Below are 64,204 nucleotides of genomic sequence, written 5' to 3'. Positions count from 1 at the left end.
TTAAAGTTTTTTACAAGAGAATCCAAATCAAAACCACGGAAAGTAAAAGGAAATGGAAGAAGAGTACCTTTCAACAACACCACCCAAATCAATTGCACCATGGGTCTATTTGGGATTCACTTATTTAGTTGAAATTGAAAACTTTTTACTGAAAATAATGTAGATAAAGATAAAAGTTAGTTAAAATAGTATAATAAGACCAATGAATAGTACTAAAAAGTGCAGTAGGGTCTATAAATAGTAGCAAAAATAAGTTGGTTTTTTAATTTGAAACCAAACACACACGTAGTGATATCAAAAAATCACAAAACCCAGTGAAACCCACAAAACTTAGAGCGAGAAAGAGATGAAAAGGTATACTTGAACATTTTAATTTTCATTTCAAATTTGAGAGGACAAATTTTCTAGGAATAGTTGTTGCTAGGCGGGAGATGGAAATTTTGAGGGATCTTTTACCATGTATTGATTGATTCGATTTTATTTCTTACCTTTTACAAAAATTATCATTTTTAGTCCTATGTTTTGATCATGATCAATTTGGTTTCTATTATTATTTTTAAATTAATTTAATTAATTTGTTCCTTATTGTTGACGAAAAATGTCTATATGCCAGTAAACTTAAAAGCTGACATTTACCACCAAAAAAAAAAAAAAACAATTTTAAAGTTGACATAGCTAATAAAATAATTAATAAATTTTGAAAAATGTCATGTCAGTAGCTAAATTGAAATTTCAATTTTAAAAAGAGAAAGAGAAAAAATGTGGGACTTTGTTTTTCTTGCATCTTTGTACACTTTCTTAGCAATGAAATGTAACCATCAAATTCCTTTTCTTTTTATTTTTTTGACTTCTTGGTAAGGGTTGGTTCTTTGTTGGTACACAATCAGGTCTTTAAATTTTAAAGCATTATTAAAATGACACGGATAATACTAGTTTGGCACTTCATAGAGGGTGTGATTTGGTTCTACAGGATTCTGGCTTGCAGGATTAGTGGTGTTCATGGTGCGGTGTATTGTGGTTTTGGCTATTTTTAGCACTGTACTTTGCGATGAAGTTTAGCCAAAATCATAATTGCACCGTACCTTATTTTTACAGTCACATGTGTGGTATGATTTAGAGTTTAGCTAAAACTATAACCACAACGCATCTCATTTTTGCAGTCATATATGTGGTGCGGTGTATAAAATGCGGTTTAAAGCATGTATATTTTTCAAATTTTGGGATCTTCCTATTCAGCCCAAAACTGATTTTTCCCTTTATTTTGGGCTTGTTTTAAACTATTAAGCTAGTTTTTCTTTATTTTTGGTTGGTTTTCCTAATCAACACTTGTTAGAGTTATTATTATTTTTTTTTGGAAAATTAGGGTTATTAAACTATTAATAATATATTTAATATTAAAAAAATAAACATATTAATATATAGAGGATGCGGTGTGGTGTGGTTTTCTTATTATAAAACCGCAAACTGCATTGCACTATATAGTGTGATGCACTTTTACTTGCGGTTCGATGCGGTTATGCTATTTTGCGAATGGTTTTGGTGCGAATTTTGCGGTCTGTGCAGTTTAGTGAACACCCCTAGGCATGATGATTGATTCATTTATTGGATCATATCCAATGTAACCATGAGTCATATCACTCACATTACAAAATACAATTCAGATCTATCATTAAAGGATCAGATTTAGTAGACATATTATAAATTAATCATGAACTAAATAATTAATTGCTATTGGTTTATTAATGACTAATAAGATCCATTAAAAATAAAAATCTGATTTTTCTATAGGAGTATGGATAAAATAATTGGGCCGTTTGGCTATGATGAAGTTAAATTCATATTATGAATATTTTATATTTTCTTTTTCTTTTTAACCGGCAATAAGTAGGGATGAATTGAAGATTTAAACTCAAAACAACATCACTAAATTATAAATTTGTTTACTGTGTTAGAAATATTTTTAATATATGAGGAGATACTATGCATCAAAGACATTTATGACCCGAAAAAAGGAGAGGCGGGTCTATGGGGTTGGATTAATGATATTGATACTGAAGATGATGACTTGGCAAAGGGATGGGTATTTGTTCAGGCAATATCAATAATAATCCTATGTCAATTGACAACTTTTCTTGGTTTATTTTTTAAAATACTTATTAAAAGAAATATGTTATAATTTGCCAACTAGTAGAGAGTTGAGATCCAAATGTTGAAAAAAGGTTGGCTTTGACATGTGGTAATAATATAAGGGAAATGTTAACAACCATTTTAAAAAAGTTTTTATGGTAAAAAAAAAAAAAACAATTAATGTTTTAACAACTTTTTCTTATAATGGTTTGTTAATAATTGCCTCTGAGCATTCGTTACGCCCATAATATAATAAGAGTTTTCAAAATATAATATATATACACACACATACTAATACTACATGCAAACTCATGTGATGCACTAGAGTTAATAATATACATATTATAGATATTTTGCAAGATACCATTTATTAAAAAAAAAAAAAAACATTCATAATAAAATAAAATACAATGGGAAGAAGTATTTAACTTCTATTCTTTTCCATGGCTTACAAGTGTTGTCTAACCTAGAACATTATTGGGTTGCTAAGAGCCAGAGATATAAACTATTAATACTAGACATATGTGCTTACGTGTGTCAACAACTCAGTGCAGGTTCATAATTACAAAAACCTAGCTACAAAATAATTTACAATTCTTAAATTAATAAAACAAAACTCCCAAAAGTTATATATATATATACAAACACACACACACTCAAAACTAATATCTTTTGAATACATACATATTGTACAACCAAGTCTTAATTTTTCCGTTCTCCCAAAAAAAAAAAGTCTTAATTTTCCCATCAACCCGTCATCATTCAATTATCACACACAAACACAACAACCTTCACAAGTGTGGTGCATTAAAAAATTTTAAATTATTTTTATGAGTTATTCTTTTTTATTAGTATTAAACTTGCTTGAGGAAACCATAGAACTTGAAGATGATCCAATACTTTGGAAAATGATTTCTATATTCACATGATGAACTAAGTTACAGAGATTCTGCCATATATATACTGAACACAGTAAGAGGAAAAGATACAAACTAACCAACATAGAAGAAACCAATTAAAACAAACACATGTCACCTACACTAATGCTAATATGATCATAAATAGAACGACCTGTAGCTTATCATTTTACTCATATACAAGTAGACATATAAAACGACTGTTGTTCTTCACTATAATGTGCATCTTTAATGCTTTTATTCTTGACTATAGCATTTTTTCAACCTTTTATATTTCAATAATAAGGAGCGGGTCTTCAAACCGTCATTAAAAAAATTATAATAGAATATCATTTTTACAGTCAAATGTGAAAGACACCCTTCTAAAAAATAAAAAAATAAAAAAATAAAAAAAGATTGTGAAAGACACGTATATCTTAAATAAGGGAGTTAATACCGTACTGGAAACTGTTTTTGTTTAGTCAAGAAAATAAAATATTTCGGTACCGGTTAATACCAGTGTACCATTTCGAAATTGCCACTAATATATATATATATATATATATCTTCATTATTCAAAACCTATAAAATTTGTTACAAATATTTAAAATGATAATTTACATGTATGCTTTAATATGTGAACCTTCTTATTAAAGCGTCAGCTCATTAATAATAAATAAAAGAAAATACTTAGCATTTCCCTTATATTAATAATAGTAATAATACAAGTTTGTAGTTGTAAATGGCTGATCACTTGTATCCTTAACAAAAGTAATACAAGTTTGAATTGACAAATGCCTTCGAAACTGGTGTCTTTTTAATATTAAAAAAAATATAAAAATTTATTTGAAATTTAAGTTGTCCAAGTTCACGTGGGTAGTGTCAGGGCACCCTTCCACACTTAACAAAAGGTAAAGTCTATTTTTTGATAAAAACAAAAAGCAAAGAAAGTTAAAAGAAACATCAGTCAGTAAGAAGAAAAACAGAAGTGGAGCAAGTTTGGACGAAAGATGAAGAAGAACACCAAAGACAAAGAGGAGATGGAGAATGATCGGCGAAGTGGCGTCGCTGCAAGAAAAGTGGAAGCGACCGCAAGGTATGGGTATCTTTTTTTTTTTTTTTTTTGAAAAATGATTCTATTAAAGGGATCTGGTATGAAACTTGGAGATTGATGAGATTGGGACCTTTCTCAGGTTCAAGCAGAGAAGACCTTAGAAAAATGCACCTCTTGTGTACTAGTTATTGTGCCCATGATAAATGCCAGCATGCTAGGTAGTCACGCATCAAAAAATCCTTAATGATGACTTCTCACATGAAACGGTAAGAATTCTAGAGATCCAACTTTAATTCCTGCATACAGGGTTATTGATTGAAAGAGCTTAGCATTGAAGGTACTAAATAAAGAAATACAACATTGCATTGTACATATTCATAATAGACCAAAAAAGACACGATAGATATATAAATTGTCGTAAGAATTTTGTCTTCCTATCACAATCCTTAGAAATTAGGGTGAATACTCCCAGCCATTTTAAGTTCACATATGAAAAAAACAATAATAATAATCCCAGATTCAAACTCTTTCACCAAAGAAGAAAGTTGATATTTTGTGAAAATGGCTATTATTTATAATCCCATCAGCAATTAAAAAAATAATAATAATAATAAAATAAAAAAAGTCATGGGCCGCACTCAAAGCCTATCAACAGAAGTTTTGGACTAGGCTTTTGCGAGCCCTTCCTTCCTTAATCAACTCTAAGTGGCCTTGCCAATTCCAACAACCTAGTATGAACACGGTTTTCTTTCGTTGCAGTGGGGACCATTGGTGTTTTGTCAGCTTTTGATTATTGATGCAAGTTGGGGAACTTAATAATAATATTGGTGTTTTGTCTGCTTTTGATTATTGATGCAAGTTGGGGAACTCTATGTATATTTTTTTCGTTCACATCGTTGTATCCCACTACTAACTACTTGTTTTATAGTATTATTATGCTAAGAGTCAGAGATCACTGTCATCGAAGCACCCAAAGAGTCAAACAGCATATTTCCCATCCCTTAGCACAGATCACAGATCCTTCTGCTCTTACTTACTTTAACTTACCCTCCGGTTCTCAGTTCTCACAAAGACAGCATTAGCATTCATTCAATTCTCTCTAATTCAAGAAATGGCGGAAGGAGCTCTGTTCTCAAAATGTGAAAGAAGAAAGTATATTTCTCTTTTGATCTATGTAAGATGCTTGAGGCAAAGTGAAGTAAATCATACCTTGAAACGATGATAAAATCTTCAGCTACATTTCCTGTGCTATGGTCCAAAATTTTTTCTACCATGATAACATAAAATTTCTCAGAAACTATCATAACTATAAGAAGGATGTGCGGTAAAATTGAAATTTATTACATCAGACCTTAGTACTATAAAAACCCTTTTTCCACTTAAAAGGTGTTAAATAAAATGTATTAACAAAATGACTAATTTTCTCATAATTCAGGATCTTTATAGTTGTTTATAAAACTTAGATTAACCTAGTATATCTCTAATCTGAGACTCAATTCACGGTATCAAACCGATGAAGTAAAAAAAGAAAGAAAAAAAAGAACCTCTCTGTCATGAATAGAAACAAAATACAATTACAGGTTAAAGCTAGCGTATTTTGTGATCCATAATGTAGCTAAATGAATTACTTTGAATTATTTGAGGGTACCATCCCTATCTCTTCTTTATTAGATTTTTTCCTTGGGATGCAGAAGGAAGATTGGAGTGCATAAAGCATAATCCATTTTGTAATCTGTATTCTGTTTCTTTTTCTATGCACTTACCTTGTTAGTTATATAGTAATTTTTTACTTTACTAAGCATAATTAGGGGTAGCTTGGAGTGAGCCTTACCGTAAATATTAATTTTAAATATATATATATTTGACTAGTTGTTGATGCACAATAAAATAGTATTTACTGTTGGACATGTTTTAAAATTTAAAAGGAAATATAATAAATTTAATTTTTGGGTAGGTTACATATGGTGCACCTGCATTGCTATTGACCAAGTTGATGGATATGGTAAGTGAGAATTAAGTCCACCTACCCCAAAATTCCTATCATAAAACAACTGAATTGTTATTACCATTGTTAACTTGCATTGGTCTCTCTCTCTCTCACAGAGTAAGAAAAGTGAACTCAATGTTAACTTGCATTCAGTGTTCCAAGTCCTATAACTCAATGAAACTTGTAAAGAATTAATGTACCAATGAAAACATTGATGCAGAGAGTGAGAAAGAAAGAGAGTCTGAGACCTGGATGTGTTGCAGCCCCTTCATGCTGTAAAGCAAAAAGATTTAAAACACCAAACGTACTTAATGCAAAAGCACCATACATATATGTTAGAGCTGGTAATCATCATTGCTGCATACATACCTGGTAAGCACTTGACCCTGCTCCAAACACAAAACCATCCGGAAAATCACTCCGGCTGAGACCTTCAATGCAAGCAAAAAAATAAGACAGAGCCACAAGGTAGAAGAATTGTTGAAGAACTTCCATGTTTGACTTCTGGTTGCACTGTACTCTTTAGCTCCAACTCACTAGCTATATACTGTTGGGGACCCATCAAGGCCATTAGGTGATGCACCATATTAATTATTTGAAGTTTCAAACACTTGTATATGTACCCAAATTAAAATCTTTGACAAATGTGTTCTTAGTGTCTCTTTTCTAATCCTATAAGAAATTATCCTATTATCCTATTATTGTTAGTCATGACTAATCTACAAAGTTTGCTAGTAAAGCTAAATTTAAACTAAACCCTAGTTCCTACCCATTTTTCGATTTCAAAACTAGTATCCTCTGTCATGTAGTACTTTGTCATTAATTGTAAGAGGCGAAATGGGACAAATACATTTTAAAATATTTAAAAAATCATAGACCTCAACATAAAAGAAAAAAAGTTACCACCATAAATCTTTCAAATCTTCATTATATATACATAGAACATTTTATAAATTACATAGCAATCAAACACTTTGGGTTTTATCCTCTTGCACTTCTCATCCTTTATATACATCTGCTCATAACCCTTCATGCCAACTCATCTCAAATACACATGAAATTATCCAAACAAATAAGGATATTCTTTAATTTTAACTTGTCAATTACGCATACCCAACCCCACGGTTCATCTTCTTCCTTTCGTTGTCGCCTTTTCTAAATACTAATTGGTTTCCTTCAGTAATGTATTAATAAGCAATATCACTAGCAAAAAAGAGATTATAGATTACATAACCTTCTATCACATAATTTGTTGCCAAAATCTAATTCTATATGTAGCTCTTTCTCTTTGGCTTTTAATTTTATAATTATTGATGAAGTAGTACCATATTTTGTTTAAATGCTTTCTATTAAACTATTATTATAATGAACTAAAGAGAAAACAAAGAGTTGTTATCTTTTAATTGGTGTCTAGTCTTGAAACAATGAACTAAAGGAAGCAAATGGTCATTATCTTTTAATTAATGTCTATTTAGTACAAAAAGAGTCATTATCTTTTGGGATAATTACACTTTACCCACCTGTGGTTTACCTCTAATTCTATGTGCCTACCCGTAGTTCAAATTTTGACACTTTACCCACCTGTGATTGTCACCGTTTATGTGCCGTAACCCACCTCTGTTAAAAAAGAGGGGTAAATAAGTCTTTTTACACCCATTTTATGTCTCTCTCCTCCCAAAACAAGAAAAACAAAAAAAAAACAAGAGAAAAACAAGATTAAAATATGATATTGGTTCCTCATCATTCACAAACATGAAGAACATGCACAATCATGAAGAAGATACACCCAGAAAATTAATACAAATCAAATGAAGCAAAACCATGAGAGAGAGTTCTTCGTCTTCTTCCTTATACTTATTTTTTTGTGCCTGAACTAAGAAATTTATTAAAATCAAAGCATAACACAATTTACAACATGACAACAAGGAGGATCAACAATTTCCAGCACTTAATTTCTAAAGTTTTGATTTTCAACATCCAAGATCTCACTCACACAAAGCCACTGTATATACATTGGCAGCACCTAAGGGGAGGATCGGCAAAGCTTGACCAAGGGAACAGAGATATGAGAGAGGAAGGTTTCAAAGCCAAACAACAAACCCACCAGAAAATATCACAACATCGTGAACAGTAGAATATAAATTACTTGATTTGCTGAAACAGATCAAACGGCGGCGCATTCTCCTTGATCGAACGGCGGTGGAGGTAAGATCGAACGACAATGGAGACAGCGATGGAGGTCAGATCGAAGGGCGATGGAGGTCAGATTGAACGGCGATGGCTTGGATTCGAAAGGGATGGAGGTAAGATCGAATGGCGATGGAGACGGAGATGGAGGTTAGATCGAACGGTGATGGAGACGGCGATGGAGGTCAGATCGAAGGGCGATGGAGGTCAGATCGAACGGCGATGGCTTGGATTCGAAAGGGATGGAGGTAAGATCGAACGGCGATGGAGACGGCGATGGAGGTTAGATCGAACGGCGATGGCTTGGATTTGAAGGGGATGGAGGTCAGATCGAACGGCGGTACATTCTCCTTGGTCAGATCGAACAGCGATGGAGGAACTCAGATAGAAACAACGTCCCTCATTGTTAGTCTCTGCCTTGGATCTGATCGGACGCATTCTTGGATAACTTCACAGATGACATCAAGCTCATTATTTCATTTTTTTTTTATAACCGGTCAGAAAAGCTTATTATTTCTAAAGGACTTGAGTGTCGAATCAATCAGGTAGATGCTCCGCTTGTCATTTAAACTTACCTAGTTAAGTTTTAGATCTTTAGATTTAGATTTGGGTTTTCAACTTTTCTGGGTTTCCAGTTTTTGGACATGAAGAAGAGTTTCAATTCTTGTTGTTTAAACTCTTCTGGGTTTCTAGTTTTTGGACATCAGGAGTTTCAATTTTTGTTGTTTGAACTTTTTTAGGTTTTCAACTTTTCTGGGTTTCTAGTTTTTGGACATGAGGAGCAGGAGATTTGATTTGATTTGATTTATTTGAACGTTGTTGAGTTAGATTATGAGTTTTAATTTTTATCTAATTTTTCTCATACGACTTTATCATGCTTTCAGATGTATAATTAGTTTATTTGTGGTTGAGATGATAAGTTCAAATACAAGTTGAAGTTCTAAGAAATTGCATAATATTTTTTACCAATAACACATTTTGATCTTGTTTTCTCTTGAATTTTTACGTGTTTTATGTTTTGGGAGGAGAGAGACATAAAAATGATGTAAAAATACATATTTAACCTTCCTTTTAACGGAGGTGGGTAACAGAGCCTTAACGGAGGGAATCACAGGTGGGTAAAGTGTCAAAATTGAAACCACGGGTAGGCACATAGAATTAGAGGTAAACCACAGGTGGGTAAAGTGTAATTATCCCTTATCTTTTTATGTGAGAGAATTCTCAAGAAGAGCACCATATGGCAAAACCTCATGTTGTCACACATTAAGTCTCTGTTATATATATACATACATATATATATATATATATATTGATGATTGATTAATTGATTTATTAGGATTAGGCAAGTAATGGATGATTATAAATTTGAGTACCATACTATGTACTTGCTACTCTCATATAATGGTAGATTTTACTAATTAAATTCATGATAAAATTTACTAATTGTGTGATAGAGGAGTACCCATTTATTTTTTTATTTTTTTAAAACCGGGAATACCCATTTATGATACTTCAAAAGTATTTATAATTTTTAGATAAATACAAATTCCATAAACTTTTTTTTTTTTTGGGAATAAAACTATTATCTGGGCCTTATCCCAAATTAGAATCTTTCTACTTTTCCTTAAATGGACCAAGCCCACATAAAAAGCCCAAGGGAAAAAGAATGAGAATTTTGGTTTGGAGGCTAACTTTTGTGAGTGAGTTTAGAGGGCCAAAATGGCCCAATACCACGAATTTTTGAAATATTTTGTAAAAAAACACTATTTCGGAACTATATAGGAAAATATCACTTTTTATGGAACTCAAGTTTCTTAAACTCGAGTTCCTAGGAGTTTTGCCACCGTGGCGCTGCTGAGGTGGAAACTGGGCCATTAAAAAATGCTTTTTTTTTTTTTTTTTCTAAGGTACTCGAGCTTGGTGAGCTGGAGTACCTTGTAAGGAACTCGAGTTTAATAAACTCGAGTTCCTTATAACTTTTTTTTTTTTTTTTTTGGTTGTTGGGATTATTGACAAATAAACATAAACATAAAAATAAGTAGCTTTTTTTTATGTTTTTATTTATTTAAATAGAAGCATTGTAAAATATAGAGATTGTAAAAAAAAAGTTATAAGGAACTCGAGTTTATTAAACTCAAGTTCCTTACAAGGTACTTGAGCTCACCAAGCTCAAGTACCTTAGAAAAAAAAAAAAAAAAAGCATTTGCAATTTCCACCTCAGCAGCGCCACAGTGGCAAAACTCCTAGGAACTCGAGTTTAAGAAACTCGAGTTCCATAAAAAGTGGTATTTTCCTATAAAGTTCCGAAACAGTGTTTTTTTACAAAATATTTCAAAAATTCGTGGTATTGGGCCATTTTGGCCGAGTTTAGAGTGTTTGTAAAGCCCATGGAAGCTATGCATATGTAGAAAGCTCACTGTCGTAAACACAAAAATAATCAACTCCAAAAGATGCCAAGACCCTGTTTGAACAGCAGTGACTGTTTAAACCATAATAGCACTTCTCACACGTATTTCTATAACACTCAAATACGTATTTTTGTGTAGTTTAAACAACACTTACAATTCGGGCCTCAATCCTCTCATACCAATAAGCCAAATTGAAAACAAGGTAACCTCTCCTCTATTTTTGTCTCATACGTACATGATTTTGCATTTTTTTTTTTTTTTTATTATGTGAAAATCTAGCATGATTTGTTGGAATTAAAATCTTGTGAGTTATATAGTAGTAAAATTGCAATTTCTATTTAGCTTAGACTCTATTATGTAATTTACAATATATATTTCGTAGAAAATAATTTTAATTTTTCACGGATTTCACTCATGAATTGTTTCCATTTAGTTTTTTTTTTTTTTCCCCTGATCTTTACTGTGTATATATATTTCTGTTATTTTCTCTCTTTGTTTTATTTTCTTCTAAATCAAATTCATTTTCTAAATTCTTTAAGTTGAAGAGTTCGGGTAGTAGAAAGAGCATTTACAGCCAATTTTTGTTTTTAAATAAAAAAAATACTTTTTATTTTTTATTTTTTATTTTTATTTTTATTTTTATTTTATGAAGAGAATTGTAGTGTTTTATTGTTTACGTTGAACTCTCATAGAAAAAGAACAATAATGGTTTACAATGGGTTAAGTGTTGAAATGGCATCTCGGCAAATAATGATGACATGGAAGCTTGGCCATCCTAGACTAGCAGCTTGGTCAAAAAAAAAAAAATATATATATATATATATTTAATATTTCACATCCTATTACTTTTATAAAAATTTAAATTTAAATTTTCGTATATTTATAAAAAAATTTTATTTTAAAAATAATCTAAGCCAACTCAGTTAAAGTCCTAAAATACTATTATTTTAATTGAAATACTAATTAATTTTGTTAATGGTTTAATGCAACAAAAAGCGAAAATCGATACCATAAAAAATATAATAAAGTTAAAAATTAAAAATTAAAAAAAAAATCAAAATTGAAATAAGGTTGGGCAATGGCCTTCGGCTAAGCACATTGCCCAAGACAACTCAATTTCCAACCTTTCATTATTTTTTATTATTATTTTTCCTCACTACTAGACATATATTACTTTCTTTTTCTCGATTTCTACACTTTTGAATTTCTTCATCAAGTTTTTATCTACACTTTTATCACTTTATGACTTTTGCCTTCCTCCTTGTTGTAACTTCTTTGTGTTTTCTACCCGTACCAGTGCCTCCCCCAGTTCTCACTCTCAAATTTTTCAATACAGGTACCTCTCAAATTACTCCCCATTTTTCATTTTTTCCTTTTGAGTTTTTATTTTCTTTATCATTTTTTCCCATTATAAATGCTAGCATGCTAGGTAGCCATCCATTAAAAAAAAAAAAAAACCAATCATGAATTCTCACATGATACTCTAAAAATTCTATAAATCCAACTTTAAATCCTGTGGATAGGATTAATTGCTCTCTTGGATAAACCATAGAGCCAAAAGAAATCATGGACTAGAATTGAAAAGCTTAGCAATCAGATATACTAAATAAACAAGTACAATATTGCATTGTACATATTCATAATAGGCCAAAAAAGGCATGATAGATGTAAAAATTGCTGTCTTCTTATCACTTTCCTTTCAAAATTATATTTTTATTGTCAAAGACAAAAACTCAGTTGTAAACTCTTTCACCAGAGGAGAAAGCTAAGGGTATGTTTGGTAAATGTTTTTTCTCCCTATTTTCTATTTTTTTTTTTTTAAAAATCTATTTTTGAGATTAAAAAACTTGTTTGGCAATCCAAAATGGACAAAAAACAAAAACTATTTTCAAAACTCAATTTGTGAAGGAAATTGAAAACATGCAAAAGGTTGTTTTCAGTTTCTAATTTTCAAAAATCAATGAAAACACGCATTTAATTTAATGAATCTATCTCATTTAATTAGTTAGCATTAGAGTACAAATCTTAATAACAATATATTTTAGTATTTTCTATTTTTTCTTCAAAAAAAACTTTTTTTTTAAATTTCAACTAACCAAACATGTTTTTGATTTCAAAAATACAAGAAAATTGGTTTTTCTTTATACTTTCAAAAACAAGTTTTTGAAAATAGAAAATAAAAGTTGTTATTAAACATAACCTAATATTTTGTGAAAAAGGTTGATATTCATGGGCCACATTTAAAGCCCATCAGTAATTTGACCATCAGGAACTCCAAGTGGGCCTTGCAATTTCGAACAAGCTGGCTAGTACCAACACGGCTTTCTTTTGGTGTTTTTTTTTTTTTTTTTTTTGGTCTGATTTTGATTAAAGGTCCAAGTTGGGAAACTGTGCATTTTTCGTTCTTCTGTCCACAACCATGTGCATTATAGTATTATAGTAAGAGTCACTGTCTTCGAAGCAATCAGAAGAGTCATGCGTCAAAAATTGCTGAGGCAAAGTATACCCTCGAGTCAATCAAAAAATTGCAATTTTGTGCAATTATTTGTATTATTGAATGAATAATTCATCCACTACTCTGAAGTTTATCATCTAATCCAGAATTTTCTTCTCAAAAAATCTAATCTAGAATTTCAGGATCCGAACAAATAATTCTTGTAATATGAAAATAAAATTAAAAAAATTTAAGAGCTTTGGTAGATATATTATGGCCCAACTCGGCCCCAAATCACTTATAGACCTATATACATATAGAACAAATATATTAACCTTATGTTATTCTATGGTTAGCCTACTAATCTAAGGTTAGTTAAATATTCTCTAATACATAAACTCTCATTATAACACAAGTGCTTAATATGTAACTGTTCAAGAGTTTTCTTACTATAGAAGTTGACTGTTAGGGCAAACCACGTAACTCTCATGTTCATCTTTGTGCGTGTTTTCTCTTTCGTGCTTCCGCTTATTATTCAATTATCACACGCAAATACAACAACCTTCACAAGTGTGGTGCATTAAAAAATTTTAAATTATTTTTATGAGTTATTCTTTTTTATTAATATTAAACTTGCTTGAGGAAACCATAGAACTTGAACATGCTCCAATACTTTGGAAAATGATTTCTATATTCACCTGATGAACTAAGTTACAGAGATTCTGTCATATATATATTGAACAGAGTAAGAGGAAAAGTTACAATCTAACCAACTTACAAGAAACCAATCAAAACAAACACCTGTCACCTACACTAATGCTAATATAATCATAAGTAGAATGACCTGTAGCTTATCATTTTATTCATATACAAGTAGATATATAAAACGACTGTTGTTCTTCACTATAATATGCATCTTCAATGCTTCAATTCTTGACTGTAACTTTTTTTTTTTAACCATTGATATCTATACATATAATAATAGGTAAAACAAAGAGAAAATCCAATTAAATTTTAAATTAAGATTAAATTAGAGTCTAATTTTATGCCACGTGTTTCATTTAATCCAAATTTTAAAATTTTGTGCCAAGTGAGTTAATTTAGTGTAAGTAAATTAAATATCAATTAAAGTTTAATTTTGCGCCATGTGTCCCATCTAATCTAAATTTTTAAATTTTTGTGCCAAATTAATTAATTTAGTGTAGAAAACGAGGAGTCCGATATAATAAACCATAAAAAAACATAATCATATAACTAAAAATAATTTAAATTTATAAGTCTTTTATATATATATAGCTAAAGCAAAGGGAAAATTTCAAAGTTGTCCGACCCGGACTGGACCGGATAGTCCGACCCTAGTAACCCTAAACCGGATAGAAATCCGGTTATTTAATGCTGTGTTTGGTTCATGTAAAATATTTTCCGGAAATACTATTTTCGGGAAAGGAAAATATTTTCAAGTGTTTGGTTGCATTATGAAAATTGTTCTAGAAAATATTTTTATGTGTTTGGTAACATTCTGAAAATGCTATTTTCCACCACCACCCACACAAAACCCACCACCACACAACAAGAAAACCACCAAAACACCACCACCCACACACCACAACAAAAAAAAAAAAAAAAATCAAAGATCAAAGAGAGAAAGTAAAAAATCAAAATCACACAGAAATGTAGATCGGTTCGTGGGTCGATCAAAATCAGACAAAAAATCAAAATCACACAGAGAGAGAGAGATTGGTTCGTGGGTTTATGGCGCGAAGGCTCTGGGTCATCGGCAAAGTCGAAGGCTCGTGGGTCGAAGGCTTTAGGTCGAAGATCGGTTCATGGGTTTGTAGATCAATGGGTCACAGGCTTTAGGTCGAACAAAATCACAGAGAGAGAGAGAGAGAGATTGATTTGTGGCGTGAAGGCTCTAGGTCACCGGCGAAGTTGGGTTGAAGGCTCTGGGTCGAAGATCGGTTCGTGGGTTCGTAGATCGGTGGGTTGAAGGCTCGGGGTCGAAGATCAGTTCGTGGGTTCGTAGATTGACGAAGTCGAAGGGGTGATCTGGGCTCTCTTTTCTTCCTCTCTCTCTCTCTCTCTCTCTCTCTTTGCGCGTGAGTCCAGAAATGGTTTGAAGTGAAAATTTTGATTGAAACCAATTTCCGAGTCAAAGCCACTAAAACACACGGTCAACTGAAAATATTTTCCGGAAAATTTATTTTCCATGCGCAACCAAACACCCGCATTTACGAAAAAGCATTTCCGGAAGTGATTTGAATATATTTTTCGGAAAATTTATTTTCCATGCGCAACCAAACACCCGCATTTATGGAAAAACATTTCCAGAAGTGATTTGAAGCCAAAACAAAGAGTGAGTTACGGTTCTATAAATGTTAAGCTATTTTAAACATAAAAATATTCAAATAAGCAGATGCAAGGGATAGATGCAAGGGATTGAACTAGGAATCAAGTTTGCTAATAAGAACATATTGACGTTAATACCGCTAGGCTATGCCTCTATGTTCTTGCATCTTTGGATTTAATATTTTATTTATGTTCAGTTTATATTATAGTTTTTTTAATTTATTTTTTATCCCCTCTCAATCTATTATTATTTGATAATTTGATTAGAGGTTCAAGAACTATACTTTTTAGAGCATCCGTAGTAGCTGGTGCAAAAATTATGCCATTTTGCCACACCAAATGCCTACTTTATTATTTTACCACATCATGTTATAACATCTCATTTATCAGATGTTTTATAATTCAATTCTATACATTAAAATAATATTTACTATACATTAAAATACATTATTTTGGTTTACCACATCTGTTCATACCGTTGTAAATTTGCAACGATACAGACACAAAATGGTATATGTGCCAAATATATGCATCATATGCAACATATGCTAGGGAGCTATTTTTTGTGTTTGGTGTGGGATATGTGCTAAATATTTAGCATTTGGCACATATCCCACATCTACTGTGGATGCTCTATGTGACTATACAATTTATTAATTTATGTTGAAAATGATTTTATTTTAGATCATTTTTTTTTTCAAAGATTACTAAAGACCAATTTTTTTTACACTTGTTTATGCTTTATTATTTTATATTAGTCTTATAAAAATGGTGAAAATTCAATTGAAAGTTGTTTAATTTTTTAAAACAAATTTCTAGTAAAATTTTGTTAATGTTTGCCATTTTAATACATTTATTTGTATGTTTTATTATTAAATTAATTATAACATCATCACTGTTTGACTTTGGTTGAACCTCAGTCCAACCTTAAAAACCTTAAATCTCTTCCTTTTTCAGTTCGTTAAAAGGTCTGGGTTTGAAAACCATGAAATCAAAATCTAATTAAATTTTAAATAGAAGTCTACTTTTGGGCCACGTATCTTATCTAATTTTTAATTTTTTGTCAAGTGAATTATTAGGTGAAAAAAATTAAAAGGTATTGTAGGGACACGATTTATTTAACGACCCAAGAGTGACGTTGGACTCGTATGCAAAGGGCCCCAACAATATGATTTGTAGAGAGTGGGCTTGAAAGGCATGACCTTGGGCACAGGTCGACGGTTTTATCGTGGCGTCTAGGGGAGTTCTTATATGGAGCCTTATACCCTCCCCTTTCTTCCTTTTACCGGGGGAGAGCCAGTCCCCACCCGTCCCCCCTCTCCCCTCCTTCTGGGGGGTTTTTCCCTTTTTATACTCGTCCTCCTTCTCTCTTTAGAGTCTACATGTAAGTTTTATTTTTTTGGAGTACAAACCTGTCCCGTCAACCCATGCCTAGAGTGGTTTGGGGTCGTTGGGAAAGTTAAGGGGTATGGTTTAGAGTATGGACTTGTCAGATACAGGGTTTAGTATTATGATTTTGGCAACTTTTTCCCTTACCCTGCTCCTGCACTCAGTTTGCCCCTTTCTATAGGCATTTCGTGAGGTGCTGAGCAAGAGGTCGTCCTCGGCTTGGCTCTCCTCGGCTTGGGCCCTGGGCCCTAATATAGAATGGGCCTGGGCCACGAGTTCTCTGTCCCCACAATAGCCCCTCAAAATCCTGCTGCCCGACTTTTAGTTGGGGAGGAGGGTTTTGGTAATGTTGGGCTTACATCATAGCTTGCTCAGATTCCGTACTCTATTAATATTTGTGTTTTTCCATTTATATGGAGGGCCTGCCAAACTGAGAGGCGTTCCTTTACCCAATCACGTGAAGTCATTTGACGCTTCAATATTCAAGACGCGTCTTCACGAGGATCTTCAGATCCTACGGTTGTGAATGGCGTTGGAAATTGAGCCAACTCTGCCTTGTCTGTAGCGTTCCTTGGAAAGTTGCACGAATTGAATGCCACCACCTTATCTTTTATATAAGTAGTATAGGAGGTTGTTTTACTTACATACAAACCTTCCGATTCTCTCCTAAATCGCAATCCTTCAGCTATAATCTCAGTTTGGTATTCAGTACTATCCGTCCTTTATGCAACATGTTTGAGACACGGACAGGGGTAAAGAAACTCCATCCGCCACGGAGGCGTCGGGTCCTTCCGAGACTCAAGATAGCATGGTCTGGGCAGGGGAGGCACAGGTTCAAGAGAATCTTTCGTTTTGACAAAGGGGGAAATGGTATTTCTCCTTCTTTTAGTCAAAATCCGAAGCAGGTACTGGTCGCACCAGATTCTTGGTGCATCAGAAGTAAAGTTTTCCGCCATCAGCGCCGTCTGCTATACCGTAGGCGTGGTTACGTGGAGGCCCATCAACTTCCGGCTGTCTGCACCTTTTCTTCAACGGTGCTGGCCTCAAGTTGGGTTCCCTGCACCTTTTCTTCAATGGTGCAGGCCCTGAGTTTGGCTCTTTGGCTGCCTGAGTTATAGGCATGTAAAAGTGCCGAGGAATGGTTTTCCTTGAACAACGTCTTGGAACAGCAGCCAACCTCTCCTCTGTACTTCTTCTTCGGCTTTCTCTTTATTCTCTTGTATCTTTCTTTTCGCTTATGTAGTTAGTTTTAGTATAAGCTTACCCCAGCTTTTCATTGTACGCTGTACTATTTCTTTGTCTTAATAAAAGATGAATTTACTTCTTTGCAAATATTTTCCCTTTCGGCAGCAACTACTTTGTAAACGGGTGCACTATGTATGTACCTTCCTTTAGTGATGCTTAAGACAGGAAACCTTAAAACAGAACCTTACCAATTGAGATAATGGCTTAATGCCCCGTAATGCATGCGCGGCGACCGTCCAAGAGCGATAAATACTAAATATTTCATCCGAGAGGGTAGCCAAGCAGCGAGGGACTTTAACTGTGTTTTGACAACGTATGACCCTATATTGTAGTTGCACCAATTCCCTTGGTACTGAGAATCCGAGGTTAGGCTGGGGAATCTATGTATTCCTGGGATTAGCCCAACTATCAAATGGGGAATTCTTTCTCGGGTTAGATTCTAGAGGCCATCTAACGACCAGGTTGTGTCCAAACCCCGTGTTGTCTCTTCTAAGTAGTGGGTTACCCAGAGTTGGTTCTGTCCAAAACTTGTAGTACTCTTCTAAGTAGTTGGTTTCCCCAGAGGCTTGGGTCCGAGGACCATACAAGGTCTTGGTTCTGTCCAAAACTTGTAGCTTTTTATCTAAGTAGTTGGTTTCCCCAGAGGCTTGGGTCCGAGGACCATACAAGGCCTTGGTTCTGTCCAAAACTTGTAGTTTTCTAACTAAGTAGTTGGTTTCCCCAGAGGCTTGGGTCCGAGGACCATACAAGGCCTTGGTTCTGTCCAAAACTTGTAGCTTTTTATCTAAGTAGTTGGTTTCCCCAGAGGCTTGGGTCCGAGGACCATACAAGGCCTTGGTTCTGTCCAAAACTTGTAGCTTTTTATCTAAGTAGTTGGTTTCCCCAGAGGCTTAGGTCCGAGGACCATACAAGACCTTGGTTCTGTCCAAAACTTGTAGCTTTTTATCTAAGTAGTTGGTTTCCCCAGAGGCTTGGGTCCGAGGACCATACAAGGCCTTGGTTCTGTCCAAAACTTGTAGCTTTTATCTAAGTAGTTGGTTTCCCCAGAGGCTTGGGTCCGAGGACCATACAAGGCCTTGGTTCTGTCCAAAACTTGTAACTTTTTTATCTAAGTAGTTGGTTTCCCCAGAGGCTTGGGTCCGAGGACCATACAAGGCCTTGGTTCTGTCCAAAACTTGTAGCTTTTATCTAAGTAGTTGGTTTCCCCAGAGGCTTGGGTCCGAGGACCATACAAGGCCTTGGTTCTGTCCAAAACTTGTAACTTTTTATCTAAGTAGTTGGTTTCCCCAGAGGCTTGGGTCCGAGGACCATACAAGGTCTTGGTTCTGTCCAAAACTTGTAGCTTTTTATCTAAGTAGTTGGTTTCCCCAGAGACTTGGGTCCGAGGACCATACAAGGCCTTGGTTCTGTCCAAAACTTGTAGCTTTTTATCTAAGTAGTTGGTTTCCCCAGAAGCTTGGGTTCGAGGACCATACAAGGCCTTGGTTCTGTCCAAAACTTGTAACTTTTATCTAAGTAGTTGGTTTCCCCAGAGGCTTGGGTCCAAGGACCATACAAGGCCTTGGTTCTGTCCAAAACTTGTAGTACTTTTACTTATTTATTGATTTAATTTCCAAAGGTTAGCCCATTGTCCCAGGTGGGGAGGGGTTAGCTTGGTTCTGTCCAAAACTGGTAGTTTTCTATCTAAGTAGTTGGTTTCCCCAGAGGCTTGGGTCCGAGGACCATACAAGGCCTTGGTTCTGTCCAAAACTTGTAGCTTTTATCTAAGTAGTTGGTTTCACCAGAGGCTTGGGTCCGAGGACTATACAAGGCCTTGGTTCTGTCCAAAACTTGTAGTACTTTTACTTATTTATTGATTTAATTTCCAAAGGTTAGCCCCTTGTCCCAGGTGGGGAGGGGTTAGCTTAATGCTGGAAGCCCCTAGAATTACCCGTGCCCTTGGCATTGCCAGGCATAGCTCCTAGTGGGAACTTATGTTGGAACAACAACGACATGTCGCTGGAAATGAAGGCACCCTCGCAAACCCTTGCTTGACAAAAGCTCAACTCCGCCGCCGCCTGAGCCAACGCGCAAGCCTCCCCACAGACGGCGCCAATTGTAGGGACACGATTTATTTAACGACCCAAGAGTGACGTTGGGCTCGTATGCAAAGGGCCGTAACAATATGATTTGTAGAAAGTGGGCTTGAAAGGCATGACCTTGGGCACAGGTCGACGGTTTTATCGTGGCGTCTAGGGGAGTTCTTATATGGAGCCTTATACCCTCCCCTTTCTTCCTTTTACCGGGGGAGAGCCAGTCCCCACCCGTCCCCCCTCCCCCCTCCTTCTGGGGGGTTTTTCCCTTTTTATACTCGTCCTCCTTCTCTCTTTAGAGTCTACGTGTAAGTTTTATTTTTTTGGGGTACAGACCTGTCCCGTCAACCCATGCCTAGAGTGGTTTGAGGTCATTGAGAAAGTTAAGGGGTATGGTTTAGAGTATGGACTTGTCAGATACAGGGTTTAGTATTATGATTTTGGCAGCTTTTTCCCTTACCCTACCCCTGCACTCAGTTTGCCCCTTTCTTCAGGCATTTCGTGAGGTGCCGAGCAAGAGGTCGTCCTCGGCTTGGCTCTCCTCGGCTTGGGCCCTAATGTAGAATGGGCCTGGGCCATGAGTTCTCTGTCCCCACAGGTATAAATTCAATTAGATTTTAAATTGAACTTTAATTTTGCGTCATGAGTCCCATCTAATTTATTAATTTTTGTGACAAGTGAATTATTGAGAGCAAAAACTAAAGAGTTTAAATCCAATTATATTTCAAATCATATAATATATATATATATATATAATTATTTTTAAATGTACTCATGCATTGAGTTACGCACTAGTTTCAATAATAAAATGAGGGGGTTTTGAAACTGATATTAAAAAATTATTAAAATAGAATATCATTTCTAGAGTTAAATGTGAAAGATACCCTTATCCAAATTAAACAACATTTCTTTCACATTAAATCTAGTATTTCTTGAAAAATGATTCTATTAAGGGGATTTGGTATGATACTTGGAGATTGATGAGATTGGGACCTTTCTCAGATTCAAACAGAGAAAACCTTAGAAAAATGCACCTCCTGTGTACTAGTTATTGTGCCCAAGATAAATGCCAGCATGCTAGCAGGTAGTCACCCATCAAAAAATCCATAATGATGACTTCTCACTTGCAACGCTAAGAATTCTAGAGATTCAACTTTAATTAACTGATTGAAAGAATTTAGCATTGAAGATACTTAAAAAAAAAAAAAAAAAAAAAAAATACAACATTGCACCGTCGTAAGATTTTTGTCTTCCTATCAATACCCTTTGAAAATATATTTTATTCTCAAAGACAAGTGAGGGTGAATAATGCCAGCTATTTTAAGTTCACTTATGAAATAAAAAAAAATCTAATAAGTGTGAAAAACTCAGGTGCAAACTTTTTCACTAAAGAAGAAAGATGATATTATTATTGGAAAAATGCTAGTATTATTTATAATCCCATCGGCAATTATTTCTTTCGCATGCTATGTATATTTTATTTCGTTCGCATCGTTGTATTCCACTACATTAATATTGTATTATTGTGCAAAGGGTTTACTGTCATCGATGCACTCAAACAGCTTGTGCCAACACGGTTTTCTTTTGGTGTAGTGGTGGGGAGCTATTATCATACAAGTTGGGGAACTGTGCATTTTCCGTTCTTGTGTTCCACAACCACGTGCATAATAGTATTATACTAAGACCTCACTGTCTTCGAAGCAGTCAAAAGAGTCAAACCGCAAACTCCATCCCTTATCACAGATCACAGATCCTACTGCTCTTACTTTTACTCTTACCTTCCAGTGCTCAGTTCTCACAAAGACAGCATTAGCATTCATTCAATTCTCTCTAATTCAAGAAATGGCGGAAGGAGCTCTGTTCGACGTTGCTAAGGGAATCATCGGGATAGCGGGCAAACTAGCACTCCAAGAGGTTGCGCTTATCTGGGGTGTCAAAGACGAGATCAACAAACTGAAGGAGGCGGTTTCCAAAATCAGTGCTGTGATTTTGGATGCAGAGGCGAAGCAACACGACAGTGAAGTGGTCAAACTGTGGCTGAAACGGCTTAAGGATGCCATGTGTGATGCGGATGACTTGCTGGATGAAATCTCCACTGAGGGCTTGCAACGGGAAGTGATGACCCGGGACAAGAAGGCCAAAGAGGTACGCATCTTCTTTTCCAAATCTAACCAGCTTGCATATGGTGTTAGAATGGGTCATAAGGTTAAGGAGATGAGGGAGAGGCTAGTTGCTATAGCTGCGGACAGGCAGTTTCACTTGGATGAACGTCGTGAGGAGATACAAGTCAGGAATGAGTCAAGACGGCAGACTCATTCCCTTGCAAGTGCTGAAGATGTTATTGGGAGGGAGGAGGATAAGAAGGCCATCATTGGATCTCTGTTGGATCCCAATGTTAAGGAGAATGTTTCTGTCCTTCCGATAGTTGGTATCGGAGGACTAGGAAAGACCACAGTTGCTCAACTTGTCTTCAATGATAAAGAACTCAAAGACCATTTTGAGCCAAAAGTGTGGGTGTGTGTCTCTGAGAATTTTGATGTGAAAATAATTGTTCAGAAAATCTTGGAGTGTGTAAAAAATGGGAAACTAGCAAAAGACCTTGAAATGAACACGTTAGTCAATGATGTTCATAAAGAAATTAATGGAAAAAGATACTTGATTGTGTTGGATGATGTGTGGAATGAGGAGCGTGAAAAATGGTTTAGTTTGAAAAAAATTTTGATGGGTGGCGCAAGAGGCAGTAGAATAGTTGTGACTACACGTAGTCAAATAGTGGCAAAGATTTCACAGCCTATTCAACCACATGTGTTACAGGGTTTAGATAAACAACATGCTTGGTCTTTATTTATGAAGATAGCGTTCAACGAGGGGCAAGAACCGAAGAATGCAAGTTTTGTAAATATTGTGGAGGAGATTTTGAAGAAATGTGCGGGGATTCCGCTTGCTATAAGAACAATAGGAGGTCTGGTAAATTCTAAAGAATTCACAATAGAGTGGTTATCATTCATAAACAAAGAACTTTCAAAAATACCTCAGAATGAAGATGACATTTTACCAACACTAAAGGTGAGTTACAATCATCTCCCGTCACACTTGAAGCAATGCTTTGCTTATTGTAGTCTATTTCCAAAGGATTTAGAGATTAACAAGTCAAGTTTGATTAATATGTGGATGGCGCAAGGGTTCATCACGTTGTATGACGAAAAACAATGTTCAAAAGATGTTGGTCATGAGTATTTTATGGATTTGCTTTGGAGATCATTCTTTCAAGAAGTTGAAAAAGATAAACTTGGCAATATTTCAAAATTCAAAATACATGATCTCATGCATGATATAGCAATACAAGTAACGGGATCAGAGAGCACCACCATTTATTCAAAAGAGAAAGACATTGACGAGAAAACTCGGCATGTGTCATTTGGGGATATATTGCACTCATCATCGGAGATTCCAATCTCATTATCCAAAGCAAGAAGGATAAGAACATTTCTTTTGCCATGTCAACCATGTCAACCAGAAGGAAGGTATGAAACCATGAAATCAAATGATTCAATTTCTAGTGAAATTATTGCAGGTTTTAAGTTCATACGCTTGTTGGATATGCATGACATGGGGATTAAAACAATTCCAAGTTCTATCAAAAAGTTGAAGCATCTAAGATATCTTAATCTTTCTTGGAATGGAGATATTGAGATGCTTCCTAATTCTATTGTCAAGTTGTACAATCTGCAAACACTTAAACTCTCTAGCTGTTTTGGACTTAAAGAATTGCCAAGAGATATTAACAAATTAGTCAACCTCAGGTTTCTTGAGATTGATGGGTGTTCGGGTTTGACTCATATGCCAAATGGATTGGGCCAATTGACTAATCTACAAACATTGTCAAGATTTGTGATGAGTAAGGGTAGGATTGATTCAGTGCCTAAGAGTTATGGTGGATTGAAGGAACTTGACAAGCTAAATGAGCTAAGAGGAAATCTCTCAATTGAAAATCTCAAACACGAAAAAGATGCCGCATTAGAGTATAAGGATGCAAATTTGAAAGAGAAACAACGTCTTGATAGTTTGCACTTAAATTGGGTATACGAGGCCATTGATGAGACAGGTGCCGGTTATGATTACATGTCATTGGAAGCCTTGCAACCACATATAAATCTCAAAGCACTGAGTTTAGAGCAGTACGGGGGAGTTATATTTCCACATTGGCTTGTGTCGCTCACAAATCTTGTCCAATTTAAATTATATTCATGTAAAAAATGCCAATATCTTCCACCGTTGGACCAATTTCCTTCTCTCAAAATTATTTATTTGGGCGGATTGGATTGTTTAGAGCACATATCAGATTCAGAGAGAGGTAACAGTGATTCTTTATTCTACCCATCTTTGGAGACACTCGATATTTGGAATTGCCCTAATTTAAAGGGATGGTGGCGGGGAAGGAGGGATTCTCTTCCTTCATTTCCTCGTCTTTCTTATTTACAAATTTGGAGATGCCCTCAGCTGACTTCCTTTCCTTTGTTTCCATATCTTGAAACGTTGTGGCTACATATATGTAGCTTGAACTTGAAGCAGTCATGGGAGAGGATGATGATAAACAACAAGACTTCAGGGAATCTACCATCAATCGCTTCTTCTTCTTCTTCTCCTTCTAGAATTGTTGCCCCTCTCTCCAAATTAAGTTACATGGAACTATATGAAATAGAAGAAGCTTTGCCAGAGGAGTGCCTACGAAATCTCATTTCTCTCCGTACTCTACAGCTACACAAATGTCCTCTTCCTCAAGGCATTCGATATCTTACGGCACTTCAAAATCTGAGTGTTTGGTACTCTGAGGTGGTTGATTTATCCAATGATTGGGATGAGATGGATTGGCAAGGACTTAGGACCCTTCTCTCTTTGAAATTCTATGGACTTCCGAAGTTGGTCTCTCTCCCAACGGGGCTTCAATATGTCAGCTCTCTACAATTTCTCAGCATTTCGTACTGTCGTAGTTTGATAGCTATACCGGAGTGGATCAGCAAACTTATATCTCTTCAGAATCTTTCAATTTCGGATTGCCCTAAATTGGAATCATTGCCAGAAGGATTCGGTGCCCTGAATTTGCAAACACTATACATTGGAGGATGTCCCATCTTACAGAAAAGATGCAAGAAGCAAATCGGGGAAGATTGGCATAAAATTTCTCACATTCCCAATTTGAAAGGAGGTCTGTCTCAGTAAGAAGAAGAGCCAGGTATATAAAAGTCTACCATTTTACTCCCAACCTTCAATTAAAAAACAAAAAAAAAATCCAAAAGCCCAATTGCTTAAGGTGATTAAATTTCAGATGAAGAAGAACCAAATGAAGAAGCAAAGGAACCTGCTCGTCAGAATTGGGACTTAATTAAAGCTTTTGGGTGCTGCAATTGTTCAACTCAGCAACTCACTCACTGGTACTATCTCCTTTCCTTTGTTTATCTGCTAATAATTTTCTCATAGATTAATTTCTTAGATTTTATTAAATTCCATCTTTGGATTTTCAACCGGGTTGATGTGGTGAAGTATTTGATTTCCCATTGTGTAACAGAGTCAAAATTGGCAAAAGGTAATATTACTAGGAGAATTGAATCAGATACTCATGCCGTAGGAATCAGCTCATTGTACAGGTATACTGTTGCTTCAGTTCCATTTTATATAAAGCTTCCAATTTGCTGTTCTACAGATTATCTCATGTATCACAATTTATTATCTAAGTTAAATCACCATCGGATCATGCTTTATAATAAAATATAATTTTCAAGCATCATGGTTTTATTTTGAAAAATTGCTTGATATTTAGAAGGAAAATGTTACTATATGTTACCAAAGCAACGACCTATCTAAATTTTCTCACTTTGTTGATTTTAATATTGTTAGTTGGTTTGAGCTATAAAAAAACGAAAAAAAGAAAAAGAAATCTTCCACTGACCTGTTTTATAAAACCAAATATACTTTATAGAGATCGGGCGCCTATTAATTATTGTTGTTGTGATTACAGAAATATTGCAATCAAGACGGTTCCTTTTTTTTAAGCTATTTTTCCTATGGATAGTAGAAGTCAAAGAGAAGGAACTCAAAGCCGCCGGCGCTGAACCCTTGCCCAACGGCTGCCACGGTCTCCGCATCCATGGCTGGGAGATCGAAACTCACAAGCCCTCCATTCTCACCTCCTCCAACCTCCAGCTGTCAGTCTCTCTCTCTCTTTTCTTTTCTTTTCTTTTTTTTTTCATTTTTTTATTTTTTTATTTTTTAAATTACTAAACTCAGAGCATAAACTGAACCATTTCATATAATGATTTTGTTGTTGTTGTGTTAATTTTAGCTTGTGCAAATTGAATTTTGCTTTCTCTCTCACCATATCGCTAACTATATATAGTCGAAAAGCGGTGATCAGTCAGGTTTTCTTGAATGTGATGAAAATGTTAGGAGAAGTTTTGAGTAGTTATGTGGAAACTGAAAATTGGTAAAGTCTCTTGACATTGTCATTATACTAGGAACCTAGGATCATATGCCGCCTTCACTGGGATCAAAAATTGACATAGAAAACAAATGTACATTGACATGTATGGACTTTGTATACAACATTCTTTTTTGCAATTTGGATTTTATTTGGTAGAGGTCGAGTGTTTGAGTCGAGGAATCAGCCTCTCCAAAACAAATTGGGAATAAGGCTTATTTGGTGGTAGTTATGGAAAATGGAGATCTTCATGTTGCCAGAAGAAGTTTGATGATATATGTTAGGGGTCTATGAGTATATGTTTCATCAGCAACATTCGTGGTCCAGCTCTGTGTTTTTCTTCAGTTAAGTTTAGTTGGGTTCGAAGAGCAGGCAATTCGACAGCTCACGAAGTTGCCAGATTTGCTCTATCTTCCTGTTGGTCCCTCTTTTTCCATAATGGTAATCTTCTGCCAGTTATCGAGTCTGTTTGTAAAGCAGATAACCCAGCTTGTATTTCCTTTTCTTAATTAAAGTTATTGCAGATTATCAAAACAAATTATGTCATGATGGTTATGTTATGTGCTTTCAGGTGGGAAGAAAAGTTTCAAACTTCTCTCTTGCCAGAGATGGTTTTCAGGGAGGGTTGTTTAGTTCTTAAACATGTGGATAGTGGCACCAAAATTCATTTCAATGCATTCAATGCTCTAACTGGCTGGAAGCAGGAGGCCTTATGTCCAATTGAGGTCCCTGCAGCAGCAAAGTGGAAATTCAGAAGGTAAGCTAGGCATCTGTATATAATTTCTTTGTTGTGGGCAACTAGGTCTATAAATTTCTTCAAGTATAAGTCTTGAAGGATTACTACTTTTGTGAACTGTAATATCACCTACTTTATTAGTTTACATGTGGAACTGTTTTTTTGAACCTGATGCATCATTTTAATATGGGCGCTGCAAGCAATAGAGTGTAAGGCTGCACATTTGAAAGAGAAACAATGCCTTGATAGCTTGTACTTAAATTGGATAGGAGAAGACATTGATGAGGCGAGTGTTAGTTGCGATGAGATGTCACTGGAAGTCTTGCAACCATATATAAATCTCAAAGCACTGCGTTTAAAGTTCTATGAGGAGTGAGATTTCCACTTTGGCTTATGTTGCTCAAAAATCTTGTCCAATTTAAATTATATTTATGTAAAAATTGCCAATATCTACCATCAATCGCTGCTTCTTCTTCTTCTTCCTCTCCGTCTTCTTCTTCTTTTACAATTGTTGCCCCTCTCTTCAAATTAAGTTACATGTGTATACAGAAATGGAAGAAGCTTTGCCAAAGGAGTACCTTTGAAATCTCATTTCTCTCCGTACTCTATATCTAATCAAATGTCCTCTTCCTCAAGGCATGCGATATCTTAATGCACTTCAAGATCTGAGAGTTTGCAACTCGGAGGTGGCTGATTTATCCAATGATTGGGATGAGAAGGAATGGCAAGGACTTAGAACCCTTCTCTCTTTGCAACTCTCTAGTCTTCCAAAGTTGGTCTCTCTTCCGATGGGGCTTCAATATGTCAGCTCTCTACAAAATCTTGAAATTAGCTTTTCTCCTAGTTTGAAGAGCCAGGTATATACCCAACCCTCCAATAAAAAAAAATCCAAAACCCATATTCTTTTTCTCTATTGTTCTGTTTCAACATTTTACTGTATTTCTTGGTGATTAAATTTCAGATGCATAACCAAATGAAGAAGCAAAGAAACTTGCACCTTTGAGACTTAATTAAAGCCTTTGGATGCTGCAATTGTTCAACAACTCACTCACTGGTACTATCTCCTTTCTTTTGTTTTCCTTTTCCCCCTTTATCTGCTCATAAAAAATTATGTAAACTTTCTTTCATCTAATTTCTTACATTTCAATAAATTTCATCCTTTTTTTAAAGCTATTTTTCTACTGATAGTAACGGTAGAACCTGATGCATCATTTTAATGTGGATGCTGCAGGCTTTTATCGTTTATGTTTTTATGCATCATTTCTACAACAATATGTGGCTTTCTCAAGTTTTTCATCAATGGAGGTAACTTATATACAGTATCCTAACCTCCCTCTCCAGTGTACCTTATCCTTGTTTCTTTTGTTTCTTCTTTCACATCTCTAACATGCGAGTGTAACTAATGATTGTCTGTCATTTGATCCTGTCCATTTACATACTAACATCAATTCTTATTTTACTGTATTTCACATGCATCAGCACAAGACAAGAAGTGGAGAGTAAATATATGGCCCTATGGATAAGTGATATATTGCTTTTAATCTCAAGGTAAGCCTACTTATCTAAAATCGTAATGGTTTAATTACTGCTTTTGTATATTTTAGTATTTTAGATTGCAAATTTTACTTGTCTGAATTTGTTTCTAGGTATAATTTTTGTATGTCTCTTTTTCTTTCCCTCTAATTATCCAAAGACACTTTCCTGGGTAATGTGGGAGCTGTTTCACCAGTTTGTATAGCAAAATACCTATGCATGCATCATAGTCCTTGTTTGAAGACATTTTTGCTTTATCTATTGAATGGGAATGGGAGAGGAAGAGGAGGATTTCAATTCCTGTGATCCTAAATAATATAAAACATATGATTGGAAACTTTTTGTATATCTTTTCTCACATATTTGAAAAATACAAGAGGATGTAGGTCAAGAGTGCACTAAGCTGCTCACATCCCAGAGATTGGAATTTCTTTTGCAAGGATTTAGCTCGTGTGTCTACAGGTTTCTCAGTAAAGATGTAAGTATTAATTTTAACAAAATAACAAGGTCCAAACTAAAATTCGTTTATTGAAACTAGGAGAAAATAATGGTAACTATCTCGTTCCTTAACTAATTAATCTTTCGCCGTAGGTTTGGCTTCAATTTTTGAGTTTTTTTTCCCCCTGCAACATGATAGGCAACAACAACAATAAAGCATTAGTCCCAAATATTGAGGTCAGCTATGGATCCTCATTTCCTCTCAAAAGTTATTCCTTTTTTTGCAATGTGATCGAAAACTTATTATTCACTTTTTTATTTCTCAAATTTTGGTCGGATAGGTTATCATGAATGAAAGCTATAGCTTGGTGTTACCACTCAAAGTATTCCCTGCTTTTCACGGTGAATGATTCTGGGACTTCTCAACAAGGGTTGCTTGGGGAGTTCCATTACTTAATAAAGACGGCATTCCTTTCATCTCTGGATTAATTTCTTAAGGTTGCTTAGTATACCATGGAATTATATTAGAAATGTGGCTCCTGTGAAATATCACATGAATCTAGAGCCTTGTTGGAATTTTTTGTTTATTGCTGTCTGATAGGTTCAGGCTTGCTGGTGTATTTGTATTTCTTCTGCTGGTTCAGATTTGCTGCTGTATTTGTGTTGCTGTTTTTCAGCTTGGTTTCAATGAAATTTCTGCTTGATTATCCAAAAATGAAATAAAATAAAATCTAGCACTTTTCTATTCTAAAGAACAGGAGTTCCTAACTTGTCTCATGGCTTCTAAATTGAATACTGGACAACAACAGCTATCAGACATAAGAGAACAAATGGTTTTATTTCCAACTATTTGAGTTCCAAAACGAAATTAGAAGATCTTTACGTAAATTGGGCCCTTTTTCTTTTGAATCAACGTTTTGGCATTTCTTTTGGGGAATGGTCTTGCTAACATCCAGGATGCTAAGCATGAATCTAGACTATACGTGTATGTGAATGCCACGTGATCCTGCATTAAGTATTAGCATTGCAGGAGATATGAAAAGATTGACACTTGGAAAGCCTTTCAATGACGCCTTGATATACACATTGGATACAACTTCAATTCAAAATCTTAGGCCATTTTGCTTGGGGATTAACTCAAAAAAAATCTCTCAAACTCAACACTCCTGGGTCAGGTTCAAGCCTCTACCACATCTGACCAGATGGGCCTCTATATCTTTCAGGACACTCTTGCCAATTGAACATACTAGCAATAACGCTCTGTTACCAACTATAAGAAAATATTTTCGATATCATGTGAAACTGATGAATCACATGAGAGGAAAATAATTAAAATAATTAACAAAGGGATTGAATCCTATTCCTCTCTTTTCCATCATTCCTAGTTCAAAAATCGAGAGCTTTCTATGATCATATTATTGCCCTATTCTCCTCGAATTCTCAGCTACTTCCCATCTCATATGTTAAAACAAAACAAGACCCGTCATCTTGCTAGCAACTCAAATTAGTAAATTTGATACGTTGATGTAATGCTGGGCAAGTCTTTTTGGCAAATTAAGGAAATTCCCCTGTTGTCTAGCCTAATAGATGAATAATTTTACTTTATTTTTGCGTGATTTACATATAGGACAGGATGCTTAAATAATCAAATGCATATTTTTTTCACAAAACGTGAATAATGTAACATATAGATAAAAATCGAATAAAAATATTTTGTATCACTTTTTATGCTTCACTTTTTATTTTTTATTTTTTATTTTTTTTCACCAATCATGGTATACCATGTGTTTTGATATTTTTTTCCAGGGGCAGAACTTACTTACTAATAATCACTTATTACATTAGTAATTTATAAAAAAAACTTACAGCTCTAGCATTTTTCTCATTTTAGTGATCATAAAAAAATTTAAAGATCTAAAATCTAAAACAAAATATATAAGCCAAAAAAAAAAAAAAAACCTCAACAACAAAAATTACCAGTAAAACTAAAAACAAAATTAAGCTTAATTAACTAATTTTATCTAAAATAAATAACCTTGCCCTTTAAAAATTTTCTAAACAAAACTAATTTTGTACTTAACTACCAAAAAATAAAATAAAATAAAATAAAAGTCTTAGTAGCTAAGTAGCAAAATTAGAGGTTGAAATCACTGCATATAGCCAACAGTAAAACTGTCTCCCCTAACTCAAAGTTCTGGTTCCATCCCTGTTTTTTTCCATTTTAAATTTTGATTATTTTATATAAAAAGTGAAACAAAAAAATGGCTAGTTGCGATTGGTGGAACTCAAAAGGTGATAAAGATGATTTGTATTCCTTAAAACCAACGTATAACTTAAGCAAGAAGCTTTTAATTGACTTATTTTAAGATTGTTGATGAGTTTAGTTTCATTGGATTAACTTATTTTGCTTGAAAATAAAGTAAATAAATTGGAAAATAAAATCAGTACAGTATAATGACTGCTCTCATTGTCCATACTTCGTTGACAATAATATGTATTTTTTTAATCCTTAATTAACAATGTACTCTTATACTTCATTGGCAAACAATAACTATCAACAAGGATGTATGTTTTGTAATTCAATTAGTTGGTAATTCCTAATATTTCTAATTGATACATCTAGGATTTAAATTCTCACTCTCTCCAAAATATAAAATTATCAACCAAAAAAAAAAAAAAAAAACAATGGTAGAATGTCGTTGGGTTATTATCGTATTGGCAAGTCAAGTTGTTAATTTTATTTGTGATATAATATCTATGAAATTAATTTTTCACCATTAAAAATTTATAGTAAATTAGATATGTATAAACTGTTATAAGATTTTTGTCTTCCATTTTTGTCGTTTGAAATTATATATATATATATATATATATATTCCCAAAGATAAAACACTATGAATGACCATATATATATATAAACAAGCCAAATTTAGTGCACATATTCATCTTATTTAATTTGATAAACAAAGGTATTATTAGTAAACAAAATGATATGCAAAACTGTGTTAAAAAGTGAAAACTCAAAACTTCCTTGAGTCAGTTATCTTGGTTCTATAAAAACAAGAAGCGTGGAAAATTTAGGTGCAAACTCTTTCCGCATGGAAGAAACTGGATTTTATATATATATATATATATATATATATATGTGGAAAAGGCTATCATGAATCAACTCATAGGCCCATCCCCAATTCAGCCATGGTCCTTACTTTACCCTTAAAAAAGTCATAGGCCTCACTGAAGCCCATCAAGATAAGTTTTCTTTTACCCTTCCTGAATCAACTCCAATTAGTGGGCCTTGAAATTTCGGACAACCTAGCTAGTATGTATCAACAAGAACAGTATATAATTTCTGTGGACCCAGAAATGGTTAAAAACTACAGTAGTCAGTAGTGCATATCATCGTACCCCACACGGTTTAATAATGGCGAAGAGTGGAAAGGAAACACTTGTGGTCCACACGGTTTTCTTTCGGTGCTGAGGTCCACACGGTTTTCTTTAATAATGGCAAGTTGGGGAACTATGCTTGTTTTCTATGCATCCTTGTACCCCACATCTAGGCGTTTTACTTTCATCGAAGCACTCAAAAAGCATGGTCTTTCTCATTTATTCCACCTGAATAGTCCCTTCCCACCCACTGTCACAGATTGTTCTGGCTTTACTCTTACCCTCCAGTTCTCTATTCTCACAAAGACAGAATTAGCATTCATTCAATTCTCTCTAATTCAAGAAATGGCCGAAGGAGCTCTGTTCGACGTTGCTAAGGGAATCATCGGGATAGCGGGCAAACTAGCACTCCAAGAGGCTGCGCTCATCTGGGGTGTCAAAGACGAGATCAACAAACTCAAGGAGACAGTTTCCAAAATCAGTGCTATGATTTTGGATGCAGAGGCGAAGCAACACGGCAGTGAAGTGATCAAAGAGTGGCTGAAAGAGCTTAAGGATGCTATGTGTGATGCGGATGACTTGCTGGATGAAATCTCCACTGAGGCCTTAGGACGGGAAGTGATGACCGGGGACAAGAAGGCCAAAGAGGTACGCATCTTCTTTTCTAAATCTAACCAGCTTGCATATGGTGTTAGAATGGGTCATAAGGTTAAGGCCATGAGGGAGAGGTTTGATGCGATTGCAACTGAAAGCAAGTTGCTTAAGCTTGCTATAGCTGCGGAGAGGCAGTTTCAGTTGGAAGAACGTTGTGAGGAGAGACAAGTCAGGTATAAGGCAAGACAGCAGACTCATTCCCTTGCAAGTGCTGAAGATGTTATTGGGAGGGAGGAGGATAAGAAGGCCATCATTGGATCTCTGTTGGATCCCAATGTCAACGAGAATGTTTCTGTCCTTCCGATAGTTGGTATCGGAGGACTAGGAAAGACCACAGTTGCTCAACTTGTCTTCAATGATAAAGAACTCAAAGACCATTTTGAGCCAAAAGTGTGGGTGTGTGTCTCTGAGAATTTTGATGTGAAAATAATTGTTCAGAAAATCTTGGAGTGTGTAAAAAATGGGAAACTAGCAAAAGACCTTGAAATGAACACGTTAGTCAATGATGTTCATAAAGAAATTAATGGAAAAAGATACTTGATTGTGTTGGATGATGTGTGGAATGAAGAGCGTGAAAAATGGTTTAGTTTGAAAAAAATTTTGATGGGTGGCGCAAGAGGCAGTAGAATAGTTGTGACTACACGTAGTCAAATAGTGGCAAAGATTTCACAGCCTATTCAACCACATGTGTTACAGGGTTTAGATAAACAATATGCTTGGTCTTTATTTATGAAGATAGCGTTCAACGAGGGGAAAGAACCGAAGAATGCAAGTTTTGTAAATATTGTGGAGGAGATTTTGAAGAAATGTGCGGGGATTCCGCTTGCTATAAGAACAATAGGAGGTCTGGTAAATTCTAAAGAATTCACAATAGAGTGGTTATCATTCATAAACAAAGAACTTTCAAAAATACCTCAGAATGAAGATGACATTTTACCAACACTAAAGTTGAGTTACAATCATCTCCCGTCACACTTGAAGCAATGCTTTGCTTATTGTAGTCTATTTCCAAAGGATTTAGAGATTAACAAGTCAAGTTTGATTAATATGTGGATGGCGCAAGGGTTCATCACGTTGTATGACGAAAAGCAATGTTCAAGAGATGTTGGTCATGAGTATTTTATGGATTTGCTTTGGAGATCATTCTTTCAAGAAGTTGAAAAAGATGAACTTGGCAATATTTCAAAATTCAAAATACATGATCTCATGCATGATATAGCAATACAAGTTATGAGTTCAGAGAGCACCACCATTTATTCAAAAGAGAAAGTCATTGATGAGAAAACTCGTCATGTGTCATTTGGGGATACATTGTACTCATCATCGGAAATTCCAATCTCATTATATACAGCAAGAAGGATAAAGACATTTCTTTTGCCATGTCAACCAAAGTATGATACCATAAGATCAAATGATTCAACTTATATTGCAATTGTGGCTAGTTTTAAGTTTATACGCTTGTTGGATTTGCATAACATGGGGATTAAAACAATTCCAAGTTCTATCAAAAAGTTGAAGCATCTAAGATACCTTGATCTTTCTGAGAATAAAGACATTGAAATGCTTCCTAATTCTATTGTCAAGTTGTACAATTTGCAAACACTTAAACTCTCTAAGTGTGAAAACCTCAAAGAATTGCCAAAAGATATTAACAAATTAGTCAACCTCAAGTTTCTTGAGTTTGATAAGTGTTGGAGGTTGACTCATATGCCAAATGGACTGGGCCAATTGACTAATCTACAAACATTATCAAGATTTGTGATGAGTGAGGGTAGGATTGATTCAGTGCCTAAGGGTAACGGTGGATTGAAGGAACTTGCCAAGCTAAATGAGCTAAGAGAAAATCTGTCAATTGAAAATCTCAAACACGAAAAAGATGCTGCATTAGAGTATAAGGATGCAAATTTGAAAGAGAAACAACGTCTTGATAGGTTGGACTTAAATTGGGTATACGAAGCCATTGATGAGACAGGTGCCAGTTATGATTACATGTCATTGGAAGCCTTGCAACCACATATAAATCTCAAAGTATTGAGTTTAGAGCAGTACGGGGGAGTGACATTTCCACATTGGCTTGTGTCGCTCACAAATCTTGTCCAATTTAGATTATATTCATGTAGAAAATGCCAATATCTTCCACCGTTGGACCAATTTCCTTCTCTCAAAATTATCCATTTGAGCGGATTGAATTCTTTAGAGCACATATCAGATTTAGAGAGAGATAACAGTGATTCTTTATTCTACCCATATTTGGAGACGCTCTATATTTCAAATTGCCCTAATTTAAAGGGATGGTGGCAGGGAAGGAGGGATTCTCTTCCGTCATTTCCTCGTCTTTCTAATTTACAAATTAAGAATTGCCCTCAGCTGACTTCCTTTCCTTTGTTTCCATATCTCGAAAGATTGAGCCTAGTTAAATGTAACTTGAACTTGAAGCAGTCATGGGAGAGGATGATGATAAACAACAAAACTTCAAGGAATCTACCATCAATTGCTTCTTCTTCTTCTTCTCCTTCTACAATTGTTGCCCCTCTCTCCAAATTAAGTTGGATGAATATAGAGAACACGGAAGAAGCTTTGCCAGAGGAGTGCCTACCAAATCTCATTTCTCTCCGTACTCTATTTCTACTCGAATGTCCTCTTCCTCAAGGCATGCGATATCTTACGGCACTTCAACGTCTGGAAGTTCAGTTCTCTGAGGTGGTTGATTTATCCAATGATTGGGATGAGATGGAATGGCAAGGACTTAGGACCCTTCTCTCTTTGGAATTCTATTATCTTCCGAAGTTGGTCTCTCTCCCAACAGGGCTTCAATATGTCAGCTCTCTACAAGTTCTCAGCATTTCGTCCTGTCATAGTTTGATAGCTATACCGGAGTGGATCTGCAAACTTATATCTCTTCAATATCTTTCAATTTGGGATAGCCCTAATTTGGAATCATTGCCAGAAGGATTCGGTGCCCTTACCTCTTTGCGAACACTACGAATTGGGCTTTGCCCTAAATTGGAATCATTGCCAGAAGGATTCGGTGCCCTTACCTCTTTGCAAACACTAAAAATTAGAGGATGTCCCATCTTACTGAAAAGATGCAAGAAGCAAATCGGGGAAGATTGGCATAAAATTTCTCACATTCCCAATTTGGAAGGAGATCTGTCTCAGCAAGAAATAAGAGCCAGGTATATAAAAGTCACCATTTTTCTCTCAACCTTCAATTAAAAAAAAAAAAAAAAAAAAAAAAAAAAAAAAAAAATCCAAAAGCCCAATTCTTCTTCTCCTTTGTTCTCTCTCAACGTCTGTATTTCTTGGTGATTAAATTTCAGATGAAGAAGAACCAAATGAAGAAGCAAAGGAACCTGCTCGTCAGAATTGGGAGTTAATTAAGGCTTTTGGGTGCTGCAATTGTTCAACTCAGCAATTGGGTACTATCTCCTTTCTTTTGTTTATCTGCCAATAATTTTCTCATAGATTAATTTCTTAGATTTTATTAAATTCCACCTTTGGATTTTCAACCGGGTTGATGTGGTGATGTATTTGATTTCCCATTGTGTAACAGAGTCAAAATTGGCAAAAGGTAATATTACTAGGAGAATTGAATCAGATAACCATGCCGTAGGAATCAACTCTTTGTACAGGTATACTGTTGCTTCAGTTCCATTTTATATAAAGCTTCCAATTTGCTGTTCTACAGATTATCTCATGTATCACAATTTATTATCTAAGTTAAATCACCATCGGATCATGCTTTATAATAAAATATAATTTTCAAGCATCATGGTTTTATTTTGAAAAATTGCTTGATATTTAGAAGGAAAATGTTACTATATGTTACCAAAGCAACGAACTATCTAAATTTTCTCACTTTGTTGATTTTAATATTGTTAGTTGGTTTGAGCTATAAAAAAACGAAAAAAAGAAAAAGAAATCTTCCACTGACCTGTTTTATAAAACCAAATATACTTTATAGAGATCGGGTGCCTATTAATTATTGTTGTTGTGATTACAGAAATATTGCAATCAAGACGGTTCCTTTTTTTTAAGCTATTTTTTCTAAGGATAGTGACAGTAGAACCTGTTGTGAGCACTTTAGGCTTTCTCAAGTGAATCATCAATGGAGGTAATGTATTCCCTGCTTTTAAGGATAGCTTAATTTCATCTTTGGATTAATTTCTTAAGGTTGCTTTGCATACCATGGAGTTATTTTAGAGATATGGCACCTGTGAAATATCACATAAATCTAGCACCTTGTTGGAATTTTTTGTCTAGTGCTCTGTCTGATAGGTTCAGGCTTGCTGGTGTATTAGTATTGCTGTTGTAAAGTGTCATTTTTTTGTTGTCCTGAGTTGTAACTGTCTTAGTGCTCTGTCTTGTCCTGGCTCAGACTTGCTGTTCTATTTGTGCTTCTGGTTTTCAGCTTGGTTTCAATGAAATTTCTGCCTGATTATCCAAAAATAAAATAAAATCTAGCACCTTCTATTCTCAAGAACAGGAGTTCCTAACTTGTCTAATGGCTTTTAAATTGAATACTAGACAACAACAGCTATCAGACAGAGTAGAACAAATGATTTTATATCCAATTATTTTAGTTCCAAAGTAAAATTATAAGGTCTTTACACAAATAGCACCCTTTTTCTTCATTTTTCATAAAAAATTTCCAATTATGTTATATGAGTAAATTTTTTTCTGGGCAGAAGTTGACTTTCAAGGTAAAGGCGAGACTGTTCACCTAAATGAGAAAGATTGATGCTTTTAAACGCGAACTTCCTATCTTTGTGGTTGTGGGATGTTGGAATCGATACCAAGGCTTATTAGACTGAACTCATTGGTATTTATCTCATTTCCTTTTTTTTACCTTTTATCTGCTCTTAGGATTTTTGATCCTTAATTTATAACTTTTACATATTAAGAAAAAAATGTGACTTTTCCTTCATCATTTACTTCTTTCTAAAAATTGCATATTTGTTTTTCAAATTGAGCTGGATGAAATGACGTATTTGATGGGCTTCAACTATTGTTTGAACTGAGTAAAATTTGGCTCAAGGTGATATCAAGGTAATATTGCAGGAAGAATTAAAGCTTGCAACCATGCTGCTGGAATTAGCTCATTGTATAGGAATTTTTCTGGTTCAAAACTTCAAATCCTTTTTATATGTAAGTACCCAACTTGCTGTTATATCTTCAAATCAAAATCATAATAATAATAATGACTCGCGATTTTGTCTAGTAGCTTGGTCTTATTTGAAAACACAGCTCGATTTTTTGAATCATTTGGTAAATTCCAATAAAATGGAAAATGTTCCTATGTGTTATTGAAATAGAAAACTACTATATTTTTCTCACAATCAATTTTTATATTATAGGTTGCTTGGGAGAGAAAAAGAACAAAAAAAAAGAAAAAGAAAAAAGAAAAAAGAAACTTTGGCATATGTTTCATAAAACTAATTATCATATATTATAAAACTAGAGATCCAAAAATCTGTTAATTACAGAGATATTAGCAACAGAACTTGATGCATCATTGTAATGTTTGCGCTTCAAGCTTTGATCATGTACATTTGTATCCTAATTTCTATTTCTAGAGTCCTTTTTGTTATTTCCCCCTCCTTTCTTCTTTCACCCCTTTAAGACCCAATTTACTTGTAGATTGTTTGTCATTCCATATGATTTCTAGTTGTCATTCCATATGACTTCTTGTTGTGGATCCTCATTTCCTCTCAAAAGTTTTTCCTTTTTTGCAATGTGGTTGAAAACTTATTATTCACTTTTTTATTTCTCAAATTTTGGTCTGATTGGTTATCATGGATAAAAGCTATAGCTTGGTGTTACCACTCAAAGTATTCCCTGATTTTCATGGTGAATGATTCTTGGACTTCTCAACAAGGGTTGCTTGGAGAGTTCCATTACTTAATAAAATCAGCGTTCCTTTCATCTTTGGATCAATTTCTTAAGGTTGCTTAGCATACCATGGAGTTATATTAGAGATATGGCACCTGTGAAATATCACATGAATCTAGCACCTTGTTGGAATTTTTTGTTTACTTCTCTGTCTGATAGGTTCAGACTTGCTGTTATATTTGTATTGCTATTGTAAAGTGTCATTCTTTTGTTGTCCTGAGTTGTTATTGTCTTAGTGCTCTGCCGCTTGTTCAGACTTGCTTTTGTATTTGTGTTGCTGGTTTTCAGCTTGGTTTCAATGAAATTTCTAAATGATTATCAATAATAAATAAAATTTAGCACCTTATATTCTTAAGAACAGGAGTTCCTAACTTGTTTAATGGCTTTTAAATTGAATACTAGACAAAAGCAGCTATCAGACAGAAGAGAACAAATGATTTTATTTTCAACAATTTGAGTTCCAAAGTAAAATTATAAGGTCTTCACACAAATTGGACCCTTTTCTTTATTTTTCATAAAAAAATCCTGTTATGTTATATAAGTATATTCTTTTCTGGGCAGAAGGTGTCTTTCAAGGTGAAGGCGAGTTTGTTTACCTAATTTAGAAAGATCAATGCTTTTAAACATGAACGTCCCCTCTTTGTGGTCGTGGGATGTTGGAATGGATACCAAGGCTTATTTGACTGAACTCACTGGTATTATCTCATTTCCATTTTTTTACCCTTTCGCATATTAAGACAAAATACATGTGACTTTTCCTTCATCGTTTTCTTCTTTCTAATAAATTGCATCTTTGTATCTCAAATTGTGTTGATGAGATGTGTATTTGATTTGCTTCAACTATTGTTTAAACAAAGTAAAATTTGGCTCAAGGTAATATTGCAGGGAGAATGAAATCTTGCATCCATGCTGCCGGAATTAGTTCATTGCATAGGAATTTTGCTGGTTCAAATCTTTTTTACACCCAACCTTCAAGTAAAAAAAAATCCAAAGCCAATTCTTCTCCATGCATTGTTCTCTCTAAACGTCTATATTTTTTCTTGGTGATTAAATTTCAGATGAAGAAGAAGCAAAGAAACCTGCTCATAAGAATTGGGACTTAATTAAAGCTTTTGGGTGCTGCAATTGTTTAACAACTCAACAACTCACTCACTGGTATTATCACCTTTCTTTTCCTTTCCTTTTCCCCCAATATCTGCTCATAATATTCTCATTCTTTAACTTATATCTTTGCATGTTTAGGAAAAAAAATAATGTGAAATTTCTTTTATCTAATTTCTTACATTTCAAAAAATTCCATCTTTTTATTTTCAACCGGGTTAATGTGGTGATGTATTTGATGTGCTTCATTACCCATTGTGTAAACAAAGTCAAAATTGGCACAATGTAATATTACTAGGAGAATTGAACTGGGTAACGATGCCATAGGAATCAGCTCATTGTATAGGTATTTTGTTGCTTCAAATCCTTTTCATATATATAAGCTTCCAATTTTCTGTTATGTCTACAAATAATGCCATTTATCACAAGTTGTTATCTAAGTTAAATCACTATGACATCATGCTTTATAATAAAATATAATTTTCAAGCATCATGGTTTTATATGTTACCGAAACATCAAACTATCTAAAGTTTTATCAGTTTGTTGATTTTAATATTGTTGGTTGGTTTGAGCTAAAAAAACAAGAATTCTACCACTGACCTATTTTATAACACCAAATATACTTTATAGAGATCAAGCACCTATCCATTTTTATTATTGTCATCACAGACTAAGTGCCCGTTTGGTTTGGACGTTTTACTGCGTTCAGCATTTGCATTTTGTGCATGGAACCCACGCTACAGTAAACGCGTCCTTCTTCCTTCTTCTTTTTTTTTGTGCATGAACAGTAATCGCAAATGTTGACTTCCCACTGTGAACAGTGATCCGTGCACTGTTCATGGACTCACAAATTCCACTTTTCAGTCACTTTTTCATTAAAAATGGGTTCCATGACACTATTCACATATTTAAAAAATATTTTGCTACAGTCGAGACAAATCCTTGTTTATTTTTATAAAGCTATTTTTTCTACTGATAGTAACAGTAAAACCTGATGCATCATTTTAATGCGGGTGCTGCAGGCTTTTATCATGTACATTTATATAGCCAGCTTTCTACAACAATATGCGGCTTTCTCAAGTGATTTATCAATGAAGGTAACTCACATACAATATCCTAACCTCTCTCTCAAGTGTCCTTTGTCCTTATTTCTTTTGGTTCTTCTTTCACATCTTCAATATGTGAGTGTAATTGATGATTGTTGTAATTTGTTCCTGTCCATTTACATACTAACATCAATTCTTGTTTTAATGTATTTCACATGCATCAGCACAAGACAAGAAGTGGAGAGTAAATATAGGGCCCCATGTATAGGTGATGTAGTGCTTTTAATCTTAAAGTACATTGAGATACACGGATGATTGCTTTCATATAGTCTGCATATAGCCTCAGGACTCCTGTGAAAGGTAAGCCTACTTATCTAAAATCGTAATGGTCTAACTACTGCTTTTGTATATTTTGGTATTTTAGATTTGTAACTTTTACTTCTCCTGTGTGAGTCTGTTTCTAGGTATAATTTTTTTATGTCCTTTATTTTTTCTCTCTAAATATCCAATGATACTTCCCCTAGTAATGCCAGAGCTGTTTCACTAGTTCGTATAGCAAACGAGATATGCTTGCTTGCATCATAGTGCTTCTTTTAAGACATTTTACCTTTATCTATTGAATGGGAAAGGGGGAGGAAGATGAGGAATTTAATTCCTGTGAACCATATGAAACATAAGATTGGAAACTAATTTTTGTATCTTTTATCACTTATTTGAAGAATGCAGGAGGAAATTGGTCATGAGTGCATTAACCTGCTCACGAGTACAACTGTACTTTTATTCACTTTTAGTAATCAGTAATTCAACACATAGTTGATTGTTTCAAAGTGAAATATAAAATAATAATAATAATAATAAAATTAAAAAAAATAAATGATGACATGTGTTATCTAGTATGGATTAATTTGCAGAACTTAGCATCTCATGAATCTTGATTAGAACATTGTTTTCTTAAGTTGGTAATTCCTTCGTAAATCTGCAGCTTGCGTTATAATCAAATGCCAAGGATACAGCTTATGAGAAAGAATATAACATGAGATGTTGGTCAATTAATGCAGGTCAACAAAAGCAAATGAAGTTTTTCAAACAAATTTGTGGAATCCAAGTTCCTGTGCTAGATGATGAAATTTTTTTTTATGAGAATATTGGTCAGTGAGAATCTCTATCATTTTAGAGCTGAATCAGGAAACTTGTGCTGAAGAGCTTAAGATTATTCACTTTTGAATTGGTTGAAAAAAGAAAAAAAACGATTATCCTCAGGAACTGAAAATTTTAGGTTCCATGAGTAAACTATGTTTCATAGATATATTTGCAGCCAAGTCTAGACTGAATGTTAAAAGAGAGCAAAACTGAATTGATATTATCAGTACAATGCCATCATCAAAAAGTAATAACAAGGAACCTAGACTAAACCCATTTTGATCCTAGTAGCACTGAGTAACTTGTCTCATAGGTAGAGATAACTTGACCTACAACTATAGGCTTAAAAAACACCATGGGCTGTAATATGTTTGGGCTCAAGGGCCCTAATATAACTAACACATAATACAGAAAATTAAGAATGTTATGATGAAATTACAGTACACAAACATAACACTTTGTTTTACTTTGGGTTCTTGGTGCTAAATCAGGTTGACCATTCGATTGTGGAAAGTTTTTCTCAAGGAGGGAGGACGGTGATCACATTAAGGGTTTATCCAACTGAAGCAATTGACTGGAGTTGTTCCGCATGAGCTCTTGAAGCCATTCTCAAAGCCAGGGGTCATTGGTGGGGGAGTTGCTAATAGCATATCCATCTAATTCAATGGTGATAGTATAATTTTTCAAATAAAGTAGTTGCAGACCCACACGATATGTGAAAATAAATAATATTTTGTAATTATAATATAATGTATAATTTGTTCTCTAAAATTTCTTGAAAATTATTTGTTCTTCCTTAAAATTAAAAAATTTCTATTCAGTCCAATTTGGAAAAAGCTAACATAAGAAACGAAATTCATACATTAGTTTCATGAATTCAGTTTGCTTTAATAGCATTTTTTTTTATCAATTAGATAACGATAAGACCTTTTGAACCATTTTAAAATATGAAGATGATTCTAGAATATATGTCAAAAGTTGAGGAAAAAATATAGAATTTAACCAGGAAAAAAAAAGACCTGCTTTTCTTTGAGTATTTAAGTACTTGATCTCAAATATGTTACTTATTATATGTGACATTGTCCTTGTATGCAGTCTGAAAATTCTAGTTTTAACTTTATGCCAGCAAAATACATTAATAGAGTGCCACACGTTTTTTAAGAGTAAGAAGTACAAGACATGTTATTGTGTCTAGTTGAAATAAAGAATTGGAATGTGATATGTTGTAGAATGTAGCTTTAAACAGAGTAGTTCCTGAATAAAAAGCTATAATGATTAATGGTTATGATCATGTACAATTTGATTGTACTATACAACTATGTTCTCTGAGATTGTATAAGATAAAGAACAGTGGCAACTACGTAAGATCATCAATAACTGAAGCTTTGTGACTCTTCATTATTTTGACAATGTAGACCCTTTGTCGGAACAAAGAAGCAGCAGTGTATATGTGCCTAGGGACGAGGCATTCTCAGAGGTGAAGCAGTTGACATTTTCGGTGAAGACCCTAAAATCTGTGATGCATGCCCTGCGGCCTCAGCTTGAGAAATCACTTCTTGACCCCCACTTGGGATTTCCACACTTCATTGCCATAGACTCACTATTTTGTGAAGGACTCACATTGCCTAAGCCGACAAATGCCAGCTTCTTTCAGTCAATACTACCAAGGCTAGTGAAGGCTGTAACTGATACTCAAGAGAATCTTTTGCTTTTTGGGACCCCTGCATTCATTGATAGTATGCATCCTGTTCTCTTTGTATGACTTTCACTCTCTCTATCTTTGTCTCTGTCTGGCTCTCAGTTGTATACATGAATCTTCTTTTGCAGGAGATAAGTTTGCTTGGTTCAGGGATGAAGAATTTTCTAGGCAAACTCTAGCTGGTCTTAACCCATATAGCATACGACTAGTTACGGTATGCATTTTTCACTACATAGGCAGTTCATGCTAAACACTAGTTTCATCTTCACGATTTGAATTTTGTTAGAGAGAGAGAGAAAAAGTCATAATTAATGTTGTGTGGCCTAATGGCCTATGCCCACAACAGAAAATCCTTGACGACCACATCTTTGTTATTTGAATTATTGTACTACAATGAACCCAATGTAAGATACATGCAGTAGATAACACTAGGCTAACCTTAGGGTTGTAGTACTTGTGTGATTATGATTAGTTTGCTTGCAGTAAAAGTACATAGGTACATTACATAGACCTCAAATGAGTTTAGGTCTCTTGAGCCATAATATTTTCAACATTCAGAACAAAAGAAATATGTTCAATTTGCAATTTCACTACGTACCAAATGGCTAAATATCTGAGTTATTCAGTGGAAAAATTTGTTTATAATCTTAAATGGCATTAAAATTTGTGAGTTATGTCATGTAGGATTGGCCCATGAAGGGTAAGCTTGATCCTAAGATCTATGGACTGCCTGAAACTTTGATTACAACAGAACTAGTGGAATGAGGGATCAGAGGCATTATGACTGTTAATGAGGTTACATATGTACTCATAATTAGATGTCAATCTCCCTATGTTCCTTTCCTTTTGATGCTAATACTCCACGCAAAGTGTGCCTATGAATTTGCCTCTCTTTGTACAGTTACAATTGCTACTTGTCCGAATAGTTATTTTCAACATTTGCATCTCATTTAAAAATATTTAATCTAAATATGCTTTCCATCAAATGCTAAGTGTGCAGATAGGTATACATGTAATAAAAACTAAAAGATAAAATTTTTATTACATGGGAAATCTTGAGAAGCAAAAAGTGCTCCCATCATTGCATAGCATGTTTTACCTGAAATTTCCAATGATTATCTAACTGTATCATCTTGCACTTACCTCTCTTCATAGGCAATCCACCTGAATGGTTGATGAATGAGTCCTCTAATTTCCACGGTTGCAGGCCTTGAAAAGTAAGAGGCTATTTGTGTTGGATTATCATGATCTGTTACTACCTTATGTGAACAAAGTATGAGAGGTAGAAGGGACTGCATTGTACGGTTCAAGGGCATTGTTCTTCCTTACTAAGGATGGCATACTAAGGCCTGTTGCCATTGAACTCACCTGGCCTCCAACTGGTGACAAACCCCAATGGAAGCAGGTTTTTACCCCAACGTGGGATGCCACAGGTTGCTGGCTGTAGAGGCTGGCTAAAGCTCATTTTTGTGCTCATGACGTTGGTTATCACCAGCTTGTCATTCACTGGTGAGCACTATGCAAACATGAACTCAAATCACGATAAATTGGCATTGCAATCAACTCCTTCTGTGACTGATTTTGGACAACCCTGAAACTATGGTTAAAGAATTTCCCTTGATATCATGCTAGTTGTCTACTTGGGCTCAGACAAATCATAATTGTTATCATTGATTTTTGGGATTCTTTCTTTGTACTTTTGTAGGCTGAGGACTCACTGCTGTACAGAGCCATACATTATTGCAGCTAACCGACAATTAAGTGCAATGCATTCAATTTACAGACTTTTACTGTTTTACATCCTCATTTCAGATACACAATGGAAATCAATGCTCTTGCTCGAGAGAGCCTCATTAATGCAGGTGGGATAATTGAAAGTGCCTTCTCACTGGCTAAATACTCCATTGAATTCAGTTCTGCTGCTTTCGACCAGCTCTGGCGGTTTGACATGGAAGCTTTGCCAGCAGATTTGATTAGAAGGTATTGCAGATGATCAAAATAATATAAGATTGTTCTAGTTTTATTCATGGTTCCTATAAGGCATAATCAGATGAAAAGTTATCTGTGGTTATACTTAGGTTGCTACTTTTTCACTCAGCAGTTTCTTAACTTCTTGATACTCAATGAATTGTCAAGCTTGCAAATTACTTTGCATAACACCCTCAATGAAATTTCAAAACAGTATTGTTGATCAACTTTCAGGGGGAATGGTGCCCTTGACTAGAATGGTGAAAAAGAATACACGTGATCGATAATGACTAGATTGTTGAAGTTCCATGGCTGATCCCAAAATTTGGGGACTAAGGCTTGGTTTTGCTGTTTTTTCAGGGGAATGGCAGTTGAGGATCCAACAGCTGAGCATGGCCTGAGGTTAACCATTGAAGACTACCCTTTTGCCAATGGTGGTCTAATCCTTTGGGATGCCATTAAGCAATGGGTAAGTGATTATGTGAACCACTACTACTCTGAACCATCTCTTGTTCAGTCTGATGGGGAGCTTCAAGCTTGGTGGACAGAAGTTAGAACACAAGACCATGCAGACAAGAAGGATGAGCCATGGTGGCCTGTCCTGAAAACACCAGAAAATCTGATTCATATTTTAACAACCGTATGTGAACTTTGGGCAGTATGCAGCTGTGAACTTTGGGCAGTATATGTTTGCTGGTTACTTCCCTAACCGGCCTTCTATAGCTCGAACCAACATGCCAGCTGAGAATCCATCTGATGAAGAATTCAAGAACTTTTTGAAAAAACCAGAAGTTGAACTGTTGAAATGCTTCCCTTCACAGATTCAAGCAACCAAGGTGATGGCTGTTTTGGATGTTCTATCAATTCACTCACCAGATGAGGAGTATCTTGGTGAGAATATGGAACCATCTTGGGAAGAAAATCCTGTCATAAAAGCTGCATTTGAACAGTTTAGTGGCAGACTGAAGGAGCTTGAGGGAATCATTGATGAGAGGAGCACCTATTTGAAACTGAAGAATAGAGTTGGAGCTGGAGTTGTACCATATGAGCTCTTGAAGCCATTCTCAAAGCCAGGGGTCACTGGTAGGGGAGTTCCTAATACCTTATCCATCTAATGCGATGGTAGTAGCATCAGTTTTTGTGTAAATAAAATTGGGTACATGTACCGAGGAATTTCACAACTCTTCCATCCCATTTGATTTTCATGGTTAAAACTTAAAATGCTATTTGTTCAATTCCAATCAGATCTAATTTTTGGTCACCACAATAATTGTAGTCAAAACCACAATAAGCTGAGGAATCAACTTTGAGGTGCATTTTGATGAACTGGGGATTGAATATTAAAAGACCACATGACTTGCATACACATCTGAATTGAGATGGGACTTCAGGTAGTATCAGGAGTATGTTGGTGATAATATCGCGAAGAAGCTTTGATGTTGACATCTCATAGATCGATGGTGATGTCATAGATCGGTGGTGAGATTGGTGGAGCGGGTGATGAGTTGTTGAGGGTGAGTGAGTGACTGGCTGAGTGCCTGAGGGTGAGTGAGTGACTGGCTGAGTGCCTGAGAGTGAGAGAGAAGGAACAGGCCTAGAGAAGTCACTAAGTGGAGCCCATTACGGAACTTGAGTCAACCCATTACAATCCACAATATGCATCCAATGGGTCAGGGTCTTAGAGAATATTAAAACAAAGGCCGGAACAGATACTATCATTATGGCTTGAACAATTAGACATCCAACCAACAATTACCAACCCAATTTAGCATAACATATTTTTCTCTTACAAAGAATAGCATTTCCTCAATTGGGCCCAAAGAAGTCTTTTTTAATTGTGCGTTTGACATTGGCTTAAAAAATCAGTTTTTTTTACTATTTACCTTATTTTTGCTACTTTTCATTAGTCCCATTGCACTTTTTAATACTATTCATGGGTCACACTGTACTATTTTAGCTACCTTTTAGTTTTATCTACAACAAAAAGTTTTTAATTTCAGCTAAAAAAGCTGTTCTAGACAACCACTAAGTTCACGTCCAAATATAAGTATTACCAAAATAAGAATCCAACGTGCTTGCAATCAGGCCAGCCAACAGGCATGAGCAAAATTTGATGGATACCAGACCCTAGGCCCATTTGCTGCCTATGCATATTCCTAACCATCATTTTCAAGACTTCAACCAATAGAATTAGTAATCTTGTCATTGCTGAACAAATATCGGAAACAACTAACTTTAAGCTGAAAAATAAGTAATAGATCAACTTTCACTTTGAATTGATAAAATTCACTTACAATGACATTCTGGAAATAGTCTTGCAATTCAAGCATCAAAGATGTATTCTTAAAAAACTTTAGAATTATTTTTAGAATATATATATAGACAATTTTAGCACAAGCTGGCACAAAGAACTATAAGCCAAAGCTAGTTTTGTCTTCTAAATGCTCAAAATGCCCCTTTATAGAGAGCTCTATCTAGCAATATTGAATTTGAAGTATATCAGAATTTATTTCACAGATATGCTACACTCAAAGTAATGGCATCTGTTTCATAATAAGGTTAAAATTACAATCTTACTCAATATCCTCTATGCTTGTAAATTTTCTAGAAAATTAAAGATTAATAGTTATGTCATTAATAAATTGTTTAAATTGTTAGTTTTTGTAGTTTAAAATTATGCATAAAATATAAGGTTATAGATCATATAGTATATAATATTCGATTGACACAAAATTTAACATGTGTATTAAGAGTGTAAAGAACATACAATTCAACGGTTAGATTTTCAAAATATATAGTAATGTTTATTTTATTGAGTAAGATTGCCTTACACTACAACAAATTTTATAGCTAAGCTGTGTCCTTATTTTTTATCATCAAATTAAGATATAAATGAGTTTGATTTGCTTTTTTTTACGCCATACAAGGTCTATTTTATGCAAGCTTGGATTCACATTATAGATATCTTTTTGTTTCAAAATGTGACTAAACTTTTGCAAGGATTTCTTGAATGATTAAGCATTTCCAGAAATTTCTTGAATAATTGAGCTTTTGTAATTGACTTTCTGAACTCAAATAATCATATATATGTAACTAACATAGTCAACATTAAATGATGGAAATTCAAACGTTTATGAAATATCGTAGCAATTATATATGTAACTGACAAAACTGTAAATATACATACATACATATATATATATATATATATATATATTTATATAATTTCTCTCTGGATGTTACAACCCTCTCTCTCAGTCAATCATAGAATATTGAAGTTGTTCGTCGAATTTGGCTGGTGCAATTTAGTTTGAAATCATTAAGGCTGAAATGTCAATGTATACTTCTTTATGATGTAATGTTTTTATTCTAAATTTTTTAAATTGTTTTTTAAAGGTTCATTCTCAAGTGATTTTTCATTTTTCTAAATTTAAATTTAACTTTTCAATAAATCTCTACCTAGGACTGGCCCTTCCACTAGGCCAATTAGGCAATTGCCTAAGGCCTCCAAGTGGAAGGGGGCCCCAAAATTTTAGAAAAAAAGGGGTAGTAGCGAGAAAAAAAAAAAGTTTAAAATGAATTAAAAATATCCGGCACATTCTTTTAACCAAAAAATAAAAATTTGGGTAGATCCGGTTAAACATTGGTTGTAAACAAAATCAATAGCCCAAAAATAACATTATTATCCTGTAGACAAACTAAAAATCAACAAGATAAACTACAAATCTGGTCTAAGAGATTAACCACAAAACAATCACAAATCAAAACAAATAAAAAACCTCAAATCCCTAAAATTTTTACCTTTCCCTCTAGCAATTCAAAGTTTCTAACAATATCATTCAATTTGCCACCTTTACTAAGCTTACAGTTTAGTGATCCACAAATGAAATTCATATACAAACTGAAACATAATGATAATACCCCTTTTTTGTTTTAAAATTAAATATTCTTGAGAAGTTCTAAAAATTTTGGTATGTTAAAGAACCTACACTTCAAATTATCTTGAGTTTCTTCAGTTTATGAATCTTCGTTTCGTGGTTGATGCTTTTTTTTTTTTTTTTTTTTTTTTTTCCTTTTTTTTTTCTTTCTATTACAGGATGGTTTTTGCTTTGTAGATCTTTGGAATAATCCTGGATGAACTATGGACTTTGAATTTCCTCTTCAATTTGTATGATTTCTTCTTAATGTGTTAGTTTACTTGCCGCTACTTATTAATTTATATAAGAAGATGTAATTTATGCCTTACAGTTACTAATATCAATCTAATTTTTATACATGGTTTTATGCCTAACTTTAGAGTAAATATACCATGTTTCAGGTGTATGCTTCCTCTCTCTCACAAGCTGGTGGGACCCATCAGTTGTAGGTCCCATCAGCTATGAGAGAGGAGAAACATACACCCGAATTAGAATGTATTTTCTCCTAGCTTTGGGATGGCTTTGAACATTTCAGGAATTGCAAGAAGACAACAGCCCGGATTTTGTGGTTGAGGTTGTCTATTTCTGAATCTCTATGTGTATTTGTTATTGATTAGTTTTTTGTTTGTGGATAAAAGGAAATATCTCACTAATAGGTTAAATTTTAACTAATTTCTTTTTCACTTGTGTTAAGAGCATAAAATTGTGAATTTTAAACTGGTAGGGCCCTATATTCATCAGTTCACAAGTGTAGCAATGCCAGACTGCCAAGCATTTACCAGTTTTCTCCCTTATTCACTACTACTTTTTGCTGCATCATATTGGTAATATGGTTCTAGGAAGAATCTGAAACTGGACATAAAAACATGGTTTTGTGTCTACTCTAAGTAAACTTTGACATCTCAGCTTTAAATTTTAAACCTTTTTTAAAAATTTTTTTTTATTCACTTTGGTTTCTCTACAGTTGATCTAAGAATGGTTAAGGAGTGAGTAAAAAAACACAAAGCTCAAACTTTCATTTTTGAAAACACCGCATTTCAAAATATACATCATTTGATAATGATTTTCAATGCAGCAAGCACCATGGCTGTGGAATGTTTAAAAGTTCAACTTTGCAATGACAATGCCATAACATTATAGTTCACAAAATCAACTCAAGGTGTCTAATAATGAAATTCACCAGAGCTGACAGGCTTACGCCCCACTGATCCTTCCTCCATGGTTTTTCTGTAAGACATTAATTTTCCTTTCCAAACCGATTATCTTGTCCGCAAGCAGCTTCTTCTCTTTCTCACACTCCTCTAACTGCTCTTTGTACATTAACATTTCAGAGTTAGTTGAATCAATCATTTGAAAATAATTGGTTTTGTAATTTTCTTCTTTCATCCAGCTCATGGCTCTTTTTTTGAAGCTCCGGTTGGAGTTTACCAGCATTATGTTCAAAACATTCCAATTTGGCCATAAGTAATTCCTTCTGTTTCTTTTATTCTCTCTCTATAGCTGTAGATTATCTGAAATTTCCAAGGCAAGCCAATCAATCTTTTTGACTAAATTTTCTCGACTACTTTTTGTCTCTTTCTTCTAAGCTCATCTTCGAGCTCATCAACTTTTTCCACAAGGCATTGACGTGACCATGTATCTCTCCAACAGGATGCAGATTTGGACCAGCTAATGTGACAGAATTTACATTGGAGGGAAAATTTGATGCAATGGGACACTAGAAGTAGGAGAGTCAGAGCTTGAGGCTTGAACTAAGTTGGATCCTTTCTTATCCTCCATGCTCCCACTAAAACGGATGTTTTTCACTTCAGAAGTATCTGAAAGTTTGTTTCCAAATTCTACATTACCAGGCAATAGACAAAAGTTAAGAAGCAATGAAAGCATTTGATATAATTTGTACGCAACATCTATTTTGATACAATGATAAACTACTGGTCTGGAACACCTCATATCAAATAATAAACTGCCACTTGTCCAAAAATTGAAGCCATTATGTAGAATGAATTTAATCATTTTACTATTATTGTAAAATAGGCAATTATGAATCTAAGCTGAATTTAGTCACAAATTAACAAAATTAGTAGATTCAAACAAATCAGGAACTTGTGAAGTGACAGCCTAGTACATAATCCGCTTTTAAACCATACTGTAAGTGCCAGAAGATCATCAAAAACTTCACCAAACTTATTGCAACTAGTTATGATTTACAATTATAGAAATAAAATAAAATAAAAAATAAGTTTTAGACCTCTCCTCGTTGTAAATGCTCTAATACCAAGTGAAAATCCTGGTTTAGATCCCTACGATAATCATTCAGAGGAATTATTGATTTGCCTCAATTATGTAATCCACAAGATTATTATATTTTCACCACAGTTAATCAATCACCAAATGATAATGAAACCGAACATAAAGGAAAAGGCAATAGAGACTTACCGGGTGAAGTTATTGAATCCCTTCCTTCTTCTACCTCACTGCTCTTACATCCATGATTTATAATCAGTTCATTAATTTTCAATTTTAAACCAATTATTTTGTCCACAACCAGGTTCTTCTCTTTCCCATACTCCTTCAACTGTTGTTTGTTCTTTGATATTTTAGTGTTATCCCAATCAATTGTTGCCATAATCGGGCTCCTAATTTTCTTCCTTCCTCAACCTCATGAATCTTTTTCTCAAGAACCTCTCGGAGTACATGAGCTTTATTTTTGGAATGTTCTGATGCAACTGTAAGTAATTTCTTATCTTTTTTATTATCTTCTAATAGCTTGTAAGCATCTGGAATATTGAGTTAAGCCTTTCACAATAATACAGCATTGGAATTTGGCTACAAATTCAGATGCAGAGGCCATGCAAATATAACATAAAATGATTAATTAGGTCTCAATGAACGACAGATAACTTTAAACAGGCAAGTAGATCAAATAAAATTCCAGAGAAAATCCAAAGCCAAACAAAAATATCTTGGAAACAAGAAATATGTGGCCAACATTGGAGCATCCTAACTATGACCTAGGGAAGTAGGCTAGTTCAATCTTCTTCCTCAATGACCTTGGTACCTAATCACTTTAAGCCCTCTGAAGGGATCTCTGCAACAGTGACTAGTGAGAAAAACTCCTCCTAGCATCTTCTTCATCATTTCTATTATGCGCAATATAGACATAAACTCTCCTTGGCCCACTCTGAATCCCACGACTCCAGACATGCTTGTTAAGCTTAACATCCGCCTTGAAAATAGTTGTCCCCATATCCTTTTGGGCAAACTTCCTGATTTCCTTTATGACCTTTGGAGCCCTCTTCTTGAAAGTGCTGCACATGGGATTGGAAAATGGAACTGTTACTTAGCAATGTCCAAACAACAGAGCATTAGCTAACTGGGATACATCAAAAAATCAAGAACAAATATAGCCTTGTAGAGTGCATATTTTATAAGATTAGTAATAAGGAGAGAGAGCAGTAAGTAGATGGTAAAAACATAAACAATTTTAAGAAACAGATAAAGCCTTGTAAAGTAGCATCTTTTATAAGATTAGAGTTTCTCGGTGGAACTTATAGATCTTAACTTTCAGCCACACAGGGCAGCTGGCTATCTACATGTGTACTAAAATGACATCCAACTCTTGGGAATGTGTATACTCGAAAGAAAAGTTAGGATTTCAACAACTGTAAAGTCATACTAAATCACTGAATATATTGCTTACCATTGTAACCCCAAATAAATAGAGAAACCATACGTGACTCCAAGAAGTCCTCTGTTAAAGACATAGAAGTTTATACTAGTTCCATTCCTCACCCAATACTTATAAAATTATATATCCATGCATATAGATAAAAGCTAGAGATTGAACTGACAGGAGGCTCTAGCCTCTCCAGAGAATTCAGAAGACATGAATGAATACTAGAAGAAAACAAGGGCAGGAAATAATGTCATTAAAAGTAGGGAATTTTCACAACATGGTCCCAGTTCATAAAAACTCCTTAGCGCAAAAGCCAATGACCTAGGAAGTACAAACACTTCACTTAGTGTGTGGTACCTGTATCGTACATATGTCATACCGGTGTTGTATAGTGAAATAGAGGCTTCCACTTGACAGCACAAGAGAAATGTATAATTTTTTTGGTTATGTAAAAAATCCCTTATAATGGTAACCGCATTAATTCATTTGAGGGATAAATATCTATTAAAAGGGATAGCACCAAATCCTAAGCAAAAATCACATATACTTTTCTATATACTAGGAACGTTATCAATTTATCTTATCATATCTCAAATCAAATTCTTAACAAGCCAAAGAAAGGAAATTAGGATCCTCTCCATTTTAAGCGAAATGTACTATTGAGTCATAATTTAAAAGTGGCACTAGATAGACACCTTTAAATTTGTAATATTTAATAAAACCACGAAATAGAATCACCTCAAACGGAGAGAATCCTAAAACGAAAAGAACATAGCATTCATAATGTCTCAAATGAAGTGAATCAATTTTACTAAAATACATGTGGAAAGATTTCAGCTTTCAGTGTTTCATTTTGTTGTGTTGTGCTCTATGTATGTTGTTTTTAACAACCAATGGACAGTAGAATTCTAAATTGATGTTATATTATTTCAGGATACTAGATCAGATGCAACTTTGACAGCTAAAATATCATTTTGTTCTAAAGTTAAAAAGTATCACATACTATTCACACATATATTTTACCTGATTAAGCCCATCATTGCAGTCAAGTGAATAAAGGCTTTCCACATATGTAGTTGCCTCCATTATTGTCTTGGAATCATATCGTGTTTTTCTATAGGCCTTTTTTTTCAAATTGATGACTATCAATTTGAAAATATATTCTGAATTCTTTCCAACTTGCTTCTCCCGCAATAAAATTTTTTCACCATTCTTTGACACGCATATAGGCCTCGGACAAGTGCCCCTATATGGAATGGTTGCCAATCTAGTCCAAGACTCCTTCATCACCCATAGCTGAATACATAAAGCATTGCGTGATTCACCTGTGCACACAGATAGACACAGGTGTTCTCCAAAAGTCCCTAACTCCCATGTCTTTGATGTATCGTAATAAGAAACAGATTCTGGCCATGACAGCTTATGAAATATCTCATCCGCTAAATCAAAATAAATGATTGGCGGCTTCCGAAAACATTTATAACTCAAATAAATTGCCCCATTGCAGTATATAGTCTTTTTGATATTTTGAATGCTGCTGCCGATAAAAAAATTATTGTCCATATCCACCAGAATTGTCTTCCAAGTAAAGGTCTTGAGTGAAAAGATCTCGATCTTGGACATATGAATATCGATATCGGACATATGAATATCGATATCGTAGTAGGGCCTTAATATCTTGTAATCATCAGTGGAATAATCATAGCCAAAGCCAAAACTGCCAAACCAATATGAATCAGGTGTTGATGTTGGACTTGGTATGTTTTTGTAACTTTTGGTAGATGGGTTCCAAACCAAATATTGGGCTGTCCATTTGTCCACATTATGTAATTCAATACATACCAAGCTATTGCAAGAAGCCAAGTTTGTCTCAACATGTTTTTCACCCCACAATGGAAAACCAGGAAAATCAACATCAACAGGTTGACCATGAATAGCACGGCTTTGAAACAGTGCTTCACAACCTGCTGATAGAACACAATTGTCAGTCAAAACAAGGACGTTCATGCGGTTGGGGTTTTGAGATGCTCTCTGAGAGTGGGATTTAGCAAATCGGTGACTACTGATCAAAGTGTGCCATGCTTTGGATACGCACTTGAATCGCATTAGAGACTTCACTGGTAGTCTTGAAAGAATTTCCTCAACGAGTTCATTTGGTATAGTAAAGCTTCGCCGCCGCTGTGCCTTGCAAATTCTCATAGTTCAGTTCAGGTCCTTGGCTCTCTATAATCGATATATAAGAAAGAATGGTTAAAGTGTTAGATATTAAACCCTGTAATTAGGAATGTAACATATTAAAATTTATAGTTTCAAAAGTACTATAACGTGTTTTATATGTATTGCTATTTCTAGATAGAAAATGTTGAATTGCAAAGGAACTGAATGAGCAGAGAGTCATTTTACTTCTTTGTATAATTTATTTTTTGTCAGTCGTTAGGCTACTTTGTCCATTATGTGTTCATGTAGTGGTATGTGAGATCATGTGGGGGTAGTATACGTGCTTATGAATTTCAATTGGAGATCAAAATGAGATGGTGTAATGTAAGGGTTGGAAAGTAGGTGTGGAAACTAATGGCAGGATATTAAAAAAAAAAAAAAAAAAACAACTGTGACATAAAAATAAGTTGTGAATGATTCTTTGCTTTTTAACAACGAACACCGCAGGAAACGAAGCTAGCAACAGAACGAAGCTGAAATATATATATATATATATATATATGTATGTATGTATGTATCAGAATCAGAGACAGAGAAAGAAAAGAGAAGAGAAGAATCATACCGAGAGAAACGTGGAGGCCAGCGTCTGAGTGATGGAGGAGTGCGGAGGCTGGCGTGTGAGTGTGAATGTGGGGTAGGTAGGGTTTCTTTTTTTCAATTAGTTTATATGTTTAACTTTTTTTTTTTTTTTATTGAAACCTATATGTTTAACTTAATTAGTTTAATGTATGTCGGTTAATCTAATGGGTTAATGGGTTATGATTTTTAAATAGCCGGAGGCCCAATGTTTATAAAATAAAAATAAATAAATAAAGAAAAGGTTCAATGTTTACATTGCAAGGCCCAAGACGTGTTTGTGATTGGGAGTGTGTGTTTGTGTTTTTTGTTTGAACTTTCATTTTGTTGCTGGTTTTTTCTTTTTTTTGGTTAATACGTGAATTTTGTTAAGAAGAAGATAATAACATAGCATCATGAATCATAAGCAACTCACCTTGTACCATGGAAAAGCAAGCGGAACCCAACGATTGTCTCTGGCGTCCTTAAATTGAGTGGGCCTAAAGTGGGCATCTTGATACTCCATGGGCAGAAAGCAAACCTTTGCCAATATTTCATGTGAGGATTGGCGAGTGGCACCTAGTCTTGTTTTGTTTCAGCTAAACCAGATACCCCATGTTGTAGTAACAGTGAGTTCAAGAAGCCCAATACCCATGTATTGTGTGAAGGTCAAGTGCCAAAGAAATTCCATGAAGTCCCTGTAGCTGATGCCCTCTTTTATCAAAAGGTATGGTAGAGAGTCTCCAAGTGTCTTTTGCCACGGTGTAGTCCTAGAAAAGGTGTCTTGTTGTCTCTGGAGCAAGACCACACACTTCATAGGTGGGATTAGCAAGGACATGTCAGAGGCAGAGGTTGGCTTTTATAGGGAGTATATTTCGACAATCTTTCCAAGTAAACATCTTGATTTTGTTTCGGATGTGTAGGTTCCAAATCTTTCACCAGAAACTACTATGGTTTGCGCCATGAGAAGTCTCTGTAGTATGAGTGCTTTGGGTCATGGACAGTGCCACCTTATATGCGCTATTAACTGTGAAGCTTCCCTTAGGTGTGTAGGCCCAAACCAGTCGGTCCCTTGATTTGTGCCAGATTAGAGGAATGCCAAGGATGGAGTTGACATCAACTGGTAGGAAGACTTGGTTGATCAAAGTAACATCCCATTCACCGGGATTCTAAATCTATGAGGGAGCTAATCTTTGTGTTTGTTGGAAGTACGCCTGGTGATGGCAGCACTCGGAATGTCGAAGGTCGTGGGAGCCAACGATCGGCCCAGATGCCAATGGAGTTATCATCCCCTGCCTTACAAGAAAGGATTCAGAAAGTTAGTTATGTCTTTAGAAAATGTCAAAAATACTCCTATTCAAATTCTTTTTTTTTTAAGGAGATTATTATGATAACCAAAACTTATCATATAATTACCATTGATATTACTCAAATAATTAATAGTACTCTCAACCCAAACATGTATTTTTCCATTCTTAAGTAGGTACACCCGAATTGGATTGAAATGATGTAAAATAGACCAAATGAACTAAATAGACTACAATAGATCTCTCATTTAGTACAAAGAAATTTGTACCTATCTAGATGATTTATAAATTATTAGGCATTCATTCTTGGTTGCCAAGCTCCTTTGAATCTCGACATGGTAGTGGAATTTTTTTTATAAAAGAATTTTGCTATTACTTTAATGTAGTATATCTATACAATATCTAAAAGCTGAAGTGTAACATTAATTGCAGCTACACTCCTGTTGACCCACATCAACGTAACACTTTGGTTAACTTTAGTTTATTATGGTCCACTTTAGTTAGTTTAGTCTATTTGGTGTATTTGGTCAATTTTAGTTCACTTTCGTCCACTTCGGTGATGCTTGGGGAGGAGAGATTTGGGTAGAAAGCGGAGTTACTTACTTCTTTGACAATTACGTCATCTTTTCAGTGTAATGTTGATAAAAGTTCTTGATAAAATTATATTTTTCTTATATTATTAAAGTCTTGTATTTTTTTTTTCTAATATAAGTGATGGATTTACTTATATATGTTTCAACTTTAGGTCATCAAGACATATAGAGATTTACATATATTAACTATACCTTGTTAAAAAATAATCTCATCATTTTAAGATGGGTTTGACACTAACACTAATAAGACTTGTCTATTATTTTTAATTTTCACTCAACAAGAAAAAAAAATTGCCAAATTTTTATGCGCATCTACGGCTTGTTGCTTTTAACTTTTAAGAGTAAGTCCATTTTTGCCATAAAGGGAGCATCATATCACATAAATTACTTAATCCCAACCTGTAACGCATGGACATGGCAGTTTGCCTATCGTGCCTCTGTCGGACATGTACATGTATTGGATACAGGGAATACATGGGACACAGTTGGATGCATGTCCCAATTGTTTTTTTATTATAAATTATTAGACACGGCCATGACACAAGGTATGCTGAAAAAAGAAAGAAAAAAAAAAAGAGGGAAAAAAAATATCTATAACTTTACATTTCCATTCTCCATTTTCAGTCTTCCTCGTGCTTCTTTAGTTTCTCCCATGTTATGTCTCTTCATCTTTCTTAACTCTCTCTCATTATTTGTTTTAAAAAACTTATCTCTCTCTTTCCCTTTTTTTATTTATTTATTTATTTTTTAAGAGTTGTGTTGCTATCTACCTCTTCTAAGTTCTAAATTTTAAGTAGCCTACTGTTACCCACTTCCCCTCTTCTCTCACTCACGCGTCTCTTCATTTTTCTTTTTCTTTTTTTACACTTCTCTTCTCTCTCAGTCAAGTGTCTTTTTTTTTTCTTTTCTTTTTTTCAATTCACATGTCAGAATGACACTCACATAATGGACTTTAACATATTTGGGACATGACCTTAAATTATTAAAAGGGGTAATATTTTAGATCTCTTGGATTTTAATTAAATAAAATATTCATTATTTCACTTAAATTCGTGTATGTTTAATATTATATGAAAAATAAATACTTAACCATATATACAAAGATAAATAAAAAATATTTAATAATTAATTAATATATGTATCTTCACCATACCTATGTTCTACTTTTTCAAAAATTGCCCATGTTGCGGTTCCATATCTGTACCTGTATCTGTGCAGGTTCTTCCTAGATCCCAAAAGACAAAATTTCGAAGCACAATTGATATTGGCAAGGAGAACTGATGGCAAAGGGAACCTCTCAATATTAAAGGAGATAATAGAGAAAACTTCCATACTTTCTGGCAGATTGAAACTAAAGTGTCTGGAAAAAATACAAAGTCCACCCCTTCCCTCCCTTTTTACTCCTGCAAGGTCTCAGGAATCAAATAGAGCATAGTTGGGAGCACTCATGTGACAATATCCTTCTGTTTTTACCTTCCCATATATTATTTCCTCTTCAATGGATATTCTTGATTTTGCTTTCCACCCATTTCAAAAAATATCTGGCTATAGATTTGCGTCCACCTCATCTTTATACCAAGGTGTGCAAAAAACAAATCATCATGACTGTGAGGAGTGAAACAGACTCTCCTCGGACCTAGGGCCCAAAGAGTCATTGGCCCATGGGAAAGTATTTGGGCCTGGCCCACAGGAAAGTATTTGGGCCTAGTCTTTATGCTGAGGGGAATGCTTAAGGAGTAATAATTCGTGAAGGAGGTGAAAGTTGGATCACTATTAAGTGTTTTACCGCGGATAGCCCATTACCAAGGGAAGGGAAATTTTTTAACTTATCCGAGCCTTGAAGCACGAATAATTGGTGTTTGACCTCTGGATGATACTAGTAACCATGGGAAACTCCTAGAAGGTGCTAGAAGGAGGAAGATCTGTGTCTCCGCGTTAATGAAAGTATTCTTACCTAACTTTTGCCACATTAATGGTGCATAAGACGGCCTGAACAGTACACATTACCCTCAGGATGTCAGAACCTGAAGATAAAAAGGTGAGGAAACTGACAAATTAAGGGAAAATATCCCTACTACTCCGGGTGGAAGCAGAACAGTTGGAAGAGTAAGAACAGGGATTAAAGCTATAAAAGGGAAGGAGGCCAAAAGAGAAGGGGATCCAGAAAAAATGGAGGAATAGTCCTGATATTGCTCCAAATCAGTAAGGTGGAATGGCCTGGCCTCGGTGGGCTACTGAAACGGTTGATGGCCTGCAAGGAAGAAAACGCGATCAAAGAGGAGACCGGAGAAGACCGGTCGAACCCCCTCCGATGGAGAAGTTAGACTCGTAGAGAAAGAAGTTCCAAGTGTTTTGGAAATTTGTCTGAGAGAAAATCTTACCTTTGTCGGGTTCAGACCGGTCCCTTATATAGGAAGCCTGGGACGGTTACTTGTCCAATAACCGTCCCAGGATTTGTGGAAACCAACAACTCCGGAGTTAACTACCTCAACGGATATAAAACTGTAACCGCTAATGGAAGTTAACTTATTCGAAGGGTTTGTTGAGATAGTTGCGGGTTTAGTCGAAAGTCTAAGTGTTGAGCTTTCGTCCGTCTGGCGTAGGACGGTTTGGTCGTCCAAGGATATCTAACGATTGCTCATGGACGAACCTAATGGACGACCATGTCTTTCATGGAAGACTTAATTTATGGAGTGGTGCTATTATTCATGGACGTTTCTTCTTCTTCTGGATAAATTCTGGGATCAACCTGCGTTGTAGGCTCTGGACGAGCAATTTGGACGAGCTGGAGATGGATTATTTTCCGCTTCTCTATCAAGTCCTATCTGAGAAAGAGAAAAAAAGAAGAATGAAAAGAGCATTGTATGTAACACCATGGGAAAAATAGGGTTTTTCCCATTCACCTGTAAGCACTTTGTAGTTGTAGAATGAGTGATATAATAGTTGAAGAGATCCACTGTTTGTGTTTCTCATTGTAGAGTGCCTTTTTCCCGCTTTTACATTTTTATTGTGTGGACTATTATATGCGCTACCTGAGGGGTTTTCCACAGGAACCACTTTCTGTGTCCTTATAATGACAAACTGGATTAGGTGATCACAAAATGGAAAATGAGTAATACCAGGGAAACAAAAAATTTTACCATCTTTTTCATAGTTAGACAAATTATAATTGAAATAACGTCACTTTCACATAGTTTACCATTTATGCCATTTTAAAAACAACAATCACAAAATTGTGAAATTTTTTGTGCTCCTACTTAATGAACACAATTAATGACAGCCAGAATTTAAATATGCTTTTGCTGGTGTTGTATTATATAAGCATTGTAAAAGGACAATCAGAGCTATCCTTAACTTATAGAAATGCATTTGCTGAAGAACTACAAATAGAAACTTGCAAAGATGGATGTAATAAATTATTATTAGAAGTGCTTATTTAGCTATTTATACATATTTACACGTATGGATCTATAATACAAAGAATGAAATGTTATATATCCTAAAAGAACTCTTCCTGTAAAGAATCAAAAAGTGATACGATATCATGTACTGTTTTTGTCATACTTGGCCATGTATCTTTGCCTCAAAATCTCAATGCAAGAATCATTGTGAGTGTAGTTGCCAAGTGTGCCAACTTAAGTTTTTCTTCAAATATAGCGCTCCAACAAACCATTGTTGCCCCAAAAGGCATCACAGCTGGTTTTCTGAGGGCTCAAATTCAATAGATTTTCCAAAAAGTTTCAATCATTTGATGAAGGGATTGGTTGCAGTGTAATCATGTGGAAACATTCTGCATGAAATCACTAGTTGGTATGAGTATGTGAATCATTGCACATACACTCAGGGACAGGAAACCTCGTAACGTCCCTTCCTGCTTTATTAGTCCTAAGCTCTGGTAGCCCTAAGGATTCATTGTGTAATTCCTTTATGATGCTGTTGAATTCTGCTTCTGGTAAAGAAGAGTTCAAAAAGTAAGGGGGCATCTGTCTTTAGTTTGGGGTTATATGCTTCTTGTGTCCTGCAAAGGCCCGGTGTCCTTGTATAATATAAACAGCAAATTTCAGTCTCCATAAATGGAAGCATAAAACTTATATTTGAGGTTCTAAATTTATAGATTTAAGATCATTAATGATCCATTAGGTTGCTTAAAATATTGACAAATAGAAAATAAATTTTGGATGTTTTTTAAGATTTCAAATTCAGGAAAACTTTCCTCCCACCTGCTCTGAAGGCACAAGCAGTATATAGGTTCACATAGAGTCATAGACACATTCATGATTGAACAAAAACTAAAATTAGGTAACCAGTGAGGTACTAAAACGATAACACGTACAAAAATGGTGTTTCTTTTTTTGGCTCACACTATGATTAGCTTTTTACTAAAACCTTTTTTTTCTTTGGACAAATAACTCAAACCATACATCCTATTTTCTCCAAAAAAATTATCCATTGGGTGGGAAAGAAAAGAAAATGACAAGCACCTTTCAATGTTGTAATTTGAGATTGTAGAAACTATTATTGCCTACTTTTTATTCTTTCTCAAGGAAATTGAAGTACAAGAGCTTAAAAGTTTGCTTAATTATTACTTTCCAAACTCAAATGTCTCAAGGACTTCACTGTGTTCACAGTAATTACAGTTTTCCCTCATTACATGTGTTATATGATTAACCTTTGGCTAATATTATTTGATAAGGCCAGATCAATATGGCAAGTAGTCTTGTGATTTCTCATGCAAGAAATTTATATGTTCTACAAAATTGATACAAATAATGCAGTATATACTAGGGAAAATGGTGATGGTGATACCTGGATGGCATGGCCCATGTTCCCTCCATGAGATGGCATGAAAATACATCACTGTTCTCTGAGACTATATAATCAATGGCAGCCATAAGAGATGCCCGATTTGCAAATGGTTCTAGTTCACCAGGCAAGGCAAGGTCTTCCTAATTATAAAAATAAGGAAACTCTTGGGTTAATGGTAGCAAGGCTTCTTTCCCACCCAATGGCTGCCCTCCAGCCCAGTATATCCTCGCATTTTTTGGGGCTCCAAGAGCTTTAAGCAGCCTAAAACATTAAATGACAAAACTAAAAGAATTTCAGCCTATTAAAGAATTGTCAATTATAGAAAAAGGTAACCAGTTCAGCATATTGCAGTATTGCACTAGTGAAGGTTAAAAGTACAGGAGCACGTATTAGACTTAGATTCTTACTTGGTTACCTCCAAGGCATTCAAGGGGCAGAGACCTGCAAGCTTCTGCTCATGGTAGGTCATTTTTTATTTTGCAGTTAGGAGCTCTGGACATTGTTTCCTTTCATTGTTCACTATCTCATCATACTCATGGCTCAAACCAGGAAGGCAACCAGTTCTAACCCATACATCTTTCTCCATCCTTAAATGAAGAGCAAGGTAGGGTCCCTTGCTTCGCATCCTCTCTGCAAGCTTGTTACCAAGTTCCAAAATTGGTGGGGCAAACCTAAATGCATGAAAAGCAACCGGAAGTCAAACAAAGGAGGCAAAGGAATCAGCTAAATACAGAACCTTAGCTAAATCAAAAGAGCAAAGGTGGACTGAAATTCAACCAAGTATTGATTAGCACATGTACAAATTTGAAATTTGAGAATATATGGATAGAAATAGATAAAATGTGCTATCAGTATGATTTAAGTAGGGACGTTTGAAAATAAGCAAATTCTTTTACAATCTTACATGATCCTATCAGG

The 64,204-nt window shown here is 34.9% G+C and overlaps 3 protein-coding genes, 1 long non-coding RNA gene and 2 pseudogenes across 4 annotated transcripts; 4 read left to right on the top strand and 2 right to left on the bottom strand.

The window, feature by feature from the left end:
* The first annotated feature begins 21,990 nt into the window (after positions 1-21,990).
* Positions 21,991-27,981, top strand: LOC126722808 (disease resistance protein RGA2-like). Its single transcript, XM_050425951.1, has 6 exons — positions 21,991-24,326; positions 24,705-25,354; positions 25,640-25,732; positions 26,165-26,351; positions 27,195-27,380; positions 27,629-27,981. The coding sequence occupies exons 1-6, from the start codon at positions 21,991-21,993 to the stop codon at positions 27,639-27,641; spliced, it is 3,465 nt and encodes a 1,154-aa protein (XP_050281908.1). The 3' UTR covers positions 27,642-27,981.
* Positions 27,982-28,683: 702 nt separating this feature from the next.
* LOC126724099 (uncharacterized) lies at positions 28,684-30,037 on the top strand. Its single transcript, XR_007654614.1, has 4 exons — positions 28,684-28,907; positions 29,270-29,370; positions 29,484-29,567; positions 29,672-30,037. It is a non-coding gene; the product is annotated as an uncharacterized LOC126724099 (long non-coding RNA).
* A 2,803-nt stretch (positions 30,038-32,840) lies between these two features.
* On the top strand, positions 32,841-36,787 carry LOC126724087 (putative disease resistance protein RGA4). Its single transcript, XM_050428280.1, has 3 exons — positions 32,841-36,334; positions 36,407-36,544; positions 36,689-36,787. Exons 1-3 carry the CDS (start codon positions 32,850-32,852, stop codon positions 36,690-36,692), a joined length of 3,627 nt encoding a protein of 1,208 aa, XP_050284237.1. The 5' UTR covers positions 32,841-32,849; the 3' UTR covers positions 36,693-36,787.
* A 3,098-nt stretch (positions 36,788-39,885) lies between these two features.
* Positions 39,886-47,456, top strand: LOC126722807 (linoleate 13S-lipoxygenase 2-1, chloroplastic-like; annotated as a pseudogene).
* A 5,573-nt stretch (positions 47,457-53,029) lies between these two features.
* Positions 53,030-56,665, bottom strand: LOC126724094 (F-box/kelch-repeat protein At3g23880-like). The gene is made up of 3 exons (XM_050428308.1): positions 56,588-56,665; positions 54,832-56,031; positions 53,030-53,440 (listed from the first exon to the last, which is right to left on the bottom strand). The coding sequence occupies exons 2-3, from the start codon at positions 56,005-56,007 to the stop codon at positions 53,348-53,350; spliced, it is 1,269 nt and encodes a 422-aa protein (XP_050284265.1). The 5' UTR covers positions 56,008-56,031; positions 56,588-56,665; the 3' UTR covers positions 53,030-53,347.
* Positions 56,666-62,875: 6,210 nt separating this feature from the next.
* LOC126724096 (O-fucosyltransferase 20-like) lies at positions 62,876-63,911 on the bottom strand (annotated as a pseudogene).
* Positions 63,912-64,204: the final 293 nt, after the last annotated feature.

This window comes from Quercus robur, chromosome 4, assembly GCF_932294415.1.
Source record: "Quercus robur chromosome 4, dhQueRobu3.1, whole genome shotgun sequence".
Lineage (NCBI taxonomy): Eukaryota > Viridiplantae > Streptophyta > Magnoliopsida > Fagales > Fagaceae > Quercus > Quercus robur.
Note: the sequence above shows the minus strand (reverse complement) of the source record. Positions and strands in the feature narration are given on the sequence as shown.

Excerpts from the sequence above, each read along its gene's own strand:
- LOC126722808 (XM_050425951.1), top strand. The coding sequence starts at position 21,991 with ATGGCGGAAGGAGCTCTGTTCGACGTTGCTAAGGGAATCATCGGGATA. Across the intron at positions 25,355-25,639 it reads CATTCCCAATTTGAAAGGAG|ATTTTATTAAATTCCATCTT; the intron begins GTCTGTCTCAGT and ends TTAATTTCTTAG. Across the intron at positions 25,733-26,164 it reads AGAGTCAAAATTGGCAAAAG|AAATATTGCAATCAAGACGG; the intron begins GTAATATTACTA and ends TTGTGATTACAG.
- LOC126724087 (XM_050428280.1), top strand. The coding sequence starts at position 32,850 with ATGCTTGTTTTCTATGCATCCTTGTACCCCACATCTAGGCGTTTTACT. Across the intron at positions 36,335-36,406 it reads GAAGGATTCGGTGCCCTTAC|CTCTTTGCAAACACTAAAAA; the intron begins CTCTTTGCGAAC and ends CGGTGCCCTTAC.
- LOC126724094 (XM_050428308.1), bottom strand. The coding sequence starts at position 56,007 with ATGAGAATTTGCAAGGCACAGCGGCGGCGAAGCTTTACTATACCAAAT. Across the intron at positions 53,441-54,831 it reads GCAATGATGGGCTTAATCAG|CACTTTCAAGAAGAGGGCTC; the intron begins GTAAAATATATG and ends TCCCATGTGCAG.